This window comes from Vanellus vanellus (assembly GCF_965231255.1).
Source record: "Vanellus vanellus genome assembly, chromosome: 7".
Lineage (NCBI taxonomy): Eukaryota > Metazoa > Chordata > Aves > Charadriiformes > Charadriidae > Vanellus > Vanellus vanellus.
The window spans coordinates 34022883-34094971 of record NC_138912.1 but is presented as its reverse complement, the minus strand read 5'-3'; the positions used below and the strand labels follow the sequence as shown (position 1 = coordinate 34094971).

At 40.4% G+C, this 72089-nt stretch overlaps 1 protein-coding gene across 1 annotated transcript; it reads left to right on the top strand.

The window, feature by feature from the left end:
- Positions 1–35461: 35461 nt before the first annotated feature.
- Positions 35462–62097, top strand: RHOBTB1 (Rho related BTB domain containing 1; the record flags this gene model as incomplete). Its single annotated transcript, XM_082486724.1, has 9 exons — positions 35462–35653; positions 36011–36114; positions 49010–49195; positions 50965–51932; positions 52351–52469; positions 55698–55848; positions 57579–57667; positions 59178–59283; positions 59796–62097. 9 exons carry the CDS (start codon positions 35462–35464, stop codon positions 59963–59965), a joined length of 2085 nt encoding a protein of 694 aa, XP_082342850.1. The 3' UTR covers positions 59966–62097.
- Positions 62098–72089: the final 9992 nt, after the last annotated feature.

The window sequence follows — 72089 nt, the reverse complement described above, 5'->3', positions numbered from 1 at the left end:
TGCTGACTTTTGTGCTTTCCAAAAGACTAGTTGGGTGTGACTAAACATATTTACTGACTATGTTTAATGAAACTGTGGAAATTAAAGAGCAAAAAGGTTTGTCCTCTCTATCCTCCTTCCATAGCAGTATTGTTCTTTCCAGTGTTCTTTGGAATATATTCTGCATAGATTTGTCCAACCTGGTTACAAGCTTTTTTATTTAAAAAGAAGGAGTTGTATGAGGACACTATTTTGAGAGACACTGGATAAACAGAAACTGTCCGTCAAAGCAGAGTTAACAAAAGTTTATTTGTTAGAACCACCAGACCTCAGGAATTCTGCTGTCATTTCACTCCTGCTATTTCTGAGCCCCAAAGCAATGGGAGATTCAGGTAGGTTTGCTGGTACTAGGAATGGATTCCCTCTGCATGACTTTTGTAAATTATAGATTTGGCATTTCCACAACCTAACTAGTATTTCTGCTCAGGCTAAAATATTTCACTGTTTCAACAATCTGCCAGTGAAATCATTTCTCTCTCTTGTAGTTCCCAAGCCAGTATCTTTACCCAGACAAACCTCTGCCAGTCTTACGTAGATTTGTCTAGTACAGACACAAAGTGATTCACAGTAGTGATTGCTTCAGTGTTTAGATTATGTTTATAACAGCCTATAAAGATGACGTAAACCTTCAGCAAAAGGTTATAGAATGCCTTCTGACGTCTTATTCAGCTGTTGCTCTGCTCACAATTCCCACTGAACTACGTATAGTGTTTTAGGTGCGGACTTGCCAAAACCTCATACGAAAGAACTAAACCCTCTCACTACTCTGGAATGATTTGTTGTATTACAGCTGAAAGCCATCATAATGCCTTATAAGAAAGGCTATGAAAGCCCTCAGTAGCTAAATCACTGTGATTCTGAAGTCTCTTGGGACAAAGAAGCAGCCACAAGGCCAGTACAATCTTTGCCACACAGAGATGCGGAGAAAAGGAGTTCCACCTGCCTTAACACCAAATGACAGGGAATAGGAATGTAAGTCAGAGCTGGTGACAGCCTGCTGGTGGCTGTGGGCAGTCAGAGGATACTCAACAATGCCACCTGAAGCCTGTTCCTGTCCGACATGGCAGTAAAGGGCTACAATAACCACAGCCATAACCCTAAGACCATAGAAAGTAAATTATTAAACGTCTCTATTTGTGACAATAGAGGGTAAAATATTAAAAACATCTCAATAAATTGTAGCATAATGAGCCATTGGCTTCCCGGCCTAGCTGGAAAAGCCAAGGACATTACTTTACCAATCCGCTCATTGCCACCTCCCACATGACCTCCCTTGTCACCACAGCTCACTTAGCTGAACTGAGTGCAAGAACACTCCCTATTCTACCACAGCACACAGGTCTATGCTCTGTAGGTCGGCATGACCTACTGCTTCCAGGCACTGTTTGAAAGCAGGTGTTAGGACTTTCAGAAAGTTAAGGCAGTCTACCTCCATCCTATATGTTTAGTGGGTGCTGAAGAGGAAAAATGCACCAACCATCACAGAACAGATTTTGTATTGTTAGGGCAACTAAGATGATTACGGGCTTGGAGCATCTGCCTTATGAGGAAAGGCTGAGAGAGCTGGGACTCTTTAGCCTGGAGAAGAGAAGGCTGAGGGGAGACCTTATTATGGCGTACAAGTATCTCAAGGGTGGGTTGAAGGAGGATGGAGCCAGGCTCTTTTCAATGGTTCCAAGTGACAGGACGAGGGGTAATGGGCACAAGTTAGAACACAAGAAGTTCCGTTCAAATACACGGAAAAACTTCTTTACGGTGATGGTGACAGAGCACTGGAACAGGCTGCCCAGGGAGGTTGTGGAGTCCCCTTCTCTGGAGATTTTCAAGACCCGCCTGGATGCAGTCCTGAGTAATGTGCTCTAGGCAATCCTGCTTTAGCAGGGGAGTTGGACTAGATGATCTCTAGAGGTCCCTTCCAACTCTGAAAATTCTGTGATTCTGTGATTCTGTATCACTTTGCTACAGAACAAAAACCTCTCCCAAATCTATTATCTTTTAAGAACTCAGATGTATAACAGAAGACATGAGTCATCTGGAGCTACTATAGTCAGAATAATGTAACTGCAGTTCATCTACAATGGCGCAGCAATGAAAAGACTCACAATCATAAATATTTTTGTCACCACAGTATCTTCTGTGAATGGGGAGCAATGTAATCACAATCTTGACATCATGACTGGTATCAGTCTGTCTTGTGACTGGGTTTAAGACAGACTGTCATAAAAGTTACACAACTGTCAGCCAACAATTATTCTTAACAGCAAATTTAATTAAATGTTTTGGCATCCATTCCTGGAAGCCTAGGACTTACACAGCTTCTCCTCATCTCTTCCATGTGCACTTTGAAGGATAATATCACATGCTCAATCCCTGCTTGTAGCTTCAACACCTGCAATTTTGCACAAAAAGAAGCTGCATCTTAAAAGCATAAAAGAATTCGTTTGCAAAAATCAATAAAGACAATAAATCAAAATCAGTGAAAACAGAGCAAGTGTGCTGTAAAGACTTTAAAGCTTTCCATACTACTGCCTAACTAATCTAGAGCTGAAACAGAATAATCATACTTTAAAAAGCAGATGACTTACTACTTTCATTTTCTGAATTAAACACACAGTCTTGATATCCAAAGTATGATTTTAATGTAACAAAAATATCATAGACCCAGTAACTACAGGTCAGTGAAGAAACAGGAAATCCTGCCTTTGCTGGGATGAAAAAGTAAGTGAATGCACTATCCTCAGCCTAGCAAAGCTTCCTCCCTGGTAGCACTGAGAAACTAGCTTGTGCTGGACCCAGTCGGGGAATAAACACAGGAGTTCAGTTTCCAAAACTGTCAGTCAAGAACCTTTCACACAACCTAAATTAATTTTGAAGTGCTAAAGGAAATCCATTAAATAGAAGCAAGTCATTCAGTGTTCACAAAACACAGCTGATTTAAAGCAAACTATAGAACCTGTTGTGTGGGTTGACTTTTATCTCACACGGTTTACTTAGCAGAGCTAAAAATGTTAGCCAATACAAGGTTTGAGGCCATCTTCTGAACAGACGCAGATGATAACCTTGTGAGCTCAGCTGTCTGCTCCAATCGCCTGCACATGATAGTGTGTTTCCAGCACAAGTTACAGGAATTTAGACTGTTTGTCCTAATTGAAATTGCACAACTATATGCTTCTGCATGCAAATGCTGCAGAAGCACTGTGGAGGCTTCCTCATTGGTGCTCTAAATATGAGTTACCAGAACTCTGAATATAATCCTTCCATTCCTAGGGAGTAACTATGGCCCAGCAATCTTTCTTTGCCCTTAGTATCACACATTCAAGAAAGGTAATTATCTTTCAAGATTTATTCAAAATCTTAAAATTTAGCCAAGCTGTTAACACTTTTTCTTTTTCTTCCCTTAATGAAGGGCTCACAATACCCAGTGTCATCTATTTTAAAGGCCCAGCTCCTGGAACCCTGTGATTATCCTCCCACATTTCTTTTACAAAGTCAAAGCACAGGGTATGCCGGTGCTTGATAGTACTCTAAAGCGATGATATATGTGCTGAAGGTGATCTATCCACGGCAGCATGCAGTTCCACACAGGCTAATTTACCCTGCTGCACAGTTCAGTGTATTGATACAGCAGGTATTGATACCGTATGCACGTATACAGCAGTATTGATACAGTATACAGCAGGTTTCAGGCCTTTATGACTCCACAGGAAAGCACATGAAATTTAAAGCATCAAAAAAAGAAAGCAAATTCAATGAACCCCGCTTTTGTTCTGGTTTTCATGTTCTGGGGGCTAGATTCATTAGTTCTAAACAGATGGGTATCTGCCTTCTGCCATTCAAATGGGAGAGCATTTTGACAGCAAGCTCAGCCTGCCTCTACCTGCAACACTGCCAGCTCCTGCTGTCTTCAGGCCCTGTATCACTTTTTCCTTAGCCTAGAAGAGCTATACTGTCAGAAACCCTCCATAACCAATATTAAACGTCACCACTGAATGAACATGAAGCTGAGTACTTGTCTCCACAGTCCTCCAAACTCCTCCTGAACCCACAAACAGAAAGACCCAGAGCAGAAAATCAAGTACAAGACACCAAGTAAGCAGACAATTCCTTTAATACCAGGCTACTGGTATTCCATTCCCCAAATTTTACCTAAGCATTTCAGCAATATGCTCTACAACCCTTTTAAATACTGTATGGTGCTGGATTACTTATGACTTCCCACTATTCTCATTAAAGAGTGCTGTTAGTGCATTACTGATATAGAGGTCAGACACCCTGAGGACAGTGTAAACGGGAGGTATCCTGGTAGTAAATCAGGCTTAACGTTGCTTTTTTAGCTACGACTCACCCTTCAAATTCTTTGTGGGGAAACTGAGGTGAACAGCGCACTGTAACTTACTCAGCAGACAGAAATACACGTGCTCCGTCGAAACGTAGAGACCCCGGTCCCTGCAATCGGATCCGACATTTTATCATGTGTGTGCTTACACCCAGCGCGGGTGCCCTCGCCAGCCATACCGCCCGGGGGGGTGACAGGGGACCTCCGCGCTGAGGGGACGCCCGAGCCCGGGTCCCGCCAGCGCGGCCGCCGCTCCCCTCACAGGGCCCCGCAGGATTTCCTGCCTCGGCAGCCCCTCAATTCCTGGAAACGACCGTCTCCCGAAGGCAGGGAGGGCGGCGCGCCGCCACCCGCCTTCCCAAGTGGGCGAAGAAACCCCGTGTGGGCCCGCTGCTACACCCGCACCGGCGCCGCCGGAGCCCTTCGCACCTCACCTGAGCGGCGGCGCGCGCGGCACCAACAGAGCGCCGCTCCTCCCCCTCCCTCTTTTCCCCTCCCTTCCCGCCGCGGCGCGCGGCTGTAACGGCCGTAACGGCTGCAACGGCACCGCGTGCTGGAGGGCGCTCACGTGACGGCCCGGCGCAGCCCGCCTCGGGGCGGGGGGGGGCGGTGGTTGGCTGGCTAGGGCGCGCCGGCCGCGCCGCTCCGCTCCCCGCCGGCCGGGCCGGGCCGGGCAGGGCGGGCCGCACCGCACCGCACCGCACCGCACCGCTGAGGAGGCGGGTCGCTCTGGGCAGAGCGCTGCGGGCGGCAGCGGCTGGCACTTCCACCCTGTCCCCGGCGGGTCCTGCTCCATGCTCAGGTGAGGCGCGCGGCCCCGGTCGCGCTCCGGCGGGGCGGGCAAGAAGGGAGGGAGGCGCCGCTGTCAGGCGCTGCCTGAAGCGCTGTGGGGGCGCTTGCCGGGTCGGGCGAGTCGAGGAGGCGGGTGATCCGGAGGGGCCGGGAAGCTGCCGGGCTGGAGGCTCTGGGAGCCGCAGCGGGGGAAGGAGCGGCGGGCCGCTGAGGCGGCTCGGGGCGGCGCTCCTCAGCGGGCCGGGGGGCGCCGGCCGCTGCCGCCGCCGCCCCTCTCTGAGGGCAGATCCTGACAGGAGCCCCCCGGCCCGAGCGCGGCCGCCGCGTCCCGCCCCTGAGGGAGATCTGGCACCTGCCTGGCCCGACCCCCTATCCCGTTCCCTTCGCCGGTAAGGCTAAAAATGCTGACAGCCGCCTTGGGTGCGCAGGCGGTCCCGCTGCAACGCTATTGAGCTGTTAAATACCGTTAGAAGTATTTATTGTTTCTCCGGTTGAACGGGGTGTAAATAGTGCGCTGGGGTATTTATCACTACGCCTGATGTGGCTTTTACTTCTTCATGCGGAGGGCTTCTTTAGTATTATTTGTTCTGGCTACCATCTCTTTTTGAAAACTCGATGGACAAAACTAAAATCTGTTCGTGTTTCTCTTTCTGGATATTGATCTGGCACGTTCACCATAAAAATTAAACTTTCAACTCATGTAGATTCTCCAGGCACTTTCTGAATGCACTTTGTTTGAAAAGCAATTTACTGAATTAACGTAGCATGCACAAAGATAACTTGAGTTGACGTACTAGCAAAGTTACATCTATCGCATGCGCAAAAATGGAATATTCCTGCCCTTAGGTTCCTTTGTGATCTTAAATTATTAATGCATCTCTGCATTACATGAATGAAATTTGCAATCGGTACTGAGTGCAGATGCACGTAGAGAACCGGATACAAGAGGAGCTGGTTAATGAAGAAGGGCACGTCTCCAAAAAGACTAATAGGAGGATGATGTTAGAGAGCCCCTTCTGTTCATCACAGTTGTTGAGGACCTCTGGGGGAGAAGCAGTGAGCCATACCCTGTCCAGCTCTTTAGTAGCTCTCAGAGAAGAAGAATGAGAAAAGGGCTAAACTTTTCCCTAGTTGGGGAGCATTGGAAATTAGAGATTCAGTACATACACTTTTGTTTAGCAGCTGTTTAACTGAGTCATCGTGGGTGCTCCTAAGGTAGGGTTAGTGGCAATCATAGTATCCCATCTTCTTTCAGAACCTGATTGTCAACTTCTCATCAAATGTCGCCATTTGTACTTAGTTAAATAAAAGTATTTGCATCACATGTCATCAGTTAATTTTGTCTATGTAATCAATACAGAAAAAAGAATCCTTTATCTCCAAGGGAGCCCCCAGAAAAAACAGACCTGTCTAAACTGAAGTAGGAAGGGCAAAACACTTGCATTTACTATGGATTCTGGAACATGAAAAGTTTGAAAATGTGTTGAGAGGAAATGTTGGTTTAGGTATCAATGGGAAATAAAATTTCTACTGTCTGTAGAACCTTACAGTTACTTGAGCTTCTCCCAGTATTTGAACTTTTAAAGGCAAAAGTTTGATGTAACAACATATTAAACAAAGCAGACACATCATGCTTATAAGCAGTTACTTTTCTTCCACATAATCCTTCAAAGTTTGTTCAAGAGATTTGGGCAGATATACTGAAAATATGTGATGTTACAGAAACATGAAACCAATACATAGCAATAATAGTCTAGTAAAAGGAAGCTCTTAAGTAGGTTGAGAGGATAAAATTCTGCAATATTGTTAGTTTAGTAATAATCTTTTTAAAAAAAAAAAATAGTGGTGAAGAGAAAAAGACTGGATCAATTTAGGCTACTGAAAAACCCAAAGGTGAAGCTGGGGTGGATTTGAGGAGAAAATTGGCCTGAATTTTCTCTAGTGTCATTGTGTTAGAGGATTGACTTGTCCACAGCAGAAAAGGCTCCTAGGACAGATCACACTGACTGGTTACGCGTAGGCCCAGGGAAGCCACCCAGGGAACCCAGCGTTCCACATGGTTTCATCTGCATTCCTTCTGGGCCTGGTTTGCACTGTGATTGTATCACCTGCCAGCCTGCAGCAACAACCACCCATTCCTCCCCTTCCTACCTGTTTAAAGGAAGGTCTCCACCTTGGAGAATTAGACCATACAAGTACATCCCTCACTGAATTACTCTTTGTTCCAGCTTGCTTTAGTTTCCCTCAACTTACGGTGACCTTACTGCATGTACTGCAGTCAGCACCATGGTGCGCTTGCTGTTGTGATCATTAGTTCAGGTAATGCCTACCTGAGTGACGAGCAGATGGGAGAGAGAAGGAATTGTACTGCCACAGCCAGAACTGATGCTCTCTGGTGCAGGCACACAGGGGCAAGAGTCGCATAAAGCCAGCTCTCTTTTCAGCTGTGAGCTCCTCAAGACTCAGATAAGGAAGTTGCACATAAGGTTTAGTTGCTCTGTTCTTCTGAGTGCAGATCATCACCACAGAAATAGATCTGCCTCCACTACTGTTGTAGGGAACATGTTTATAATTTGGAGTTGTAATCAGGCCGCACAATGTTAATTAAGATGAGAACCTTTCTTTTATGGTGCCAACTATCTTCAAAACCAAAAAGTGGAAGTAAGATTGAGGGGCAGGGGGATGGAGGCCAGAAACTTTCTTTCTGTGAAGTGGAACTTTTAGGCCTATGCTTTAGTAATGATGAAAATCAGGTTTAACTACATTTCTATCTGTTTACACTCTTCAAACAACTGGTCTGACTTTACCGCATAACAATTAAAAAAGTCTCTCAGCAAGAAGGAGAGTCTCAATGTGGCCTTTAATAGGACAATAATGTAAATAATTAATGATTTAAGAAAGAGAATTTTGAATGAACTGGTGGAAGGGCTTTGCGTGTCTCTTTTGAGAGTGAGAAGGATCTCAATGTATCTGTGGAGGCCATGTCTGTCGGTATTAATAAGGGCAAAGCAGAGAAAGGCTGGTTGAAATGCACGAGATCTCAGTAAAATAAAATCAGAGAAAGCTCCGAGTTTGTCATCAGATAAACCAGATCACTTTTTTTCTGAAAAGGGACGTTCTGAAAGAAGCTGCAGATAACTTCTGATCTGCCATCAGTACTGAGGGAAAGAACAGTTATGAATGGTACAGTATCACATAAATAGGTATTTAAATGGTTTGAGAACCCTGTGCGTGCTAATGCCACTATTTAATTCATTATTTGGGGTTTTGTTTCATTGTGGAATAAGGCTGCTATTGGTAGGGCTCACAAAGAGAACTACATGTAAGGGCCTGCCTTGGAGAACGTCAAGGTGAAGACAATAGAAAAGACGGTGAGAAGATTCTCAACAGTTGTAGCTGCATGAAGCAGGGCTGTTAAGGAAGGCGGGTATGATCTTTGCCACTGCAATTCTTATGGATAAGTAACAAAGATACTTATAGGGAAGGGAAGGACTTCTAGAGGGATATCAAGATCATGCTTCTAGCTCTAGTGTCATTTCCAGTGGCTTGCCTATTCCACAAAGGTGGAATGAGGTGTTACTTCATTTTCTACGTTCACCTTCACTGTTGTCTTCTGCAGGGTATCTATAGAAGGTAGGAATTTCTGTGAGAAACTAAATTCAGTCCTAAATTCAACTCTGAAATGTTGCTGATAAGGAAGGAGAAATGCCTAGAAAAGCTAAGCAGGCTGCTAGTGTCTTCAGATGAATAATCTGCATTTCATGTCTGCTTTTTAAGCTAGCATGAAACCTCTGAAAGCTACTTGTCTCATTAAGCATTGCTTTTAGGGCAGCATCCGAGGTGAAATCAATGTAATCAATGTTGCTCCCACCTTAGGTTCTTGGAAAACCTCAGCCTTGCTCCTGGATGGGAACCAAGCCACAATAATGCAGACATTTACCAAACTCAACAAAGAACTTCTATAATTAATTTCATTTGGGACCAAAGGTGGAAGCAGAACAGAAGTCCCAGTTCACATGTCATCAGGCTGTCAGCTCATATTTTAGAGTCTTGTCACCTTCTTGAAGGTGGGCAAAAAAACCCTCCTCAGAGTCTGTTAGCTAAGCTATGAAGAGCTGGTTAACTGTGATACAGCAATGTTTTGTTCGGACACGTAAGGTGATTTATTTTTTTAATCTAAATCCAGAGGAAAATTATTCAAGAACTAGCTTAATTTAACAGAGCTGTGTCAGTCTCCAGTTATGCTCAAAAGCTCATCTACCCATGATTTTTTCAGTGCATTGGAGTGGAACGGTTAGTATTTTAATGCAGATACTCAATTTATGTGTTTGAAACTTTGAAAGACTGTTTTGTTGACCAAACAGGCCTGTTTTACAATATAAAATGGATCATAAGAGATGTCTTTGGTATTGCATGTGTTGTAATATTAGGTTGAAAATAGTAAGGTTTATTCTCTTTCTTTTTTTTTCTTTTTTTCCCCTTTCCCCTTCAGGAGAGCCACAGTAAGAGAAAGACATGAAATATCTTTAATGGAATTCTGCTTTTGATCAAGCTCTTAAAAATGGATATGAACATTATTTTCTCCTGTGAGGTAAGTATTCCCAGGGAGAAATTAAAAAAAAAAAAAAAAAAAAAAAAAACCAAACAACAACAAAAAAAAACAGGCTCATTTCACTTAGTGTTGCCTGTCACTACTGCTGTTCTGTCCAGCAGCTTTTGGTCAGGTATTTTAAAGTTATAGCACCTGTGACTTGGAGAACTTCATACTGGAAGTCTTAACTGAAAAGTCCTATAATTAATCCTTTCACTCACAGGATTAGTCAGTTTTGTTCTGATATTCCAGTAGATAAAAACAAACGTATAAAGGATCTGCATTGTTGCAGCGTTAGTGTAATGGGCAACTTCTGTACACAGTAGCTTTTGACCCAATGTCAAGCTTTTCTTCAAAACATCAAAGAAACGGAAGCTGCTAAGTCTAATTTTCAAGAGTGAATACTTACACAGACTAACGGCAGAAGCAGGAAATGAGTGAGATCCTGGGATGAAGAAAGAGTTTGTACCACAAATATGCAGGTACTCTTATGCAACCAGGCAGCTTTCTCTGTTCCTGCTCTGTACAGCCTAGGGAAAGGTGAGGCTGTTGCCAGCCAGAATTACAGGTGCATATTAATGCTTTTGCCAAGCCCCATACACAGATCTTCACTGGTTCATACAGTAAGCTTGTGAGTTAGTAAAACCAAATACACCTCCCTAATGTAGGATCACAGGAAAATTGAGATTGTAAAGAATCTCAGGAGGTCATATCGTCCAGCCCCCTCCTCAAATTTTTGCATAGTCAATGAAATTGGGTTGTTTTCACCTATTGGCACTCTCAGTTTGTTTTATGTTCAGAAGAATTAGCAAAAGGTGGATTTATATCTTGCCATATGTATTAAATGTACATTATAATAATGCAGATAGGATCATAACATGCTACTAAAATTTGTCAGAAGGGAGAATATTTTAATTAAAACAGGATTGTACAAGAATGGTCTGTTTCTCTGAACAAAGGAAACAGCAAATCTCTCACATATTCATTTCTTGAAATTACAAATGGAACCTGTACAGGTCATCTAACACAGTGACATGCTGCCGATATTTTCAAGACAGGTTCCCTGCAAGAATGAGCCCCTTCCCAGGCATCTCTAGGGAATCTGTTTATTTTCTTTCTCATGTAAGCAAAATTGCTTTCTCATAATAAAGGGAAGGGAAGTGAACACGTTGTTTATCCTGCCTGATACATGTTACTGAAATATTTCCTCTGAAGTATAAATATTTGTTCATGGGAAAACATAGTGACAATGTGAATAAAAATAAGCATCTTGTCAGGAAGCTTAGGGAGCAATCTCTCCCGCAGAGCTCTCAAAGTAAACACAAACCAAGAGTTCCCCCCATCATTATGTACCACTAAACAGAACATTTCATGAGCCCTAGAAATAACTACTTCAGTGTTTTGGCCAGGGAGGGACATACAAAGAAGGAGTTAATGCTTTCAGGAGAAGAAGATTTCAGCATTCAGAGCCTGATAGATGGGTAAGTGAAGAGAAACTTGGTTTACTTTGGATTTATGCTTATCTTAATGTGCTCTGAATTGATCCCTCAAAATTGGTAATTTAATAGCTTTAATAGTTACATTAGTAATTTAATGAGCCCCCTCCAGCACATCATCAAAGACAGACATATACTTTGTGAACAAAAATAGAAGTAATTTTATAGGTAATGCAGTTCCTGAAAGCCAGTGTATAATATTACATGTATGCAAGTTTTGATGCTATGAATTATTTAATATACACTAAGAGCGATCTCAGCATCACAAAGTAATTATGAAGGCAAATGGCACACCTAAGAACTCCAGTATCTCACTTCACCTTTGCTCCCAGTGTGAAGTCTCACTTATCAACCTTATTTTCTGAATTTCTGGGTAACACACATAGCTTATGTCATAAAGTTACAGAATAATGTTCTCAGAAAATATATTCCGTGGACTCGCTGTTTCCACACCAGTTTTTTGTTGCTTCTGTGAAGAGAATATATCTGCAGGTCTGGACAAAAGTTAACTTACGTATTGTCATGTGCTTGAGTCAGAAAATGCTACATCTGTGGACAGCATGTCTTTGTAGAGGTGTTATTTGCTTCTTAATAGCGCGGTCACAGCTTATTTGCTTATGGGCTTCTGTATCACTTGAGGCATTATGAGACGAGTAGTAGTAAATTTTACTCTTTGGTTAAAGAAGCTACTGCTCTGTCAGAGATTACGTTCTCCACAGTCAGTGGAATAAAATGGGTACATATGTGTTACCCACTACAGCACAGAATCTGGTAATTTAATTTAGCTGACAATTCAGATAGGTAAAACCAAAGAGAGGGGTGTGTGTGAAAGAGTAAACTTCAGTGGTATTAAATGTAGCAGAGCAAATTTTAAATTTTAAAACTGCTTGAGCTAGTTCTTTGCAAGCTTATGATTGGTTGTGACTAGAGATAGGAAAATTGGGGTACTGCTGTGTGTCTGTGGTTGGGTGTAGGGGGAAGGGGAGGTGTTGCTGTTTGTTGCTTTTAATCCTTCTAATTTAATTTATGTTCTCTAGCACTGTCTATCACAAACTGTTGAAATCCTGTACTAAGCATGTTTCTAACTTCATCATGGAATTTCCTGTGCTTTTGATAAAGGAGAATGAATGATTCTCTCAACACCTGTGCAGAATCAGGAAACAAGTTTTTGTTGTTGTTATGTGGGAAATGAAGAAAGAAATAATGCAGTTCTGAAATGTCCATTAATTCAGGGAGCTTAAGCAACAAGGTACCCAACACAAGAAATCCAAGTTGTGATATAAAAGCAGTGCTGTCACCCCAGAGCATACTCTTGCCACCTGGAATTACCTGTGTCTCACACTTTTGGAAGCAAGGCCCTAGCACTCTTAAGATGAGGGTTTGCAGCTAAAAACATACTTAGTATGATAACAGTACCTGAGCTTTAGATACTTGCTTGTTTTTACTGCTTTTGTCAGTGGTGAAATGTGTTTCTACCTGGGCTCCTAAACGGGCAGGAGTTCCAATAATTGTCCTGAGCAATAGGTACGGTTTACACCTGAGTCAGATATATATGTTGTGGCCCTTATGACTATCCACGTTTCAGTTCTTCACTTTTGGCTATTGCTTAATGCTTGAGCTCCTTAAATTTGGCTCTTCTATTTCAGATGCATGTTTTTGACTGTCATATGTGCTTAGGCATATATGTAGATTATTGGTCTCTAAATAAAGAGGAACATTTCAAAAAATACTTTCCAGTCTTCTGAGGAAAATAGCTGTGGGTCAGGCTTTTCTTGAGGCAATGCAACTGTCTCCATTGGAATTTCTCCAGGGGTGAATTTGGTTCTTTTAATCTTCCTTTCTTTGTGTATTTGCAACAGTGGTTCCCACTGGCAATGCTAGAATTAAGGAACTTTGAACATTTGTTTTACAATATTAGTACAATAGTATTTTAGCTGTAGTTCTGAATTTCAGCTAGGAGAGTAATGTAAAAAATAAGTACTGTTCACCTATTTTAAATTGGAATGGTGGAGGAATGTTTATCTTCTGTAACAGATATAGTTTGATAAAATTTGTAGGCAGTTTTTTCTGTAAATAATTCATACTTTCTCCTGCAAAAATATTTTGGAGATGAGCTGAGGGAGGCATTCAGTTCACTTGAGGCTTCTATAATGCTACAAAATGCACCCTGCTCTAGCACTTTTGCCAATATATATGGGAGCAAATATGATTAATTCCCTTGTAGTTCTTCTTCTACCCTTACCCAGGAAGAGGACTCTTGGCCTGATTCAGAAAAGACTGTAAAGGGTTCTTTAAAAATAAAAGGCTACAGGCCTTGTGACTTTATTAAAAAGGAAAAAAACCTGTTAGTAGAATTCATGATGACATGGCAATATGACTTCCAAGCAATGACTGCATGAGAAATTTCAAGGCACTGGAATAATTTTGATTTTGTTAAAGATCCCTGAATACCTGATTTGAAAATCACACAGTACATAGAGTAGCTTGGATCCTTTAAAGTCTCTGTCTTTTGCCTAATCTGTGTTTCAAGCCTGTAACAACGATACTTTGATAGCTCCTGGAGGTAATATGTTCCACACCCTCTGTAAAAACTGCAAATATGTGCAATAAAGATGTGCTTTTATGGTTGATGGCTTTTGAATGGTAGCATTAAAAAAGAACAGAATCCTTTTTGATAACTATTCGTAATAAACATAATTTGGGAAAAACTCATCAAACAGGCTGCAGTGAAATGTGCAAAATGCCTTCATTCCCCGCTTTTTAGACTTGAAATCACTTGCATGCATTCCTCTGCAATTTCTGCAATTCCCGTTATCCTTCAGCTACACAGTTTTGCTAGAATTCATAGAAAGTCTTTCAGGGGGAGAAAGATGTCCGTCAGAACCAACCCCGGTAATGTTCTTTCTGCATATGATCTAAGGCCGTGACTTTGGAGCCAGGCTCTTCTCAATGGTTCCAAGTGACAGGACGAGGTGTAATGGACACAAGTTAGAACACAGGAAGTTCCGTTCAAATACACGGAAAAACTTCTTTACGGTGAGGGTGACAGAGCACTGGCACAGGCTGCCCAGGGAGGTTGTAGAGTCCTCTTCTCTGGAGATTTTCAAGACCCGCCTGGATGCAGTCCTAAGTAATGTGCTCTAGGCAATCCTGAAACAAAAAAGTGGTAACTAGATTTGCTTAGACATAATGAAGAAAACTGCTAAAACAGATGAGCAGTGTTTGAACAGTAGAAACCTTGTTTTGATATAATCCAGTCTAACCCACTGAATTTAAGTTTGTGTTGCAAAAGTGCAGTCTTTGCAAGGCAATCTGCTAGTGTAACTAAATCATGTCATTAAACTGGTGTAAATGGTTGTAAGAGGCACAAGGTCTTAGATGTATGGCTCAGAAGTAGAGAATGTGCAGAATGTAACAGGAGTTGCAGACTTTGAATTTGGATCTTGAATTATTAAAGCCACAGTGTTGCTACTGTGCAGAATCACATTATTTAAAATAAATGAAGAATTGTACTGTAATCTTGGAGAGGGGGGTAATTGTAATCCAAACCAGTACATCCTTTGAGCAACCTAGTGGAAAAAGTATTAAAGTAATAGGTGTTTCATCAGTGCTGGTTTGTTTCAGGTACTTAGAAAGATGAAGACGTATCACAGAGACAGGCAGGTTGCAACTAATTCTATGAACTTTTTCTTCTTGAATTATCACCGGAATTGAAGTGTGTAGGAGTCATTGAAGCTTTTCCCCATCAGTTTCAGTAGGACTTAGATCGGGCTCTTAAGTCATAACTGGGGTCTTTTACTTTCACGTCTAGCTAACTATGGGACTCTGTTATGGGAGTAAATTGTAGTTAACAAGGCTGTTTCTCGAAGAGTAATGATGGTGAGATTAAGCTGCCCTTGATTCTACTGTTTAATCCTGCTCTGTTGGTTTGGCCCCTTGTAAAGATGAGAATATGGCTGTTAGCTGCTGTTCTTGTATATAAGCAGTGATTCAGAGACTGATAATACTAGTCTTTGGCAACTGTGCAAAAGGAAAGAAGATCCACTTTGCTTCTCTTCCCCCCACCATCCCTACCCTACATCTTCCAGTTCCTGTAATAGAGATCTGTGTTCAAGATTTGTCCTTGTGATCTCTGTATAGCACCAGTATAAGCATCTCCGTGTGGTAATAGTATGTCATTGTGGAGTTCTTTATTTATGTATTGCTCCTGTAGAATTTATGCAATCTTTGACCAATATTTCAGCTTCTAAAATTTGGTCTACATTTTATATCCTTCTGCATATAAAGCCACTAGGCTTTTAATACATTAGGTGATTTTTACAAGCCTCAAAAGGCAGCAAGAGCATTTATAATGCTTTAAAGAACGAGAGCTGATCTATTATATATAGCTTTTAAAGCTCAATAGCTGGGATCAAGAGTGAGAAGCAAAGACTGTGTTTGCCATTGAAAACCTCCTATCCTCCTCTTGTACTATAAAGGGGTTCCAAGATACCACTGTCTCTTTGAAACTCAGTACTCAGAAGTGCATTTTGACTGATCTATGTAGAGGAGGGACGGAGACTGACAGCCAGCCAGAAGGTCAGACAGACAGAAAATCTTCCCCAGTTGACTGTTTGCTATGACTCTCATTTCATTCCATAAATAAGTTCTTTCCATTCCATTAACACCTGATTAGATGGCAGAAATGTTTTAAGAAACTCTTTAACAGTTATGCAGATGCTAGCACTACAGGTGAGATAAATGGATAATGCAGTACAGACATGAAATCAGTTCTTCAAGGTGAGGATTTGCTCCTGGGATTAGTATTTCATATATGTGTGAATGTTGCCCTGTGAAGTGGCAATAAAGAGTTATTCTGGGCTGAAAATGTATTTTTGGTATGTCCCAGGCTGCGAACAAAGGCAGTAGGTAGGGACAGAATTGTCAAGAAGTTAGAATAATGCTTGTATTAGTCAACCTTTTACAGCTGCATTAAGCATAGCATTACCCTTAATTTTGGTTAGTGAGCTTTATAAAATACAACACTCCAATAGATTGCCATAGAGGGATGTTTTAAAGATGAATCTCCTGCACCTTGGAAAACCCCTTAAATACTGGAAATAGCTGATAAAGCATGCATGCTTTGGAGAGTTGGGAAGAAATCTTGTGACACTTTCACGCAATCACTTCCAGTTTCATTCCCTTGCCAAACAACAAAATGACACACATTCAAGAAGAAATTCTCCTGCTAGTCAGTTCTTCCCACTTAGCTTCTCTTTGAAACTGTTTTTATAAGCTGATTAAATCTTTCTTACCCATGTTGTAGTTCTAAGGATCTAGAAGCAGAGAACATAGGAAACACAAGCTGTTGCAAACGTTGTACCATTAAAAAAATTACACATCTAATACAAAACTGTGCTGTACAACAAATTCTTAATACAGCCGTGTCTTCTCTGGGCTGTGAATGCAGCAAGCCATAACTCTGCCACTTTTTCCCTTGGGACTCATATAACAGCTCAGCTGTCTTTCCTGCTGTTTTTCAAATTAAGCCAAAATTTTATTTTGCTTAATTGTATCCTGGTACACCTAACTTTTCAAACTAGGACTATTCAAATGAATCCACCCCATTTTAAGGCCAGACTATGCAGCCTGTAGAAAGAGAAGTACAGTAGCAAAGGCAGTACTAGAGTTTTGTAAGGTTTCATGAGACTGACAGTGCAAGTGAACAGGCTGAGACATACCTGCGTCAGCAGAGCATCCCTCTACAGGCTAACAAAGGCTAACCACATGCTGGGCTGCGTTAGGACAAGTGTACAGAGGAGATCAATGGCAGACATTATTTCCCTCTATTCAACACCTGTGAGGCTGCATCTGAAGTACTGTGTCCAATTCAGGATTTACAGCACTAAAGATTGATTGACATTCTGAAGAGTGTTCAGTGAAGGGCCACTAATATGGTTAGGGGACTGGAATGCAAGATGTACACAGAGAGACCAAGGGAGCTGTTTATCAGGTCTGGAGAAGAGAAGGCTAAGGGGGCATCTAATTACTATCTCAGATGATACCTAACAAGGGATTACAGGGGAAACTAGACTGTTGTCACAGTTGCACAACAAAAGGACAAGAGGCAGCAGTCACAAGTAGCAGCAAGGTAAATTCTCACTGGGTGTAAAGAAAAACATTTTCATAGTGAATGGCTAAGCAATGGAACAGGCAGGTTGGAGACTGTGGGCTTACCATCCCTGCTGGTATTCAAACTCAAATGGATAAAGCCCTGAGTGACCTGATCAAGCTTTGAAATTAGCTGTGCATTGAGGAGAAGGTTGGGCAAGGTGACCTCCGGAGGCCCCTTCCTGCCTAAACTGCTAATCTGTCATGGGGTGAGGTGGGGAGAGCAGGGTCTTATAATTAACAGGTTAAATATGGAAGCGGGGGAAGGCAAAAGCCAACATCCTACACGTGATTAGACTAAAAACTAAATCATTGTTGAAATATAACCCTCTGAAAAAGTGGTAGGTAGGTATCTAACTTTTATTCCAAATTATAAGTATTGGCATTTTCCTTCTCTAGATAGTCCTTTTCTTGTTTACCCAGCTGTTTAAAATGTATGCATATATTAAGCATCTTATATCCCTCTGCTAGTGAAAAAGAATGTGGAAATCCAATTCATAAGGCAAACAACTGGTGCTATATATCATTCATAGAATACTCTAATAAAATCTGGTGCATTGCAGGCTTCTTAAGTGACGATGGTCTTGCACTATATTTAGCATTCAGTGAATAACTGAAAAAAAACTAACAAATAAATGCATAGTGGTCTGTTAGAGTGTCTAATGCACACAGTGAAGATACCATTGTATACATTACATGTCTCCGTCTCTGAGAATTGAGACAATTGTGTGGGACAGTGTGAAAAGGGATGCAACTGACCTCATCAATTTGCACAGCTGGCTGAGAATAGATGCTGACATCACTAAATAGAAGCACCTTACGTCAAATGCTCAACTCTGTCCTTATTACACCAAAGAGAAAAAAGGACTGCATACAATACATAGTAGTTTTGAAAAGAAAGCTAATTGTGAATGCATAAGGGTTTGGCACGGGTACATTACAGTTCTGAATGCAAACCCATTAATGCAAAAATTGTATTGACAGGAAATGACTAGAATTTTATTTCAATGTGTATAGAATATGCATTTACATAGTGGTTTTCTAGGCATTTATTCTCTTTATGAATTTTTTATGGATAAAATCTAATGGAATATATACTAATCCATTACAGAAGTAGTTAGAAATTATTTTGGTCTACCCACATAATTAAAGCCTCTAAGCCTAATTGTGGGGGAAAAGTAGACTTCAATGACAGGAGCTGGGTAATTCTGATATTTTTAATTCACGTGCTGCCAGTTGGCTGAGACTACATATATGACATACAATGGGTGAATGGTGAAGTCCATAACTGAAGTACTGCATGTCTCCTTATTTTAGCTGTACATCATTCATTTATGTTCTTTTGTATTGTTGAAAGCTAGTTTCATGGACTGTAGAGAGCATCTTCTGTCCCTGTGAGATTGCCATGTGCAACACAGAGCCCATATGGGATGTTTTAACTTATTTTGTTTTACTTAATTCCTTGTGCATTTAAACTTATTTCCACTAACAATCTTTTAATCTTAGCATGCTTTAAAAGTCTCATAATATGAAGGGGCCCTGCATTCAGGGATAAAAGAGAGAGAGGAACTCTAGTGTGTCCTGTACTATTGAGTTTTGGTTTTGGACTGTCCAAGGCTGCTTCTGCGACATCAGATCCGCCCTCGCTCAGTGCACATTCAAGCCCAAACCTGTAACTGTCCGTGCTGGCTGTTGTCAGGGTATGTAACTTGTCTCAACAAACTGTCTTTGTGCTTGGGTGTTACTACCTAAAACAGAGGGGAAATAATCTGAGTTGTGCTGAATTAAAAGCTTTAGTGGGCCCTCAGAGGGAGCAAGGGGCCACATCTACATTTTATTTACTTTATTTTAAGCAAGCATCTGTGATAGACCCTACCTAATACAGGGAAGAACCCCTTGGTTCCACATGGCCTCGAGTCTGGATGGTTCTGGGTTGTAGACTTTCTCAGAAGGTTGGTAAACAGCAATATAAAAACTAAGCCCCCGACTTACCATGCTAAGACTTCTTCTGCAGATAGAGCAGAAGACTATTCTTCTGCAGATAGAGCAGGCTTAGATTATGATGGGGTAGTAAGAAATATGGGGTAGTCCATTTCCTCCTCTTCCAGAAGAGTTTTGACAAAGAAGCTGAAGTGGTTTTAGTCCCCTCTTCCTGCACCTCCTGTTATCATTGACTGGTATTTTTTCAACCTACCTACTCCTGAGTCTTTCTCTGGTGTTTCAGGAGTGCAGAGGATGGAAGGGCCTCAGGGCACTGAGTTTTAGCATTTCTGAGCTGCTAGAAAGCTCCCTAAAGGAGTTCTGCTAACACTGCATGTTGGAGCAGCCTCTGAAGTTAAACTAACTCTCCAGATCCGGGAGTAGAAAGGTTATTTGTAAATTCAGTTATGGTTTATGCACAACTGATGTTCTCTCCTGATGTTTTTTAATCATCTGAGAAATATATTCTCAAAAACAAAAGGTTAATTTAGCCCCAGAGTAACAAATAAGATGTTGGAGCATATGCGAACATACCTTTATATTTGCACTTCCAAATGCATTTTGTGATTTAGCAAAACTAAAATAATTCTAAGTAAGTAGAATTCTCTATGGGTGTGAATGCATTTTTAAATTATTATTCTGTTCTTTTTTTATCCTGTTGTTCTCTAAGCTGTGTGATAGTGTTTAAAGCAAGTAATGGAGATGCAATGATCGGGCACACTTGGCAGCCCATAATCATGTTTTGGAAAGCTGTATGGACTTGGCAAAAGCAGACTCTGTAGTTAAATGCTAGCCATGGTCCAATGCCATGTCCTTTGGGATTGCTTGCAGAGATGGAACTTTCCTTCTCCCTTTCCCTCTAGCTGTTATTCTCCCTTGGAGGAAAAAAAAAAAAGGAAGAAAAAAACCCCAAAACAACCAAACAACAACAAAAAAATCCAAGAAATCCAAGCTGGCTACCTGGAATACTTAAACATCTAATTGAATAAAGCTTTACCACTCATATATTTTTAATACTTATGCAAAGCCAGTGGGAATATTTGTGGTTTATTACTGTGCTTTCTTGCCAAGAAACTGTCGGTTGTTCTACACCCTATTAGAGATGCATTCCAGCCACTTTTCAAGGTGTCACTCAAGTTTATGGTTGAAACTCTACTGTTTGTTTAAAAATTTGGAAAAATGTAAATATGGTTCAATAGGATTATGTGTCAGAGAACAGACGGCTGCTAGCTGTCCTGTTTTTTTCTTTTCTACTTTGCTGCAAAAGCTACAATCTGAATTATATAAGAAGTTACATGTTTGTGGTAGGAAAGCACTGAATGGTAAAAGTTGCTGTAAATGGTCATTAAAATGGAAACTACATAGTAGCATGTAGCTGTTTCCACAGCTGCAGAAGCCTTCAGGCTCTGGGTACCCTTTGATGAAACAGAAAAAAGGGAGAAACTTGAGACCTTTTCTTTATGCCCATCAAAAGCAAAGCCCTGTTTCTCTTTTTCCCCATTTTAACCACCTGACTAATCTTTGTCATTGCTGTATTCTGCTAAATTTACTGTTGTGTACTAAAAATAACACTTTCTCCCTTCTTCCTGCTCTCTTCCTTTATTCCTGTAGAAAAGCTCTGCAACAAGACTGCAAGCAGATCTAAAGGTTGTGGGGTTTTTTATTGCAGTCCAGTACTTCTTGAGTTAGTATCAGAGCAAGTCTGATTGCTTTATATCAATTTTCTCCCACATGATGCTAACTTAACTGTTATGACAATAACATTCACTCTGCAGCAGTGATAGTCTGAGTGTGTTAACAGACACATGGGGTTCTAGCTCTGTGATTTGTTTTCAGAAAGTGATCATTTAGACTGTAAAACAAAAGTACAAATAAGGAATTAAGATTTGCGATAATGAAATAATCCAGTAAAATTAACACCCTTTTTTAGCACCCTGTCATTTTTTTTAGTACCCTGCTTTGTTCAGCCCCCTGAATTTAGTGGGATGAACCTAGCTCTTACTGTTTTCTTATATGTCCTAGAAACAAGTGAATACACAGGGATTGTTGTTCTTGCATAGAATGAAAGTTTTCGGCCCTCATTTGTGAAGAAAAACTAGTTCATGTAGAGCTTGAACCTTAAGAAATGCAGGGTAATTATACTATTAATTTTAAATCTGTAGATTATAGGTTTTTACATTTATTTACTTTTTGTTGCCTGAATTATCAGTTTGATACTACTTTGATTGCAAGCAGATGTCTGACTGAGAGTTGTTTTAGTTTCCGATGCATTTGTCTTGTCCATCCAAACTCTGTGCAGAGTTAGGAAAGTAACAGTTTTACAATGATGCATGTTGTTGTTCTGCACCTAATAGCCTCCTGTGATATGAAGTTGCAAACTGTAATTTTTCCTGACATAGATGTAGTCAATTGAAAATTGGTGCAGCTTGACCTGGTTAATGGGAGTTTGACTTCTGGGTATTTGAAAAATGTAAGTAATTGACTCAATGCAGTTGGATGCTGTTAACCTGCTATTGGTACTGTTAACTGCTATCGGAAGTGATGTTTTTAAAACAACTTTATAACATGTTTTGAAAAAAAAAAAAAAAGCTGTATTATTGCTGCAAGACGACAATGTGTAAGTCCAGATTGCTTTAAGAGAGTATTTTCTTTCCAACAGTCACAACTATGTCAAAAAAGCTACCTGAGCCGCAGCAGTTGTGCCTGTGCCTTCACTACAGTAAAGGGTTAGTTGCATTTGTTGTTATGTCAAGCAGTAAATGGAAGAGTCGGAGAGCTGTGTTTTAGCAGGGAGCCTGGTCTTTTTCCAGTTACAGACTGGGCCTTAAGCCATTTTCACTGGTTAGAAATCTCCAAGTCTAGATTGTCAGCTTAAGGGAAGGGCGAGGGGTGTTGTGGTTTAATTTGCCTGTCTGATTTACATCAAGGGTTCAAATATTAGTGAAAATTGAGAGAAGTAATTTCAAAGCAAAACAGCAGCACCTGTGCTAAGAAATTGCACAACCGGTCTAGGGGATTATGCAGGGAGGCCTTCAGGACCTTTGCGTTGTTTATGCATGCACAGGACTTAGAGAGTGTGTATAAATACGTGTGCACGATTGCGTGTATTCCTTTATTTTTGACTAGTTTCGTGACCGATGCCGTGGCGGACCCCCCCCCCCCGGGCGCCTGGTGCCGGGACGGAGAAGGAGGGTGCTACCCCGCGCTGCCCCCCGCTTGCGGCTGGCGCTGGCTGCGCTGCCGGCAGCCGCGGGGAGGCGAGGCGGGGCGGGCGGAGGCGGCGGGCGCGGCTGCAGCCGCCGCCCCTTTACGCGCGGCCCCGGTTTCATGAATGAAATCCAATCGCCACGCTATAAATAGAACGCGGGGCTGCAGACGTCACAGCGCGCGCGGCTCCCGCTGGCCCTGCCGCCGCCCGGCCGCCCGAGTCAGCGCCGCGCCGCGGGGCGGGCCGGGCCGGGGAGCTCGCGGCGGGGCAGAGCGGCGCCGGCGGCATGCTGCCTCCCTGCCGAGTCGGGTCGGCTCCTGGCGCTGCCCCGCCGCTGTAAGGAGCAGCGGGAAGGGGGCGCGGCGGCGGCTGCCACCCCCCTCCCGTACCTCCGGGGCCGGGGGCGGCCCCGCTGCGCGCACCCCGGCTGCCGGGCATCCCGCTCTCCCGGGTAGGTCCCGCGTCGCCCGGGCGCGATCGTGCTCCGACCTGCTGGCGCAACCTCCGCGGCTGCGAGCGCGGAGCCGGGTCGGGCTGGCAGCCAGCGGCTCCGCAGGGCGCGAGTGGCGGCGCCCTGCGCGTCCCGTCTGCCCGCAGGTGCGCTACCGCCTCGTCGGGAGAGGGAGAGGGAGGGGGAGGCATCCTCCCCTCCCCCGAGGAAAGAGAGGGCTGAGTCCTTGATGAAGCAGATCTGTCTGGCTTCCTCTTCCAGCGAGGCCATAAGGTGCAAGGCAAAAATAGAGGGGTACGATGTGTACGGGAAGCAGAAAGCTCCTGGCGGTTGGTACTTCTGAGTGTCATTTGCTAAAAACCTGAAGGATTTCTCTTTCTCTTTTTTTCCACCTTCTTGCCCCCTGCTGTGTCTGTGGAGTCTGTTGTGGGTTGCTGTGACAACAGCAGGAGGCTGCTATGGGGTCTTGCAGCACACAGATTATCAGGTGTCTGTGTAGGGACCTGGCTGGAGGCCATAGAAAGGGGCTGTAGAGACAAACAGTAGTAGACTTTAATTTGTTAATTCAAGCTTTAGTGGGTATTGCGGCATCCAAGATCTAGAGCAAAGAGAAATCATTCACTGGACAGGCTGAGGTGGACTAGTCAGAGAGCTCCGACTTGCCTTCTGTTGGTAAAGGGCACTACGCAGGCTTCTGGAGGCAGCAATATACCTGTTTAAAAAATGATAATAATAAAAGAAAGCCCTTGAAGCTCTGCATATGGTCACAGCAAGAGCAAGGAAGTGATGCCAGAATATTCTCAATGACTTTTGTTCATCCTCGGTTTGTGTACTATTTCAGGACACACAGCTGACTCGAAGCCAAATGTTCAGCTTGAGCTGTAATAGAAGCTGAGGTGGAAATTAGTTTGTTCAGTGTGCTCGAGGGGAGTTCTTAAGCTACCGGTCTTTCTAGGCAAAAATAAAGCATGTGGGAGAAAAACACCATTGTTAGGACTACATTAAAGAGTTGCTATATGATTGCTTAGTGTAAGTAGCAATTGAATGGCACATATTTATGTACAGGCTGTATTTCAGGATTGGGAATCGCAGTACATGGAAACAGAACAGCTTAATTTCTTTTCAGTGTTTTTCTGAGGTCCTCTCCCATTAGGTTATGCTTTTCTTTTTTATGCACATTGGATTTGTATGCCTGATTCGGTCTCAGGTATACAGTGTATTTATATATTATTACCAGAAAAAAAACCCACCACTTGACGAGTTCAGAATTTGTACTGGGGTTCTTTATCTAAGTGACATAATACTTAAAGAGCATAAGATCTGGGGCAGGCTCAGAAGTATTTTTATCCAAGAAGATATAAACATCAATTTTCGCTCTGGGGAGCTTTCTAAAACTCGTGCCCTTTTAAAACTCCAAGCTTCACAAATACTGTAGAGCATTAGGCTGAGAGGAAGAGCTGATCACTTGACCAGTAAATCCCGATGTTTGATTCTTTGATAATACATTTTGTTCTCTGGAAAAATGCTTAAGTCCTGTGTCCAGATGTTGCCCTGGGCTGAAGGAGAGGAAAGGACAGAGAAGCCTTGAATTAGGAGAAGCAGAGGAGTAACAGGTGTTTGACATGCTCCTCCCTTGTTCCCATCTGTCCTGCCAGGAGAGTACCCAAATGTTGTAGAATGAAGTACCTACTTGGGCGGGGGGGGGGAGAAACTGAGCAGCCCTTGCTGCATACAGCACACTTGCACAGCGGCTCATAGCCAGAGCAGTCAGACTGGTGTGAATGTACCCATAGATCATTGATTTTGTTTCCATAAAAGAGCTCAAAACCTTGTGCTGAAGGAGTGAATGGTGGCACAGTGCATGAGCTGGAATTGGTGCAGCCTGCAGTACACGTGGTGATAGTTGGGCCCTGTGTTACTAGGGGTAGGTTCATGAAATAAAAGCATGGATCCCCTTTGGTTCCCATCCGACACTATTCTACTTTTCTGTTTTCCTCTCCTTTCTGTCTGACATGAAAGACACAAGATGGCAATTTCTCTCTTAGGTTTTAACATTTTAACATGAGTCTCTGTGTGGCACTAGACATTACAAGTAAACTACAGGTATGCTTACCTCCTGCACAGTTCAGTTAATGTCGCTCGATTTGCATTTGAGATATAAATGGAGAACTTGACCCAAGATCTGAAAGTAGTATTTATGTGAAGTCTGCCATCCTGAAGTCTTTGGGGGGGTTTTTACCTGCTGTCATTTTGAAGTCTCACTCTCCTTGTGTAGTTTCCCTGTAGCAATCACACATGGGAGCGAATAAAATCACAAATAATATCTTCCTAACAACACTGATTAACAAAGAGGAGTATGCATGAGAAATGTCACGTAAAGTTCAAGAAACAAGAGCCTGATTCTGTCTTTTGGAAGAAAAACAAGCACAGAAAGTGAATTCAACAGCTCTGTGCTAGAAAGTCACCAGTGTCTCTGGAATATTTTTCTTTGTTTGTAGCTCTAGCAAAACTTGATAAATATTTTACCCACAGAAATGTGCAAAAGCTGGGAGAATGCCTTGTTTGGTAGTTATTATTGGGTTTTTTTCCTTCTGTCCTGTTGGGAACACTGCTCAGAATAATATCCTTATCAAACAGAGCATATAATGTCAACACCTATCTTTATAAACAGGTAAAATCAGTAATAATCTGTGCTACAGTATCAGTAGTTTAATGCTGTACGAGGTTCTGATGCTCTTAATTATGTAAGAGTAATATCAGGGTTTTCATGGAATTTATTACCGTGAAAACCACTAGTGTTGAATCAGGCTTTTCTAATGATTCTTCTCCCTTTAATGTCTAGTTTTTTATGTTATCCCAGATACTCTTGAGCATCTCAGTCACTAAGGATTCAGTTGCAGCTTTGCCCCAGTTATGTTGATCCAAATAGCAAACCAGAGCATCTGATGGTCTGTCTACATTAGTGGGTCATGTGATGCGATAGCGGGGAATCTGGGGATGAAAAAGTTAGTGCTTAGGACCCAATGTCCAGACTGCATGCATTTCAGGGGCAAAGGATGTTACTTCAGATTACCTTTAATCTGGTCCTGTGGACTGAACACTCACTTGTTAGTGCTGAGTGGCTGCACCTGATGTGAACCAAAGCATGGTAAGTGGTGATGACTGGGATATTTGCTTCAAAAACGTATTCTTCATCTGAACTAAAATGCTAGTAGAGGTGTACCCTTAATCTGCTCCTGCAGTGTAATGTTTTGTTGCAGAAGGAGGACTAATCTAAGGACTCAGTGCATAATGGCATTTTATGGGTGGCTGCTTTATAAAGTACCAGCTGTTTGGTGATGGTTATTACCATCAACGCGTATTGTCCGTTCTTCAGTTACATTGGTTCTCAGTCACTTTTATTAATGTCATTCACAGTTAATTTCAGTTTGTGATGATATGACAGATTATGACCCACAGCAATGCCAGATCTTCATCACTGCCTAGTCCCTTGTGTCTGCTGTGGTCATCTCTGGTAAATGGTAAGAGCAGTCAGTTGTAGCCAGGTGTATCTGGAATCCCAACAAATGCATCTGCAAAGCCAAAGTACAAGCCTTAAATCAGACGTGTACCAGCTATGGATTATTTCCCTCTTTCCAGGGTTGCGTCCAGTGTGGTTAGCCTTCCTCATATAGAATCACAGAATCGTAATGGTTTGAGTTGGAAGGGACCTTAAAGATCATCTGGTTCCAACTCCCCTGCCATGGGCAGGGACACCTTCCACTAGACCAGGGTCCTCAAAGCCCCGTCCAACATGCCAACGGGGCATCCAGAACTTCTCTCAGCAACCTGTTCCAGGGTCTCACCACCCTCACAGTAAAGAATCTCTTTCTAATATCTAATCTAAATCTACCCTGTTTCAGTTTAAAACAGTTACCTCTCGTCCTATCACTACACCCCCTGATAAAGAGTCCCTCCCCATCTTTCCTTTAGGCGCCCCTTTAAGTACTGGAAGGCCGCTATAATGTCTCCCTGGAGCCTTCTCCAGGCTGAACACCACCAACTCTCTCAGCCTGTTTTCATAGGAGAGGTGCTCCAGCTCTCTGATCATCTTTGTGGCCCTCCTCTGAACTCGCTCCAACAGGTCCACGTCCTCATGTTGGTGGCCCCAGAGCTAGATGCACTAGTCCGAGTGGGGTCTCATAAGAGCAGAGTAGAGGGGCAGAATCACCTCCCTTGACCTGCTGGCCACACTTCTTTTGATGCAGCCCAGGATGTGGTTGGCTTTCTGGGCTGCCAGCACAAATGTCATGTTGAGCTTCTCATCAACTACCACCCCAAAGTCCTTCTCCTGAGGGCTGCTCTCCATCCGTTCTCCGCCCAGTCTGTATTTGTGCATGGGATTGCCCCCATGCAGGACCTTGCACTTGGCCTTGTTGGACTTCATGAGGTTTGCATGGGGTCACCTCTCAAGCCAGTTAAGCTACTTCTGGATGGCATCCCTTCCCTCTAGCGTGTCAACCGCACAGCTTGGTGTCATCAGCAAACGTGCTGTAGGTGCACTCAATCCCACTGTCCATGCTGCCAGCAAAGATGTGAAACAGCACCAGTCCCAATACAGACCTCTAAAGACCGCCACTCATCACTGGTCTCCACTTGGACATCAAGCTGTTGACTACAACTCTTTTGAGCGTGGCCATCCAACCAGTTCCTTATCCACTGAGTGGTCCATTAGTCAAATCCATCTCCCCATTTTAGAGACAAGGATGTCATTTGGGACAGCGTCAAACACTTTGCACAAGTCCAGGTAGATGATGTCAGTTGTTCTTCCCTTATCCACCAATGCTGTAACCCCGTAGTAGAAGGCCACTAATTTTATCAGGCACAACTTGCCCTTGGTGAAGCCATGTTGGCTGTCACTGATCACCTCCTTTTTTACTATGTGCCTTAGTATAGTTTCCAGGAGGATCTGCTCCATGATCTAGCTGGGCACAGAGGGGAGACTGACCGGCTTGTAGTTCCCTGCGTCTTCCTTTTTCCCTTTTTAAAAATGGGGGTAATGTTTCCCTTTTTCCAATGGCTAGATGTCCTTCAACTGCTGTATGGATTAATTTGTAGAGAGATGATCTCATCAGAAAGGATATCGCAACATATGTCACAGGTCAAATTAATATGTAAGCTGCTCAGTGTAATCAGCTTGTTGATTTCTCCCCTTCAGGTCTTCCAGAACTTGTCAGTTCAAGTGTAATGAGGAGCTTTGCATTTAGATCTCTGTTTGGTCTGATAGACTGTGAGCATGTATAACACAGAGAGAGGTCCTTGTGGACTGCACATTTCAGGAGGCTCAAGAGAATCACTTGTCCCTAAGATTGGATGTTTTCATGCCCAGCTACAGAGCTTCAGGGCAGGCTGGTTTATACAGTAACACGGGGAAGAATTTGTATTTTGCTAGTACCTCTGATCTTTGGTCATCTAAGGAAGTGCTCATTCATACTGAACAAAAGATGTGTCATCACAAGAGGTAGGTTGAGTTTGACAAAGGGTCCTAATAACTAGCCTTTAGAAACAAGTCCAGAGTCAAGCATGCTGAGAAAGAGTGAACCGACAGGCTTCCATAGTACTAGCAATTAATTATTCCCTGTCTCTACAGTTTCTACAAAGAGGTTGTGACGATGATTTGACTGAGAAATTTTCTAGGTAAACATAGAGACATCTGTTCTGTCTTCAACTCTACATCTTCCTTAGAGGCTCTTCTTTTCATTTCTGTGTGTGGCCATGGTCAATTTTTTGCTCCCTTCTTTTAAACTTGAGGGATAGAGCAGGAATTATGACAGCTGAGTGGAGGCTTCTAACTTCATTCTTCCAGCCCTGCTGGAAGAATACAAAGTTAAGGGTAACATTCAGGATTAACTCTAACACTCTTTGGCTAAAAGTTATCATGAAAGAAGCTGGTTCAGGCAAGTCAAGTGGACCCTGTCTTGATGACCACCTCAGCACTTACCTTCTCCAGCCGAATCAAATTCTAGCAGAGATCTGTGGGATTTGTTTCTTTGTTGATACTGGCCCGAAGCTGAAACACCCCAACTATCCCAGAACAATTGAAAAAGGGTAGAACCGGGTCCTGCCCTTGTGGAAGATAAGGTGTTCCTGCTGATCTGCGCTCTCCTTTTGTGGGCAGCAACAGCCAGGGTTACCTCATTTATCACCTCATGCAGTGAAGCAACGTTTCAGTCAGCTACCCTTCTATTTCTACCCATGGTAGATCCAAGGGTCTTGTGTTTGAGATCAGGTTAACTTTAGAATATAAGGGCTTTTCTCCATTCCCAATTCATTGGCTCTATCTGTTGTTGTCTTCTGTCGATGGGCCAGGTTGGGGAAGTAGTTGATAAATCCCAGAGTTAATCTTGGCTTTCTTCCTCTCGTGTCAGTCTCTCCTTTTTCAGTCTTTCCATGTAAACTGCCAGAACTTTAAATAATGGCAATAAGACAATGCCTCTTCATCCTGGATGAGAATCCAGCCTGATATGCATCATGCACATCTTTGTCCTCTGGTGACCTAGTGATCTGATCCCACCTTCAGTCTTAACCAGCTGGTTCTTTGATGCTGACAAAGAATAGTTTTTCTTCTTAAAGCAATCTCCCCATCATCCCTCCTGCAATTTAATAAAATACTAATATTTATTTACCCCTTGTGAAAAACGTTTTGTGATGGTCTTTCAGCAGCTGGTGTAATTTATCTGTTACTTGATACCATTTTGTGTTTTAATTCATGTGTATTTCTTGGTGGGGCCCTAAATTCATTGATTAAATTAAGCCAAACCACAAAATAGCCTTTTGGCCCTTAGCCTTTCCCCAAATCAGAGCTGTCTGTGAATTCTATGCTCTTGCACAAATGAACAGTAAGTCCCCCTGCCTTTTCCCCTGGCGTATATGTGTTAATCCATTAAGATTCTGAAACAACACATGGCAGTTTATATATTGAGAACAAACATTTCACACACTTGTTCTGGCTCATGTGCTCTTTGGTCCTTGCCAGCGTGCTGGTACCTTGGGATTCTGCAGTTTAAGGTAGTGCCTTCAGTGCCTGAAGAACTTCGCATTTTGCATCTCCTATTCCAGTTTCCATGGCTGCAAGCAGTAATTTTGTAACTTGGGGATGGAGGTAAGAGTATTACATAGTCTTGTAAATTTTTTTATAGTCCTTTTGATATGTTATTGCCTAATGGCTCTCGGAAGGAGTCACTCCAAAACTATACTCAAAAATACATCTCCAGAAGCAATTGAAATATGGAGTATCTACAAACGCTTTTTCATAGACTTTCAAAAGAGTGTGTTTTTCTGGAATAAATGTTGATAGTCTTACTACCTTACTGATGGCCTGAGGTTTTCAAATAATTCCCACTCACACAGTTCATATTAAGTGGTGGTAGAGTTTGGTGTCTCTTTCCATTAAATTCCTTTAATAAAATTGTGACATTGTAATTGTGGTTGGCAACCTGTTTGTTTGAAGGACTTCCTGGTTTGCATGTTTGCTCAGATTACTTGAGACAGGTTGGAATTATTAGTTTTTTTTCCATGGAATAACTTAAAGAAAAACATTACTGAGCAGGCAAGGTTCTTACATACTGTCATTCTGAACCTTCAACTGAAGAGTTTGCTCTTAACACAAGAGCTAAGTAACATGGTTGCTTGTTTTCATTGCTAAGAGGTGATATCTCAGTCTCACAGGACATGTTTAAGTACTGAACTAAGAAGTAAATGCCCACAGGATCACTCCATAATCACTGATTAATGTAGACACTCTTAGTGATTTTTTTTGTGGTGTTTTTCTGAAAAGGGTTGGTAATTAGCTACTGCTGTTTGAAAAAAAATCTTCATTATGTTTTGCATATGCTAAGTGATGATTTAAAATATCTGGAAGTTTCAAAATGGGCAGTTTGCTGCATGGGCAGTGAGATCCATAGGGGTGGATTCCTCATCCTGCACTGACGACTCACTGCTGGGTTTGTATCTTCATCCACTTTCTTTCCAGCAGGAAAAAAAAAAAGTAATTATAGCTTTAAATATATTGAACTGCATTCTTAAAACAAGACAAGTTCATAGTTAGAGTCTGGTTATCTTTTGTATATAAAAACACCTACGTTAATACATAGAGAGAGATTGTGTGTGTCTGCTGTGTTTAATCTGTTTATCAGTGGACTAGATAATCAAGTGATATGCTTCATTTAGAGATCTTTTGGAAAATTTCTCTAGAAAGGCAGTGTTTCATTACTGAGGCTGACTAGCCAGAAGGATCTGCATGTTGTGGCAACCACAACTGTTTTTTAGTGATAATAATAACAACTCATTCAGCAATGAGGAAAAACTAAACAAAACCCCAAGCACCCTACAGAAATTTGAAGTGAAGCAACAGAGAAGAAATCAGTGACCGTAACCACCTGCAAGCCATGGTTTAGAACAGTAACTTTATACTTCTTTGGAAATAAATCAGCTTTATTTGGAATAGTTCTTTTCTGCTAATCAAGTTAATTAATTAAATGGCTTTATCTTAGATCTTGAGTCTACCCACATCTCCTGATTTTTGGCTGCCTCTGTCTCCTCTTCATCTGCAAACAATCACAGGTGACAATGTAAAAATAGAAACATCCTAAGAGATTTTTGAGATCCTGTGTTATTCTTGCGGGTATCTTCTTTCATTTCCATCCATCTGCTCATCTTTCTTTAGATCTGGATTAAGCAGCTGAATATTTCACTGCTTTCTTTTGGGAACAGCCATATTTGATCAGATCTTTCCCCTAATAGATTTCCCACTGCTCCTCATTTGATGACCTTTCTGTCTTTCTATGGCTTTTTTGGCAGCATCCTCGCTGAGACTGGTCACACTTCCAGTAACTTTCCTCTTACTTTACCCTATTTTGTTTTGCTGGTAAACTAAACTATTGCAGTTTGTAGGTTGGTTTTAGTGAGTTCATTATTGGTCTTGGAATTTTGTGCTGGGTTGTTGGGGTTTTTTTTCAGTTAAGCTTAATATACACTGGTTTGCTCTTGTCTAACCAGTTTTGTTTCAGTTCCAGTTGGTCTTCCCAGATTTTACCAGACTTTCAGAGATCAAATCTAGATTTAGTTATTTAAGTTTTGTAAATACACATTTAGCATTTTTAATCAGTGTGATTCTATAATAGGTTTAACACAAGCTTAACCTAGAGGCTATCTTAAAAAAAAAAAAAAAAAAAAAAAAAACACAAACAAAACTGACTGTGGCTGTATTTTTAAGATCTTCCACATATTCCTGGATTTAATCATTCCAGTAGACAGAAGGCTTCTGGCTACATTTGTAAGCATTTAATCCACACGTTTTGCTAATTGTTTATAATGTAATTTGTTGTTAGCATCTGTTTTTATTTGAGATGTCTAATTATCTGTCCAGGCTTCTGTCTGTCAGTCTCTTTAGGAGCTATTTCTGTTTTAATCCCTTTCTGAAAACTAGTGAACAATATTAAAATTATCTGCCTTTTTAATACACAGGTACTGTGTATATACTGGAGTGGATTTAAGAACTTTCCTTATCATAACCACAAAGCTCTACTTTTGTTTTTATTCCCAGTTTATTTTAATCTCTGTCCTGTGCAGTATTGAGTCACGCTAAAAATATCTACAACAGGGCATTTGGGTATGCTGTGTCTGAGTTCTGTGATAACTTGACTTTAATTAAATAAATATATCAGAAATTTAAAAATATATTTTTTTAATTTTATTTTCATGTATTCCTTTTCTAGGATTCTCAAATGGCGGCATTGATTTCTCTTGTTACTTTTGTTTAGATTTGTCTATTAATTTTAAACTTTACTTAATACATATTTTGTGACTGACTGAAGTGCATTTTTGCAGAACTACCATTTAAGAACTTTTGAGGAATTTTAAAATCAGATTGTTATATAAAACCTCAGCTAATCTGTGTAACAACATTTTAATGGAATATTGGGTTGGAAGAAAAATTGGTTTGGCATCTCTCTGCTTGATAGTTTAAAACCAACCAGACACACTGGCTAGCCACTCTCCTTCATTTTGTTTTCCAGCCTTGTAAACATTTCCATGTTCCATCTGTGATGTCTAGTCCATGCATGAATAAAATATGAAGTAATTTAATACCACATATTATGTCAGGGGGTTGCTGTTTATTCTCAGACTTGAAATGGAACTTTTTTAGATCGCATACCGAAACCTCTTGGGGTTTTGCTACTCATTCAGGGCCTTGCCTTTGAGGCTGTGGTGTACAATTATGTCTCATTCTCTGTAATGTGGAAAAAAATGCATTGTTTTAGTACTTTTATTTATATCATGACTGTATTCTTGGAAAGGATGCGGAGAAGGAAAGGAGTTGGCGCTCTCTTCTCTTCTTGTATTTGGACTCATGGAGATGGTACAGAGCCCATGGGTCATTGCAGGTATCAGCCTCACGGGAGCTTGCATCCAACGAGCAGCTGTGGTTGGAAGCCTCTGTAGTCCTTTACCTCAAGACTAGTAACCTTTCAGGATGCAGGTTACAACTCAGATGATGGGATAAAGACAATATCTTAATAGCTTTGTTTCCTTATCAACTAAAACCTCTGTGCCGACGTAGAAGGTTGGTGTCACAAGGCCATTAGGGTTTACATGCAGTAGATATTGTGCATGTATGTTTGAACCTGTGTTACTTGCTCTACATTTGGCAGATTGCAAAGCTGTAGTTGTGCAACCATGTACTTGTGCCAGGATGAAGAGTTTCTGGGCCCATGTTTCAGTCTCGCACAGGACAACTCTCTAAAATGTATTCTTGCATGTAGCATTTCCAGAAGGATTCATTGTCTGTGAAAACATATCAGTGTGACACAGCAGTGACATAAACTCACCCTTGAACCTTGCTGTGTGGTTCCTAACTCCTTCCGTCCACATGTAAATAAAGATTATAACTGTACCTTAGCTATTAGCATGCAGTCCATGCTCAAAATTTTAAATAAATGGGTAACATTTAATTCTAACACTGACTTTGGTTTCTTGGTTTACATCAGTTTAAATAATGAAAGAATGCAGTTAAAATTGGATTTTGGCTAGTAATTACTATACATGCTTTTTCTTAAATCAGAACATAGTGCCTATGACAGTGAAAAACAGACACCAAAACAGCTTGTATCTATTATTTTAAATAGCCTGTCAGTTAATATATATTCTATATTTATGTGCAAATAAGATGTGACTATTAAAAAAGGTATTAAAACAAATCATTTGGTTTCTTTATCTGCAGTGCTTTCTTCTCAGGAAAAAGGACACCATCACTCCAGATGATGACCTGTGTTTTGTCAATTAAATTGCTGTAGGTTTCCTTGCTGAAATAATTATTAGGCAAGCCCTCCTGAACATATTTATGCCTTGCATTTTCGTATTTCTGCCTCCTTGATTACAATTCCATGGCAGAGACCAGATTGCTCAGCACAATACTAGACGTTGATATATCGGATTTTGGGTTTCTAAACTATGATCCCTTATTCTGTATGTAAAAATCCCACATGCCTTTATATGAAAATGACAGACTGTGGTAAACATGCAGGAGTTGTTTTTAGTTTTTCAAATACCCATTTTTTCCAGCTTACATTTGTATCCAGGCATTTGTTCAATATGTTGCCATTCAATATTTAAGTAAATATTTTCAATAATAACTTTCCATGAGGATAGTATCTTCAAAAATCTCCTTCTCTTTGCTTTCCATTGTCATGTGAAAAAGAATTTGTAGATACAGATGAGTATATTTGCAAGTCCCTACTGGGCTGTTTGGTTTTCGTTTTAGTCCATGATCTGTTCAAACTTTTCCTTGGAAAATTAAGAGTGTGATACATGCAGGATATAATGGGAGTTGTGGTTTGTAGCGAACAGAGTCTCTGGAGTCATCTTACAAGTCAGTTTTATTGTGTGCATATAACTAAAACCATCTGTGTGACTTGCTGTTAGCAATATTGTTTGGACAGCCCTAAATCAAAACCTGAATGGGCAAGATTACAGAAGGCAGGTTTATACTGGAATCCTTCAGGTTAAACCCACTGATGTCCAGTCTTCTCTCCTTCTTGGCATAAAAAGTATTAGCAAGAGGTAAGTTTGGGCTAGCTGTCCTTGTTTCACCAAGGTCTATCTACTGCAAACAGGCTTGTGTTTACAGAAACCAAAGTGAAAATAGCATGTGAACAGCATAAACCCGCTGCAATCAAAATAGTTGTGCATTTGCATAACTGTGCAGTATTTAAAGGAATGGCCAGCTTGCTTTGGTACAGTTTACTACAAGCTTTTCCATAAGTTTGTGCTCTTCAGGCATCTCTCAAGAAGAGGAAGTAGAAGGCTCTGATTCTAAATAGCAGTATTTTTGCACAGTAGTAGAAAACTAGTTTAACTGTCTTGTTACAGTTTTTGATAAATGGACACTGACATGGACTACGAAAGACCCAACGTTGAAACTATCAAGTGTGTGGTGGTTGGCGATAATGCAGTGGGAAAGACTCGTCTAATTTGTGCAAGAGCATGCAATACAACCTTGACTCAGTATCAGCTGCTGGCAACTCACGTACCAACTGTCTGGGCCATTGATCAGTACCGTGTCTGCCAAGAGGTAAGGACTGCAGGTGTACAAAATACGGAGCACATGCCGTGAAGTTGTAGTATTTTTTATTGGCAAGCCTTTCTTTGTCAGGATGCAGCAATGAGCTCACTAGCATTTTATGTGCGGTCTCTACCGCAGCCATGGTCTGATAACCATCTCCCCGAGTCTCTCATTCCAAAGTAATATTTTTATCAAACCTATTTTTAGGAAGGTGCATATTCTGCCTGTTTTATAAAATACAGCATTTGCTGAGAACTATATGTGATAGACTCTTGGTCTAGTATGCTTTGGACCTTCTTACGGGGCAAATTAGGAACGTACTTGTTTGATGGAGGGAAAGAGAATGTTATGTGTGTTCTGTTCTAGGTCCTTGAACGCTCAAGAGATGTTGTGGATGAAGTGAGTGTTTCTCTCAGGCTGTGGGATACGTTTGGGGACCACCACAAAGACAGGCGTTTTGCTTACGGAAGGTAAATTGATCAAAGCAAAATTTTAAGTAATAATTGTAGTAAAATTCTAGGGCAGAAAAAAATTGCAAATCTTAATTTTGAAAAGCAAGGACTTAAAATCAGTCAAGGGTATTCATATTCCTGCCTACTGCAAAGAGGATTATCTGCTGCAAGGATTAAAAAGATAAAAATATTTAAAAAGCAGCATAGTTTTACTACGCTACATTTCCTCGAACAGCCTGCTAAGCTCTGTCAACAACTGTTGTCCTATTTCAAATTTTAAAGAACATTCCCCAAAATAAGATTGTAGTTTTACAAAATTGAACATCAGCATTCCCTGCCTCTATTAGCAGTGTATGATAAAATTGCACAACAAGCAACTAACAAGGAGAGATGTTGGAAAACATCACTCTTACTCAATGAAATATTTATTTTATTAAAACCTGTGATGTTGAATGGGCAGCTAACCTCTTGAGAGCAGAGCCAATTGCATGAAAGGTGGGGTTCTTCTGTATTTTCTTAATTAAAGCTGAGGAAAGGAAAGGTTTTTCTTCTATAAAACCTTCACCTTCAAGTGTCTGCTAGTGAATCAATTAACCCTGGAAATTCTAAAAAAAAGAAAGGGGGCGGGGGGGGGGGGAACAAATGTAATCTAGATTTTTCCAGCATGTATAATATAACTTCAGCATAGTTTCAACAGTGACTGGAGCCAGTGATAGTCTTTCTGTTTTGTTTAATGGTGACTAGATGTGGTCTTGTAGCAGGACAGACAGCAGAACAGCTGAATAACAGGCATTTGAATATACATATAACAAGAACAGATTACCGGTATTGGGCAAATACCAAACTGAAGATGGGTTTTGGACAGATTTTTCATAACTGACGTTGGAGCGAGGTCTTGGTTCTCACATGTTTTTTCACCTTCTTGAACATTTTCATATCCTTTTCATATCTGCTTCAGTCTGTAGATGATCAAACTTCCGCAGACACTTTTTCTTTTTCTAGCTGGGAACACCCTTTGTAGAGTGTCTGTCTCACCTTTGGATTCCGTGTTGCCAAAACGTACTGTCTTACTGTTTTCCTTCTCTCTGTGCTAGCTGATGAAACAAGTGACTTTGAAGGATGACTATTTTTTCTATTCTCCACCCCTTAGAAGAGCTGGAGAGGGTTCTGTTGGTTGAATCCACCAGTTAAATATTCACACTGTAAAGCTCTGTATGGCAGTTTGTACAAACCCTCCTCTGTATATAGCACTGTGTTAGTTGTGTTTTCACAGAGTCATCAACTAGCTTGAATTTTGTGTCAGGAGCTAAAGTAGCAGCACATTTGGGCTACACAACCTGCACCATTTGGAAATAAGCTTTGTGAGTGAGGGAAGTTACACTTGAGTATGTGAATAGATATTGTTTTACCACTTGGCAGCATATGGAGCCTACTTTGATAAATATGGACTTAACGTTTCCACTAACTGTTCCTCTTTGATGTGGCCTCCTGATATTCTGCAACAGATACTGTGTCACTGAGAAGATTACTAGAGATTAGGAGAACAAAATCAGGCATGTTCTGAACTCTGATCCCATATTTACTGACAGGACAGGAGAGGGGGGAAACAACATACTTAGATTCTAATCCTGCAAACACCAAGGAGGACCTGAATAACTTGAGATCTCATGGGATTAAACATATGAACACAGCGATTCATTTGTGATATTAGCAGAACTGAACCTGTGTAGAATCAGGTTTGTTATGCCCTGATCAACTTAAAAAGGCTCTTCTGGAAACCTGCTGTTTTTCTGCAAGTCTGTTAATGCAGAAAGTAACCACAAACTCTAAAGAAACTATTTTATAAATCAAATTTCAATTGTAAAATTTTCTAATTTTAAGCACTGATTAGGTACTTCATTGTTTTGAAAGGTGTTAATGTTTCATTTGAAACCAACTGTTTAGTATTTTATCTATGTTAGCATTTTAAAAAGAGATTTCCAATATTGAATGTTCACATTTATAGGAATTGATTTTGAATCACCTCTGTACATTGAACTACAGTCTACTCATAGCTGAGTCAAATCTTGCAGTACAGTGAAAGGTGTGTTTTATGCCAAACTGCTCAAGGCTACACCTACAAGTGCTTCATGTTTCTGATTGTCTGAAGGATCATATAACAATATAACCCTTCGGTTCCCTTCAGATTTTTTTATGCATATGCTCTTGTGCAGGGGAAGACTTATTCCAGCCAAACACTCAGCCAAGACCTCTAATTGTCCTAAACGTGGTGTAACAAGAACCAGCAGGTCATTAATTCACCTGCTGCTCATTGGAAAAGACTGTTCCATACAGTTTTACAAAATGTTACATAAATAGATTATGCTATGGATGACAGGGTGAACAGTTACTAGGACTTGCAGCAAAAATAAATCCTTCTTAATTCTTTATTTTTCTCAGATAGAAACATGAAATGACAATGACAAAAGGAATGTGTGTTCCACTATTTTTATGTGACAGAAAGAGAAAAAACATACTTCAATGCTGCTGAGGATGGAATAGTTAATGTTTCTACTGCCATCCTTTAAAATGGGAGTATGGAGAGCAAGATCCAGCTTGCATTCTGCTGTGTGGTGTTTAGTTTAATAATCACAGTCCTCTGGGACCTTTGGGAAGCAGTTCCTGACAGCTTAAAGAAGGGAAAGGGATGTGGCTGGAGGGACTTGTGGAAATATTTGCTGCAGTTTTATAGCATGACATGTTTTTTTTTCCTTAAACTAGAGTGTATGCTTTAGTTTTGGAAGTATCCTGTTCAGTTCAGCTTAGGCACTATGTGATGCCAAACAGTCATTTGTTGATATTGTCCCACAGGGTTTCATTTGATGCAAAATCACTCCAAAATGTTGTAAAATGACACTTTGTTATGATTAGCATATTGATTTTCAGCTCTTAGTGACCTCTTTGTTTATTAACAATTTAGTCTCAGTGCTGTTGTATTCTCTAAGCTTGCAACTAAGGTGGGAACTTATATAAAGCTCAAGTTGTTATTATCTACCAGTTTCCCTGGGAGGCACAAAATTGCATGTGTAAAGACATGAAAACATCTTAATTTACATTTCAACTTGTCAGGATTCACTATCCTCTATCCTCTTGTCCAATCTGATTTTGAATGAGAGTGACAACATGTGATTATGTTAACTCATTCTAAAAGCAAAATGGGAAAAAACCCTGTCCTTTTGCATCCTTTTCTTTTTTATTTTTTTCAGGTAAACATGTTTGACTACAATTGGATTAATATCCTACATATCCTGGGTTTTATACATGCAGCTCTAGTATATATAAACATGAGCACAAATCTGTAAAGGGATAATTCAGTCCCAATCAAATATTTATTCTCAATACCATGGATGTGGTTTGTCAGCTAATTCAGCCAGGATGATTTATTTACTTGCAACTTAAATATGAGCTGTAGACCAAACAAAATCTGTTCATACAGCATGGACAGAAAACAGCTTTTTCCTCGCAACTTACAAATGTGAATGAGCCTTGCTGTGAGGCTGCTGACAGAGCCTCTTAAAATATGTTTAGAGTATTTCCTCTGTTCTGAATGGATTTCATAAGCCTTGTGGGTATTGTATGTACACAGAGGAAGATATGCATTTGTTGTTTTCTGTGTGATTACAATTCCCTGAACAAGTTACTTCAATGTAATTTAATCCATAGAAATACACCTTCTGAACACTGATGAAATGGGTCCATGAGAACAGGGGTTTATCACTGATATTTGAAGACTTCCACCGATCTCTTTAGGGATGCTTTGTTTTCTGTTTCTTTTTCTTAAAGGACAGTGATGATGATATTTCCGTAAAAACAAAACCCAGGTAGCTTTGATGTAAAATGGTATTTGCATTCAGCAAATTGAGTGAGATCAGGGCAAGGTGGGTGTCTTCACAGAGTTACTCAGTTTGCCTGTAGTTAGATCAGTGCTCTCTGTCACTCACTGCCTGTGCCTAAGCTGAGAGTACGCCAGCAGCTCCTCACTTTCCTTCAGAGAAGGTCCAAGGTGCTTTAAATGAAATCCCACGCTTCTTCCTGCAGTCTTGCTATCCTTGTTTTTATGTGATGATGATTATTATTATTATTATTATATTATTGTTATTATAGTTATTATTATTAATCCGCCTTCCACATGCCTTATGAGCCATTTACTGGCCTGGGTTGGAGGGGATCATCAGAGATGTGTCTTCACAGCAGTAGCACTTAACAGACAAGACAGTCTTTTGCTTTGTTAGAAAGGGTCAGCTGATGGGGAATCCAGTTGTTTTCAGATGTCTCACCTTGGCTGCTTCCTTTTGCTATGTTTTGCTGCCACAAAAAGTGATATGCCGTGTCTTTGAGTCATCTTCAAATACTAAAGTTGGTGAGCCTCCCCATCTACTTTACAGTGGTTTATAAGCTATCCAGGTTCTTCATCAAGCAATCCTGAAGAACTCCTGTAAAAAATATTTTTTTTATATTTGCTATGATTTTTTTTCTCTTTTGAGTTTGACTCAGATCAATCTCAAGAAAGACTAGAATAAGGAGAGAGTTCACAGAGAGACAGCATTCTCAAGTAGTTTTATTCTGACGTGGTGTCTGTATCCACTGGGTTTTTTCTTCTTCCATTATCTACATTAACATTTGAGGCTTTTTCACTCAGTTGATGGGAAAGTATATGCTTTATATACTTAAACCAGTTAAATTAATGCCTATCTACTACTTCTCTGTATCCCACCATAGTTCCATATTGTGAGTAGAAAGAAGTTGCTATGGAATTGCTGTTAAGAATCCTTTCTTCTTTAAAAGGGTATATGCCAAATGACTATATCAAATGTTATTTGTGGTATTGCATAATTTTCCATTTTTCCTTGTTCTCCTAAGTCAATGGCTGAATGGCTGGGTGGAAAGAGGGCATTTGGGCTCTATCCTAAAAGGCTGCAAGGCAACCTCAAAATCTTTTGGAAATGCTGAACCCGGGAAGTGACTTCCAATCAAAAACTTGATCTTAGTGCATTATTTCTTTGTGAATAGGTGCTAGGTGGATTTCTTGAGCTGTTTTCTACTCCAACAGTCTCAGCATCTCAGTCTGGATTTTCTCGTGCATATGTCAGAGTATGGAAACTGCTCTGCACAACCAGATGTAACTCTTCTAAATTGAGTTTCTATCAATAACTTTGTGACATCGACTTGCCAGTTAAAATTTCTTTACAGTTTTGTTTGTTTTTTTTTTTAATAAAAAAAGAGGAGGCTGGTTTTGATGATAGCCCAAAGCAAGCAAAAAATACAGAAGTCCATATTTTATCCCCCCAAAAAAGTTGCATCTTGCATCTGTTAATGCTCAGTTTTCATGTCTTCTGTGACTTCAAGAAGCCACTCTCATACTGGATGCAAACCAGACCCTATCATTATTTTATCTACTCTGGATTTTTACCTCCTTTATCTTATCCCTAGCTTCCTATCTGTCTTATTCATCAGTACTTATAAGGAATCCTGCTTTTACTGCATTTTGGGATGTTCCTTTTTCTTTTTTCTTTTCCATCCTTACAGCCCTACCCTACCTTGAAATAATTTTTTTTCTTCTAAACATGTTGCTTCAAATGATGTTTTAACTAATTCTCTTCTTACTTCTTTTAGACTCAATATGTTTTTCTGATTGATCATTCATTCCTGGGTTTTTATAGAGAATGGGACCAGGAGCAAAGAAAAGGTTAATTTCTTCTTTAATTTATTCTTCTTCAGTATCTTTGAAAGTTAGCTGGTTGTCTGTAAAGAGATTGCATGTAGTTCTCATCTGTAAGCTGCCTCCTTACAATAACAGAAAATAAGCTCAAAAACCCCACCTTTTCCTATGTTTCTGGTTTCTCCATTGCTTTTTGAATTTATTTCTCATTATTTTATTTTCCTACTGCTGTCTGAAGACAGCAGTCAGCTTATATGTCTTACAAAAGCATTTTTAGCTATATTTTTATCAGTCCTTTTGTATGATATTGTGAGTTTTGGTGTTTGCCCTGGGTTGATCAGATGTGTTCCAGGTAGCCCTGTACCTTCTCTTGCTGTGTCATTTTCTTTCATCCTTCTCCATTGATTTTTGTTCAGGCTTTGTGTCTTTTATAAATCCTGACTTTGCATGTTATACACAGGATATTTCAGTATTTCAACCTCAATTAACTATCCTTAGAACTTCATTTATCATAGAATTTTTGTTCCTATGTTAAAAATGCAGTAATTGAGATCTCTGCTCCAGGGAAGGGAAAAAGGCATGTGTTGGTATGTTATGGTGGATGTGTGTACTGCAAACATACGTGATTCCAAAGAGAGTTTTACTTAGTCTAATTGGGCAAAATTTGGCCCAGATTCATGCTAGGGTACCTTGCAGGCAGCCGTATTTCAACTACAAAGTTCTAGTTAGCACTAAGATGGAATTTTTCTTATGTAAATGCTGAACCAGAACTGTGGGTTGTTACTACTTCTTATAGCCAGCAATAAAATGAACCAAATTCCAAAGGACTAATGCAGTCCTTTAAATTAAAAATAAAATTGCCATCTTGTTACATTGTTCCACGTGACTTTCCCGTTCTTTTTAGCGTTATTGCTGGTCAGGCATTTGTACACTAAGAGTAGCTCTTACAGGTTTCTGCAATGTAAAATGAGATATTTTTATCATTCTTTGTGATATCAAAACATTTTTTGTCATTCTCTGTAAATGCACCACTGTTTTCCCATAAGTACCTGAAAGGAAACAGAAAAAATGTTTTAACATTTAATAATGATGTATTGTTTGTAAGGAATGTATGGGAAAACTCTTTCCACTTTTGAAGCACAGTCTTGAAATACGCAATTTTCTTAAAGGTAGCTTTATCTTCTTTTTCTTACTGTTGTTTCCTACTAAAAATGACGTTACAGAATTTTTAGAAATAGATCTGCATGCTACTCACCACAAAATCTGAATATATTTCAGGGCAATTTGACAGTTTCGCACATTACACCAGTACTTAAGAAGCTTCACTGCTGTCGGTAAAGTATAGAACTAATTGATTCTCCTCCTCGCATCCAGGGCACTGCATGGTCTTGCCCTGCCTTACCTGGATATCTTCTGTTCTTCACATGCCAGGCACCCCCTGCTTTTTGGTTTTCCCTAGCCTCTCATCCGTTTTGAGTGTGTGCACATAAGTCCCGTGTCTTCAGGTCATTTTGTTATGCTCACCAGTCACTTAATGAATTTCTTCTCATTTCATGTGATGGCTGCAACTGCATTTACTAAAACCTGAGTCCAGTTAAAACATTATCAGCCTTGCTTATCTGCACAATTATTTTTTTTTCAGCTCAGTGAGATGCATGCATGAAAAATGTTGTATAACTGAGTGAATCTTTCTCTTCAAAATGTATCTGGATTGACATGGAGATGTAGCAAGGTTTTATTTAGCCATAAACAAGATTCTCAGTTTAATTCTTAGGTGGCCTTCTACTGCCTGAACCTTCTGTGTTTAAGAATTTGGTAGCTGGTATTGTCACTCAGGCTGTTGCCCTACACAGTATTTCCTTTCAGGTGGTTGAAGGACTATGCAGGTGGACTCTAGAGACAGTTCTTGTCAAATTGTGGTCTCAGTGGGATAAGTTCAGCTGTGATGCAGGTCTCTCAGGAACCATGGGAAAATTACAGGAAGTGTGTGGGGAAAAAAATGAGGGCAGAAGTAAAAGCAAAACAACTTTTTATTGATAACTAAATGTCTAAGGATTAGCTGTTCTGGTAAAGTCAAGAGAGTCTAACAATTTGGATGAACCTCTGACAAATTGATTGCTCTGTAAAATTCTAATAGACTGTCTTACTTCAACCTTGCTTCTCAGAGAAAGCCTATATCTAAAAATAGGGGAAAAAAAAGACTATAATAGGAGAAATCCACTGGGGTTTTTTTATCTCCCTCCCCGAGTCTATTCTTATCGTTTTATTTGATTAAATATGTGCAACAGACTTCTTGACAACCAAAATATAATTTGTCTACCCTTAAACTGATTCTGTCCAATTTAACTCTTGGCTCTTGTTTAAGCTCTCTAAAACAAAATATATACTTTTGACTTGTCCTCTTTCTAGAGGACAAGATAGCATGGCAATACAGTTCAGTCTTCCTCCTTTTCCTCTTTTCCACTTCCTGTGTTGATTTCCAGATCAGAGACATCTCTTCTTCACATTCTGTATTCCTCACAGCTTTATTTCTTCCCTTTTCCAAATCCTACAGTATTATTCCATGACTATATGGCAAATGATACCCCTTACACATCAGCAGCAACTCTCGTGTGCAGCAGTTTTAGCCAATAACTTGTAAATTATAAACAAGAGGGGACAACTTCTTCCTAGGTAATGCAGTGTGTGGATTTCAGAAGGCAGCCTGTTTCTGCACCACAGTTTATAACTCTAGCTTCAGACTAGGAAACATTAAACTTCTAAATGCACTTACCATGGACTATATGAGATATCATTTAATATTACTATTTCCTTGAAGTTCTGTCTAAAATAAGAGTATTAGGGAAGATGGAAAATATGTAGCAGTTTCTCGTTGAGAGATGAATCAGCAATGTGGTGTGTAGGTACATCTGCAGTGCAGCTCATTACACCAGCTCTGGAACACACATAGTATGTCAGCAGACAAGTCTTCCAAAATCTCAGTCCCAAACCAGTGGAGTCCTCAGTTACACAAAACAGCTCTAGTTAGAAAACATTAACTTCTCTGCTGCTTCCAACAGCTCCATCAGAAAGGCTTGTTACATAGCTAGTGTACTGCTTCCCCCACCACCACCTCACGAGTTTCTGATTGTAGGAATTGCAGATTAACTTCCAGATGGGTACAATGGTTATCCTAGCTTGAATACTGTTGAAGCCTGAGGTTGACAATTTAAAGTTGTCTTGTCTTTGTCAGTGCTATACTGCTTGCTTTTTGGCAGTGACTTGGACTGCTCTCTGTACATCTGTTCATAACTCACACACTTGGAGCTCATACCATGTGCTGATTCCTGCCAGAGATTTGGTCATCTAGAGGGTTTCTTTTCATTCTCTGAAGTCTAAAAAGGGGTAGTTGCTTCCATCAAAAGTTCTTCTTATCCAAGTTTGGGAAAATATCACTGAATGCATTGAGGTAATACCTATGGCAGGTAGGTAGGTTGCTTTTCAGAATGGTGGTAAGGTTCGTTCTTTGTCCACAGAAGCCTCCTACAGGTAGTCCGTAAATATGTTTAGACCAAGCTGGGCTGAGTTCAGATGTGTATGTTTTGCATTAAGGATTACTTCTTCAACTCCAAGGGGAGCGTTTGAAGTGCTGTTATGCTGCTCATACACTTTAATGTGAGAGTCCAATGCAGGAGTCTGGTCAGTCAGGGAGCGACAAACATGTGAGCGGTGGTTGATTTGCCTACAGCTGAGAGAATCTGTTCCCCTTTTCCACCTGCCAAGTCCCACGTATCTACATTGTGTTCTCCTGTTTTGAGCCCCAGTAGAAACTGTTTTCTTACATTGGTGATGCAGGGTGTTTCACTGTTGGTTGATCAAACGCTAGAGCAAGTCACACAGAAGTTATGAGGTTTGGCGATACTTAAGTGCGTTCAGATGTTTCAAACAATAAGAGTAGATGGTTCAAAATTTCTACTGATAAACCTCTGAAAAGCAGAATGTAAGAATAAATCAGTTATGCATTTCCAACGTGTACCACTGAATCTACATGACAATGTGTTGGATATCCAATCTACCGTTTCTCTTTGCTGAGTTATTTGTAATACTTACCTTTGTTTCTTGTGATACTTCAGTATCAAACATCAGTATATGCTGTAAGTCTAATCATATGCTTTTGTTGTACTTAACAAAGGTGGATGCACACAGTGCCTTATCTGTTGCCCATCTCAATTGGATGGTGCTATAGGAGGAATGTGATAGAGAAGTTCTAAAGCACTTTTTGGTATTTAAGTCTATGGAAGTGTTTCTTGAATCTTTCCTAAATTTTACTGGGAAATGGTTATGAAATTTCTTTTTAGAAAAAAAAAAAAAAACAGCTTGTATTGGTGACTATATTGCTGCAGAGAGAAAGAAGAAAGCAGAAGTAAACCTGATTCATCCTTTCTTGTTCTCCAAGTAAACACACTGCACAAAAATGGCAATAAATTAGATTATTTTTTTAAATCCTATCCTTTTATGTTCCCTGAGAATATTAAAATAACATTGGTAAGCTTTGTAATGTTTGGGAAATATTAATGCATTATTTTAACCTGACAGGCTCTGGCTTTTATGAGCAATCGACCAACTGAATTTTATACTGAGATATTAGCAAGTTGTAAATGTGCCTTTGACATTAAAAGGAATTGAAGGTATTTTAATTAAAGTTTGCAATGGACAGTTTTCCCCAAATGTTTGCAGTCCTATGTAGACAGTTGATCTTCCTCATATATTACTGTCTCCAGTTTGTACTAATAGTGCAAATCATGCTTATGACTTGAATGAAAGCTTCATTTATAATGATAATGTGGATGTATTTTGTGAGCTAGCAGAGCCAGCCATGGTGATCACTACCCAGTGATTTCCCATCCGTCCTGTTTATGGCACAGGGCCATTTGTTTCTCCCTGTTCAGTACAGAACTCTCAGGATATTCTTTTTATGGGGAAGTCCAGCTTTTAACACAGGATAAACAATGTGCAAATCACAGGGTTTTACCTCTTTATTCTGTTTTTCATTTCATTCAAAAGGCAGTAAGATGGAAGTGTCCTGTTAGTGCAACACTATGTGTGTTGTGAGTTATGGGTAAAGAAATCAGTTTTCCCCAGCTCAGTTTTATGGTCGCCCAGGGAAGGTCAGGGGTGATGAGTTGCTCAAGAACAACATGCAGCTCTGTGGCAAAAATGTGTGACTCCCATAGGAAGGGCTGTAACACATGCAGGGCTGTGCTGGGGCCAGTCTGCTGGATAGTCTGGGACTGTCCTGTCCAAGGAAACAAATCATCGCTGGCTTTTCTCAGGAGCCCAGATCTGTGGCCAGTCCAGCATCTCTCAGCAGCAGTGCTGGGGGGGGGGGGGGTTAGTCATCTGCTGCCTGTGAACTCCGGCTGGAGCTCTGTTTCCTTTTGGTTTTCTGAGAGATGTGACGTGTGTCTTGTGGTTTATAGAGTCAGGAGGGTTGGATACTCGTGACTGCAATTACTTGGCTTAGGTATTAATTTCTGAAGGACACAAGACAGTCTGTCACTCTAAGATGCTTAGTTATAGTTAGGACCAGCCAGACAGCCAATGCTTGCCTCTGCAGCAGTCCTGATGATCTTGAATTAAACAACAATTGACCAGATCAAAATATGTGTAACACAAATATTTTTATCTTAGCTGTACATTGATTTCTCCTTTCTGGGAGCTAAGCAAATGTCTGCTGGGGCCAAGGTTTTACTCTCACGTGACCTTGAATAGAGCAAGTTTGAGTTTAAAGAGTATTTGCCTCAGTTACGTAGAAAACCAGTGTATTGGCTTCTTACCACTTTGCTATTTAGTAGATAACTTTCCAGTTTGAAAAGGCCTTGTTTCTAGATATAACAGATGTGTTGCAGTTCATATAAGATAGAAACTTGGAGCAGCATTAAATCTATGCTCACAGCAGTACCCGTATTGTATGCCGCTACCTTTAGAAACGGTCTTGCTGGATATATCCGTGCCCTCAGTGAAATGCAGAAAGCAGCAGTATTGAGGAGGTATTTCATTATTTAAAAGGTGAATGTTAAGATTCACTGCTGCTGCTCTATACATTACACAAACTGCAGACACAACACATTTGTTCTAAATTAAAGAATAATACAAGTGCGATAGACATGGTATTGCTGAGCTTATCCTGCTGACAATTCTGTAGCAATAAGTTGCCTCCTCAAAATGTCCCTACCCCTCAATTTTTCTTAAGAGTTTCAATTCAACTTTTTTCTTCTTTTTCTCCCACGAGAGACCCAAGAGCTTGAGAACTGCTTTGTAACATCTCATCCCAGTTTATAAATAATGAAATTGCCCCAAGTTAGGAATGCCCTGAGACAAGTATTCAAGCATTTCTCTGCCTTAGGGTGCTGGCTCTGACAAGAATTAGGTGGTGGTTTAGTGGATGAACTGTCAACCTTAATCCTCATACTTACAATTTATAAAGCAACTTTATTTAGCGAAGCACTTTTTGTTTTCTTAAAACCTTTAGAAGCCTGCAAATATTTCATGCTTACTCTGATTTAAGCCACTGTCCTATTCTACAATTTACTAACCTTATTTTCATCATAATGATTACTTTTGCTTATATTGTAGAAGTGGTCATTCTGCAGTAATTTGCCCTTCTAACAGATTACTTATTGAAGATGTTAGAGAATTGCTGTGCAAAGTGCATTGCAAAGGAGACCACCTCAGTATCTAAAATGGTGCAGTACAGGTATTTCGCCATGACAAGTTCAGAAGTGATCTGTGTCTGCCTGTGTGGCTGTTCTGAAGTTTTGCATAACTCCTTTCTAATTCCTAAGCACCAGTGATCTTAACTGCAATTTAGATGTCTAGTCAGCGGAATTATTTCTTGAGCAATGACAGCCTGTGAATAACTAGTGTAAAAGTAGAGAATGGCAAACCCTACCTCTCTTCTTAGTGCTCTCTTCATACGTGCAGGGATCATCTCTTGGCATAGAGGGGCAGTGCCTCCTAGGTATGTGGATTTGTGCTTCCATGCTTTTGTGCTAGAATTTATAGCTTCTCTCAAACCTCTGCACGAACAACATTTATTCTGACATCTGAGTGTCAATGCATTTTTCAAAGTCTACAGTGGAGTAGCTTTAAGCTGGAGTGATGAAAATAGGTGAACCTGCAGCAGAAAGCACATTTGCTGAGTTTTAATTGGATATTTTCTTGTTGCCTTTCCAGGTCTGATGTAGTTGTTCTGTGCTTTTCAATTGCTAATCCTAATTCCCTGAATCATGTGAAAACGATGTGGTATCAAGAAATCAAGCACTTCTGTCCTCGCACACCTGTCATTCTGGTGGGCTGCCAACTAGATCTCCGCTATGCAGATCTTGAGGCTGTTAACAGAGCCAGACGGCCTTTGGCAAGGTAAACTTTAAACAAAAACAAGAATTTTAAAAAAATCACCTTGGTAATCAGGTACAGTACTTTCAAAAAAGAAATGATAGAGCCGACTTTCCTTTTTTTGTAAAAGGAGAATATATGTGCTTTCTTCTTTTTAATTCTGTCGTCTGAGTTGGTTAGTTCTTTAATACACACCGTTATTATATGTTTCCCACAATATTTTTGCACATTGGACATTAGTCTTAGTTGGGTGCCTGAACACTACGATAATAGGGAGATAATATATAGATATAATAATGATTACTGGAGGTTTTCATATATGTCTTTCTCCATCTGAACATGTGTATCATGTCCTACCCTGCCACTACTGTCAGGTACTGACAGATTCTACTCAAGTTTTTTTAAATCTCAATTATTATTTTTTTTGTAAATGTAATCCTAGATCATGGCACAAAATAAGGTGGTTGCAAATTAGGTTGTTTTAAAGTTCTGAGATTAAAAGAATGAGCTTCTCTCATTCTGGAAAAGCTTTGTTTTTCCCAGATTCAAAAGACAAGTGTTCACATGTTAGGGCAAAACAGTCTCACAAGTACCTGCTCACTTCTATTTTCTTCCTTTTATGTGAATTTGAATGAGAACAGATTCATGGAAGTAATATCCATGATAGTATAATAGAAGACTGTGTTGTAACAAATTACCGTAAAAGGATTGAATTAATATTTTATGGGATCTTAGAAAACTTAGCATTGCATTCTAATTCTTGACTCAGCAATATGATTTTCATAGGTCTGTTTGTTTATTAAACATTTCTTCATTGTGTGGGTGGGGTGGGCTTTTTGGTTGACTCTTTAAAAGGAAATGTTTTTTCAAAACTCAAATTCTTCTTCTGTCCTAATCCTCCTTTCTGATTTCACAATTAATAAAGTTTGAATCAGTACTCTGCATGTCTAGCACAGACTTCTGCCACCTGAACTGATTATTTGCTGGCGACTAAATCAAGCTGTTGTCTGGAGTGTGTTAAGTCTGTGCCAGCTTGTGTCTGTCCAATATGGTATGCTCAGAGAACACACTGTTGGGTCACGTCTTCTGGTGAGATGATTTTTTGTTGGGAAAATGGATCCTAGCCCAGACTTTTTTCTGGTTTGTTTACCCAACGTTGTGTACTAGAGCTGCTCTGGAAATTCATGAGTTCCCACGTAATGCTTCTACAGCCAAAACAGAACTATCTCGTGAAGTATGCACTGAGTTACACTTTTGTTATAGGCTACTCTGATTTTCTTTAAAAAGCATAAGCCTAAGAAATATCTCTCATTTCATCTTAGCTATATTTGTGGCATTTCTATGTCATGAGAATTTTCATTTGAGTTTAAATGATGGATACAATGAAAGATACTGACAGAATATCTGAGTAGAAAGGAATGTTAGGAGTTTTTTTAAATAAAGTTCTCAAGCATCCTATCAACTTGTTTTACTGTAAATTTCCCTTTAACAGAGAGGTTTGCTCCATTTTTGTGCAAATGATTTCTACATGTTTTTAGTAATGTTGCAAAGACACCACCAAACTTAAACGAAATTACAAGTATGTGCTATTCTAAAACTCTCTGGGGTCATGTTTGTAGATTTCCAACAGGCTTTGTGGGCTTAATTTTGTATTTTGTTTCATTTGAATGATAGTTATCTCAGAATCAGTGCTCAGACATTTTGTAAAATTCTATGCTTTCTGGAGTAACTGCGATGAACACTGTGTGTGAGAAGGTGGTGGTGGTTGGTTGGTTTTTTTTGTTTAACCCTAGGCCGATAAAAAGAGGAGACATTTTGCCACCGGAAAGAGGTAGAGAGGTTGCCAAGGAGCTTGGGATACCATACTACGAAACCAGTGTATTTGACCAGTTTGGGATTAAAGATGTGTTTGACAATGCAATCAGAGCTGCCCTGATCTCTAGAAGACACCTGCAATTCTGGAAATCTCATTTGAAGAAGGTCCAAAAACCTTTGCTTCAGGCTCCATTCCTACCTCCAAAAGCCCCTCCTCCTGTTATCAAAATTCCTGAGTGTCCCGTACCAAGCATGAATGAAGCTGGATATTTATTGGACAGCCCACTGTGTGCAGATGTTATGTTTGTTCTCCAGGAGCAGGACTACATTTTTGCTCACAAGATTTACCTAGCTACCTCCTCTTCAAAGTTTTATGACCTTTTCTTAATGGAACGTGAGGAAAGTCCGGACTTGGATGAAACACAGAGTAATAAAGAAAATACAAATAAGGATGTTCTGACAAGTCACCCTGAGACAAGCGGTGACAGTGATGAGACGTCCTTGAAATCTTCTGATGTTAAAATTCCCCCACCAGAAAGTACTGACTCTTTAAACATGCTAGAACCCCAGCCTGGTGAAACAAATTCTGCAGCAAGATCTCTGTCATCCTGGGGTAAGGGGTTTGTTAGTGTGCATAAGGAAATGCAAGTGAATCCTGTCTCAAATAGGACGTGTCCTGTAACTGTGGTAAAAATGGATTCATCTGTGCAGGTCGGACCTTTTAAAACTGTTTTGCAGTTTTTATACACAGGGCAACTGGATGAAAATGAAAAAGATCTCACAAGACTGGCTCAGATTGCTGAAATCTTGGAAGTATTTGATTTACGAATGATGGTGGAGAATATAATGAATAAAGAAGCCTTCATGAATCAAGAGATTACTAAAGCATTTCATGTCAGAAAAGCTAATCGGATAAAAGAGTGCCTTTGCAAAGGGACATTTTCTGGTAAGTAAATACATGCTTTAACAGGAAAAGCACTAATTCTTTTCTCATTCATGTTACTGTCACTTCATAGACTTTAAAAACTGTGACAGCTCTGAGAGGAGGGATGAGCCCAAAATTACAGTGTTACTCAGGGCCAACAGTTCCAACCTGGGATTCTGCAGTTTCATTTCTCAAAATCTACACACAGACTTTTAAATAAGTGACCCAATTTTACAAAGTCTTGAACATCCAATATCCCCCTTTTAAGTGAGGCTTTTTACTTAACTATATGAACCACTAGAGTTATCTTTGGGATGGGGGTCGTCGGAAGTGAAAGAATTCCTTGGTTAACAATGTGCAAGGGAAACATACATTCTTGAGACACAGTTTCACTTAAAAGGCAGACTTGCAGCATGCATGGTTTTTGTTCCCATGGCAGATGTGACGTTTAAATTGGATGATGGAACCATAAATGCCCACAAGCCACTGCTGATCTGTAGCTGTGAATGGATGTCTGCTATGTTTGGAGGATCATTTATTGAAAGCTCAAACAGTGAGGTATTTGTCCGGTTTTGTTCCATTTTGCTTATAATGTCTGATGGATTTAGGGTGATGGAAGCATCATTTTGTGTCTATTTAAAGGGTTGCAATAATACCTGGAATGATTCTTTATTCTTCCCTTGCAGGCCTGCAATGCTTTTCTTCTTAAGGCATTAAATTAGGTTGCCTAAGAGGATAACATATTTTCTGCAAGACATGAGACTTCCTCCAATGCTGGAGCATGTGTTTAAACCTGAAATCATTTAAAATATTAAATAGGGGGAGGGAGGAATTAAATACGGATTTGTAAGTTTCTTTAAAATAAGTTTTAAAGTTATATGAATATGTATTTCACCAATCAGTAGCATTACAAAGAATACTTGGAGCAAGGACATTGAGGAAGGAATTAAAGGGAAAAAAAGGTTAAAGAACATGGAGTGTTAGACTAGAAAAGGGGGTTGGCTTCACAGTTCTTCAGTAGAAACTGAAGCTCAGATTCTCTAGTGCATCAGTTTGTCTTCTTGAGTAAAGGAGGTATAAAGTGCAGGAGAAGAGATCTCAATGCTCTGAATTAAGATTTTGCAACAGAAGCCTTGTGTTTTTAGGTGCCTTCATAGTCTATTTTTCAAATTCTGAACACTTTGCTAATATTTTTTTATTGTGTCTTATCCATAGCCAGGTTTTGATTTTTTTTTTTTTTTATTATTTTCTTTCCATACTTAAGGGTCTTGTTCATATGAAGAGTTCAGATTTTTTGTGTTTAATATTCTGGAAGATTGTGATCTACTTAGATTTTTCTTGCTGCTTCTAATATAGCTGTAAACATAAATCCTTTCCCAGAGGCATGGTTGACAAGTGGTTCATTAAAAATACATAGTTTGATTCTAGTAACCAACATTTGGCAATGGAGAATATAAATTTATTTCCTACCAGCCTATTTTTAATTATTAACTTAACAGTCTTAGCTCACCTTTCCAATTTAAAATATTTAGCTTCCATTTTGTAGACTTTAAAGCATTCAGTAATGCTTTCAGAAGTTTTAAAATATAGGTAGATCTTAATTGAAATGTTTCCTTTGACTGTTTTACAAAAAATAAAACCATCTACATTTTACTTATGACTTTTTCTGTATTTGGGACATAACATTTTCTAAACTCATTCACTGGATTTACTGTTCTCTGCACTAACAAAAATATATTAATAATGCATGAGTTTCACAAGTAGCTTCCCTTACTTGGAGAATTGAGCTGCTTCCCAGAGTGGCTGATATGCATAATAGGTTCATGCTTTAGCACTAACGAATCTGGGTTTAAATCTCACCCATTCAGGCAGAGCTGAAAGAAAATTTAATATGCCCCCAAAAGTTAACAACCAGCTACATGACAACGATTAACCCCTGTCTAGCAGGAGTATGTGCTGACTGCATCCAAGTAGTCAGATTAATTTGCAAGAACATTTAATTCCTCATCATAATTTTATTACTATTTTTTCTGCTCTGCTATTATTATTTTTTTTTTACTGCAAGTTCTCAGAATACCACAGTGCATTCTTCAGTGCCAGCATCTCTTGAGTTATGAAGATGTACGTTACAAACTCCTGATTTATGGGATTGACTAGCTTGGGTACTGGAAGCAGACCGACCTGCCACAACCTTGAACCCCGCAAGAGTCAGTTTTACCCTGTTTTTTGGAAGAATGATCATGTGTGCAAACTGTAGTTGTGCTGCTACAGTGATAGGTTACAGTGAGGCTTTCTAATTCTCCTTCCTCTTCTTTTAGGCTTCCCTGCAGTGAAGTGGAGTTAAGGTTGCGCTGGCAAGAGATTTGATAGCTTTTGTCCTAGTCTTACTAGTTTCATTACACAGTGGTTACACGTAATTACATGTGTGTAGCAGAAATGGTTTACATTTTCATTGCCTCATTTCTTCAGTTCTCAGTCCCTTCCCAACCATCATTTACTTGGATAATTTGGTTATTTATAAACAGACTGAGAGGAGTGGGTTTTTTGTTACCCTTTGGTTTCTGTTATTCTCAGAATCCCTAGAATATCCCTTGCCAGGAGCAGATAGGTTGCATTCCTCAAGAAGTCTGTTAAGGGAGGTTTGGCGTGGGAAGTGCACAGTGACTGTCCATTCGCAAGCTAGAAAGCATTGAACAGATTCACTGTTGGATGTGGATCCAATTCCAGTAACTTGTAGAGTTGCTTGTATGTAAACTGGCAAAGGATCTGATTACGGAGATATGCTCACCTGTTGGCAGCTTCTTGAACTTTAATGGGAATTTTCTTTTTTGAAAAATGTTTTCCTGCATTTCTAATATGACTTTATCGTGGTTTAGGCCAAAATCCGCTACTGGGGACCTGGGGGACCCCAGATGGCACCGACAGATGCTCCCCTCTACCCCTCTTCAAAGAGAGAGGCAGAGGAGGCTGTCTGCACAATATGCAGTTAATTTCAGTAGTTAGAAGAGGCCCAGCTAAGAAGTGAAGTTACTGAACAAAATTGGTTCTGTTTTACCTCAAACCAGGACATTGAGTTTAGAAGGAACTAAACTAATGAAATATTAATAATAAAATAAAAAGAAATAATGAAAAATATATACAAAACTGTATCAAGCTCCTGAGATGACAGTCATGACACCAGCTGGCACTGGGGCAGTCCCAGGCTGGACTCAGTGATGGATGGGAACTGGATTCTGGATCTGCATTCAAGATTGGGATCACAGGCAGACAGAGTCCTCCTCAGACGTCGGCCATTGAAGAAAGAGCGCTGACCCTTTGATCCCTCAGTTTTTACACTGAGCATGAGGCAGATGGGATGGAATACCCTGTTGGTCAGTTTTGGGTCACCTGTCCTGTCCGCTCCTCCCCGCAGGTGGGACCCCACTATGCTTTTCCGCTTCCGACCATCCAACGGGGCAAATAACAAAGTTGGTTGGCCTTGGGGGTTATAGCAATAAGTATAAGCAGGAGCCTCTCTGCATCCCATGCCTGGGCATCAGCTGTAAGCATTGGTCTTATCACTCTGAGAGTGAACACTGTCTGCACAATATGCAGTTAATTTCAGTAGTTAAAGAGGCCCAGCTAAGAAGCAAAGTTAGTGAACAAAATTGGTTCTATTTTACCTGAAACCAGGACAGACTTGAAGAGGAAAAAGAGACAGTCCAGCAAAGCAGCAGAAGTGAAATACAGCCTCTATATGAAAACTTCTTAATTATTAGATACTCTTTTCTTAAATATCTTTTCCAGGTAGTTCTTCCCAACATAAACAAGACTTCCATGCAAGCTGTTTTAGATTACTTGTATACCAAGCAACTGTCCTCCAGTCAGGAACTGGACACACTTGAGTTAATTGCATTGGCAAATAGGTTTTGCCTTCCTCACCTGGTTGCACTAGCAGGTAAGAATTTGTGGCCTTGTCCAACACAGTGTCTTCTGAAATGGCTGAAACATGTTTTAATGGTTTTGGAACATACAGGATTTTCTCAAGTGTCAGGGGAAAAAAATATATTTTTTTTTTTTCTGAAAGGCATATTGTAATACAAATTAATATTTTCACTTAGAAAAATGTATTTGCCTTTCTCTTGCCTTTTTTAGTTTTGTGCTAAACTAGCTCAGAACATTGAAGCATTCTGTGCTTTAAAAACAGAAGGAGCAAACCTTCTCTTTAACATTGATATAAAGTCTGCAGTTTGTAATGTCCACTCTGTTGTTGTTAATTTACCTGAAAACAGGGTGGACCCCAGGCTTTCCACTATGTAATGAATGAAGGGCTCTAGTATACATTTCTATTTGAAGAGAGTAACTGAGCCAATTCAAAACTGATCTAGATGATGATGGTTTTTAGAAATGCTGTCTGGATCCCTTTTCACTGCCTAGATGTGAATTGGATATTTTGGGATATATGTGGGGATTTCAACCCTCATTTCAGGAAAAAAACCTTTTCTATCACATATTTAGAGAAAAATTACAGGATAGGATGCTACTTCATTTTAAAATTAAATCCATACACACCCCAGACCTCTGGGGTTGTTTTTTTGTTTGTTTATTTGTTTCTCTCTCTGTATGTAACTTGGGATTGTTCTGAAGACATGGCCAAGGCCAAAACTCTGAGACAGATGAGGCAAAGCTACGTGTATTTCCAGGACAACATTTAGGCAAAATTTAACCACATACCAAATCCTAGCTCTCCTTCGGTTGTGCACCAGGACTGTGTACCCTGTCTTCACTGGTTCTGACAGACCAAATCATTATTGCCTGATTTTATACACACATTTTTACTGAAGTCTTGGTTATTTTTTTAAGTAGTTGCATAAACATAGACATAGTATTAAGAATGTTTCATTCCATTTAAATTTTTATGAAATAATTTTGAGTCCAAAGGCTACTGCCAAGAACTGAACCCAGTGGAATCAAATCAGCTGACAACATTCCCAAAAAGCACTCAAACCTCTAAGATTCTAGGAAATGGTTCTAGGAAAGTGTTAAGGAGACTCGTGAACTGAAGTGACTTTCTGGGGAGCTGGTAAGCCTTCATCTGGATCCCTCGGAAAGACTATTCTGAGAATCTGAGGAGGGCCTGAAGTGAACTTTTCTGTATCAGTGCTGTAGGTATGCTCATTAATAAATCCACAATGCAATGGCACGTGCACTGTTGCCTAAAAACTTGGCTGTTGCTTTTGTAATACCCGAAAGAGACAACTGATCCTTATTTCTAATTTATATTGAATATTGAACCAATCCATTCTTCCAGATAGAGACTAGTGGCTGCTGAACTTTGTCCTTCTGTAAGTCATTATTAATTGCAGGCTTTCTTTCTGTAAGAGAGAGAGAATTGTGTGTGAAATCAGAAATAGTTTGGGTTGAGGCAAAGGGGCAAATCATCATATGGACTGTGCTCCACTGCAGCAAGACTGTTTATACCTGTGATGCAGAATAGCCAGCCACAACTCTAAAGGCCAGAATTTGACTTCACCCAAATCACACCATATCTGGGTGAATGTGCCACTCGCATAATGCTAGACTTAACTCTAGGAGGAGGGAGATCATCCCTTCTTGGTTCTTTCTGGACGATCTGACCTTGAAATGTGACCGTTTCCCATATAAGTGATGAGTTTTCTCCTCTAACAGAACAGCATGCAGTACAAGAGCTGACAAAAGCCTCCATGAGTGGTATTGCAATAGATGGAGAAGTACTATCCTATTTGGAATTGGCACAGGTCAGTGTGCACCTTTTTTTTAAAGATAGCCTGACTTGCAGGACTTCCTTTTAGCACCTTACTGGTTTTCAGCATTGCTTCTAAGTGACTCAAAGTCTGCAGTTCTGAGTGACTGACAATAAAACTTAGTTTTAACTTCTATTTTAAAGAAGTTTTTTTCCATTTGTTCAAAGTTGAAACATCTATTTAAGTAATCTCAGAGGAGTTGTCTTTCAAATACATATTTTAGTTTTTCTTGATTATGGAGCTTCCAATTTCCACATTTTCATGGCTATGTTTCAGTAACATGAAATGCAATGTAATGAAGGTGTTCGGCTTTGTAATGGTGAATGATTCTTGGATTCCTTTCAATTCAGTTCTTGTAGATATATTTAAACCTGTATTGCAAAGGCAACATTTTTTTTATTCTTACTTGACACTTAGACTGGCTACTCAGAGCCAGTCATCTGATAGTGCAGAGTGAGTGCAAATCTCACTACTTTATGTTCAAACATGTTTCAATGTTTCTTGAGCCCTGGAAACCATGAAAAAAGAAAGTCCCAAGCTCACAGTTAAACTGCACACCTCTGTTTTCCAAAGAGAGTGCTGCAGCAGTCTCCCAGATACAGTAGTACAAGCTAAAATATCTTTCAAATTTTATTATTCTTGGTTTCATACTAATGATGAGTCTGGCTGCAGCTTGGCTTGAAATCTGAGGTTTAAGTAGCACTCAAATACAGCACAAGCTGGCCACCATGCAAGACTTCCTGCAGCTGCTTTCAAGTACTTTTCTTGCAATACCTGTAATGCTGTTGCAAAACCAGGACTGAACCCCTTCCAAGAAAAGGCAGCTCGCTTCACTTAATTTTGATTTTATGAAGGGTGTTTCTTCTTTTTTTTTTTTTTTCTCCCTGTTGAAGACAGAAGGAATATGTTTAACTACTGTTAAAATATCCTCTGTGCCCAGTATCTACATCAATATGGTGTGTTTACAATCTGAGAAGATCATAGTAGACAGTCAGAACTCCAAAACAGATACACATGCTATACAATCTGCCTTGCATTATAGCTGTGCTTCCTTACGACCACAGGAAGCTTGTACAAGATTTTGGATTGAGCTTTTAGTAATACTTGATTTCTGTCAACGAGCACAGTTTTCCAGGGAGTTACTTCAGAGCAGGGTTTGCAGTAACTGATAGGGATATGTGACTGGTACAATCATACAAGAAAATCCAGGTCCAGCATGCCTTGCGTTCAGATCCTGTATGGGACTCAATGCAGTCTGCCAAATGCTGTGCATGCTAAGGACCTGTTCATGAGCCTCTTGGGCCACTAGTTGCTGCAGCAGAACTGTGCGACAAGGTCTAGGGCATCTAGAGGCCACTTCAGCCTCAGAATCTGCCCTGTATGCTTGGGAGAGTGCTGCCAGATACAATTTGCTGGAAATCATTTTAGCTTTAGTTGTTAATTGGGGCTGCAAAATGAATAACCACCTCAGGAAATGGAATAACCTCTTTGTTTTTCTTTACAGTTCCACAATGCTAACCAGCTGGCAGCTTGGTGCTTGCATTACATTTGCACCAATTACAACAGCGTTTGCTCCAAATTCCGCAAGGAAATCAAAGCTAAATCTTCAGGTATGGGCAACTTTCCTCCCCAGTTTTCATGAGGTTTCCCCTTCTTTTTCCCCAGCCAGTTGATTAAACGTGAAGATGAAGATGACCTCAGATAGCTAAGCCATGAGACTGAACCTCTGCGCTATCTTGAGTAGCATTCATAAAGTCTTCTTATCTGTAAAGAAAGGTCATAATCATTAGCCTGATTCCTGGGCAAGCATTATGTTCTGTAACTATTTCAGTGATGCTACAAGGAACAGAGCTATTTTCAGGCTCCACAATGAAAAATATTCTCTGTAAAGGGCTTGCTTTTTTATACTCCTTGGTGGACTAAGACTTCTTGAGTTCAACTGCTTTCAAAGTCTTTTCACACTGTAATTAAGGCATATGAGGAAACTAGGGGATTCCCTGATAAGCCAGCTAATATAGAGACTGGATAAATGATTAGTGGCATAGCTTTTTGCATACATTTCTGGGATTTGTGTATCTTATTGGCTTGTTTGCAGGGGTTTTGACTGTTTCTTTTTAATCAGATAATCAAGAATATTTTGAGAGGCATCGCTGGCCGCCTGTGTGGTATTTAAAGGAAGAAGATCACTACCAGCGAGTTAAAAAAGAAAGAGAAAAGGAAGATGTTGCACTGAATAAACATCATTCAAAGCGGAAGTGGTGCTTCTGGAATTCCTCTGCTGTAGTTGCCTGAACAAAGCAAATAGGTGGAAATCCATAGCTGGTGTCAGAAATTAGTCTTATTGTTAGAAATAAGATGTAGTTCAGATTTTCAGGAAACTTTGTTCCACGTGTGCATTTATTATTGCTAGGGTCAAAAGCACAAGCTCACTGAAAGTGAGCCTGGAACAGCTCCTTGAAGTCATACATATATTTTTGGCTAGTAAGCAGATAAATGTCTACCATTATTACATTTCTTTTTATATATATATAAAAAAAATAATCCAGCATTAATGTTTCAATCTCCAATTGAGAAATATTTTTATACTGTCTGGTGTATTTTGTTCAGATAAAATTCTGGATACTATTTTATTTTACAGACCACAAAATAACCATGTAGCAGCTTTGTAATTAGATTTTAACTATTTTTACTATGCGACTACAGTGAAATAGAAAATCTTCAGTCATAAGAGACCGCTTTTAGAGTATCTCGTAAAAAGTCATCTTAGGAAAAAATCTAGTTCCCTAGTATAAGTTGTCTTTTTTTAAACTAAGTACTGTGCACTGGTAATATAATTAAATGGTTTCTTCCCCTTTCTAAAGTAAAGGGTTAGAATAAGATCCAATAACTGCAAGATATAGAGTGCTTGATCTTTGCTCAGCTGAATAATAGGCAGTATAATTACCTGTTCAACTTCAGGCAAATGTATTTCTAATATTTGCCGTGTAAGTGCAAATAATTATGACTATGTGGGCCACGTGAAATCTAGTGATTCTAAGTATTCAGAGGTTTTATATGTCTAGATCAAAGAGAATATTTCTAAAATCATTTAGAAGGGCTTATTAATTTATATCCTTATACAAGTATGGATCTGAATACAAAAAGCAGTTACACTGCTTGCATTTTAATTACTGCATGGCAGTTACCTTGTTCTGTGGGATCTTAACCATGCAGCCATTCCTCATGCTGAATTCCTTTTTGCTTGAGTGCAAGCAAATGAAAGGGCTGCAAAACCAAGTAGGAGTTATCTAGTGTTACAGCATTTTGTAAATGAAGAAGGATCTTCGCACACAAGATCGCTTCAGTTTGATCCCAATTGTTTCATATCTTTTCCCAGGTAGAACTCAAAATGTTAGATTATTTTTAAGTAGATCGTATATTTCCCCTGGAAGTAGTTATTCCCAGAAAGCTGGGGGCAAAATGATGGCAGAAAGGCAAGAATTCTGCACAAGCGGTGCAAGAAAAAGAAAAAAGCCTCCAGCGTTTTCAAATAGCCTGTGTGTTTATGACTTTTTATCAACCACTACTCTAAAGCTGCAGTGTTATGCTAGATTACGTAAGGATGACAGCATTTTTTTAAAAGACCAAAACTAAAATACATAGACTGTAGAACATACACATGCAATCCTGTACAGTGTCTCAGGCACAATGCTGTAACCAAGGTAGTATTGTGTATTTAGGTTCTTTAATATTGTTTTGTGCTGGCAGCTCAGCATACCAATGTGAAAAGCTGTTTGTTTGTGTTTTTTTTTCTGTGTTCAAAGGCAAGGCAGTACAGTCAAACCCCAGTACTGTAGGGCAGGAAAGGCTTTGGACTGAAAGCCATATACACCTCTACATATTTGCATTTGGAATGGACTAATTCTTGGCAGATGCTACCACAGGATGGTAGAAGCCACCCAGCATGGAAAGAGATGCTGCTCTACAGACTTTTATAAGGAAAGCAAGCGACAGATTCCTACCCCTCTAAGATTCATCACCATATGGTGATAAAGAAGGGCTATAAATGATGGTTGCAAATATGTCTCCTTAATTCTTGGTTAGTGATAATGTGTATTGTGGAGGAGAAGAATGAATGAGAGAAGATGCGTCGAGACTAAGACGAGATAAATACCTGTTGTCATAAAATGTTAACCAGTCACATTTTAAGTAAGTATTGCTACTAGGTTTTACACAACCAAAGCTACGGTATGATTGTAATCTTGCCAAACTGTAATGGATATATAAATGAACCTGAGGTATATGCAATAATATCCAGTTGTGCTAGTTATCAGCTACTATAACCAAGTGGCTGGCTCATTTGGTTAATGCTGTCTATGGCCTTTAATCTTGGTGGTTATTTTGTGTTTTTTATTTTGCAAAAAAAAGTCAATAAAACTGTTTAGTTACAAATTGCCTCCCAGCTCTTTGAAGAAGCTTCCTAAATTTTGCATTTGCATACTTGCATGGCATATTAGGATTTATGGTTGGGAATGTCACAAGGAAATCCTACAGTGTTTGTATATGATGGTGGAAAGTTGGTGCTTGTCACGTACTGTTAAACTGCATAGCAAAAAAATCTCTTGCCACTTTTCCCCGTGGTTTCTGATATTTAATTACCATGATATTACCCAAGGGACATGAAGCTAATTACTCATGACAGACATGGGAAGGAAAAATGCAGGTAAACAGCAGGAAGTCCATAAGGTTTTCAGTATGCTCTCAACTTTGTACAGATACTAATTTCCCTGCTTTCTCACTGCCTTAGTTGTCAACCATTATACAGAATCTCTCATTACCTGCTAGTGGACTCTCAGCAACTACCTCCCTGAATATACGTCGTTTAATTGATAGAGGTAGAAAGTAATGCTTTTCTAGAGGATTTTTGCAAGATGCCATGCAAAGAATGCCATGTTTGGGATTTTTTTTTAAAGCTCTTAAGCAATGCCAAGTAAATTCAGCAACACAGCATACATTTATTTTTTTAACATGCTGATTTGTGAGAATTTTACAGATCTGATTTATTTTTGGAAGCAAAAATTATTTCTTTAATAGTGCCATTAGAAAAGGTAATAGGCTCAACAGAAAAAGTGGTGACATTAGATGTAAAAATGTTTCTATTGATTGATTATGATAAAACCAATAGCATGGAAGGAAGGAGCAAATCAGAAGCATTGCTCTTCAGGGTATTCTTTTTTAAATATCATGACCGTCTAGAAGTTGCATATCCTTTGTTTCTGGGGAGTCTCATTCAGCTTATTTCTTAGAAACAGTGTTTCTCTATTTGTTCTTTAAGACAGAATTTCTGCAAGCAAGTTCCTCTGCATCATAACACAAACCAGTTTCTGTGGCTTACCACCCACAAATAGCACACCAAAGCCAGAAATAGAAGTGTTTTGTGAGTAAGATGGGATCAGCCAAACTTCAGTCACAACTCACCAATTTCATCACTGTCTTTTAGTCAGATCAGGCCTCAAAGAGTGCAAAGGTAAGCTAGATAGTACTAAATAGTGGGTACATTAAGAAGGGTTCCCTAGTACAAGAGACTAATCTGGACATCCCTTCTGCACACTGAAAGCAGGATTGTACCAGAGCAAGTAAGGCAAGAGCAGCACAGTGCTTTATTGCCTTAATTCTTCAGCAACTTAGCCACAGCTATCCCTCAAGAATAACTTATGCCTAGAAGTGTTTGATTTGTAAGATTGGGGAGTTTTTTTCCCCATGTTCCAGTAGCAAGAACTGGGAGACTAGCTGAGAGGCATCTTGGAAATCCTGCTCTGGGGGCCATCTTACATCTTCTGTATAAAGAGGTTCAGGTAAAGATCTAATGTACTAGATGATTAATTTTGGTACCTAAACTCCAGGATGGTGAAATATTTCAGTTCTTTCAGACTTTTTAAGATTACAGTCTGGTGAAGAGATTTGCTTTGTCAGATGAAAGTACAGTTTTGTCACTGTTCTGTCCCTTTTTTCTAGATCATGGTCTTTATACTCTTGTCACTGGATAGGCCAGCATTTATTTACTGTGGGTTGGGATCCAAGTTATGTACTATGCAGTGAGGTTTCTTTAAGGTGGCTGCTTGCCACTCCTGAATCCCCTTAGATTTTTGGTCTGTTAAAGTGACCTGAAAGCATTTGCCTGAGTCTCCGTCTCCTCCAGGCAAAATTCCTATTTAAATGGATGTGATACCCTACACACGGACACTTTGGGCTTTGAGGTGCCACCTAATGAATTTACACATTATTGCTTGCCTGTGTTCCAAATCTGCTAACAGAAGTTTGCTCTATGTACTGCATGCAGGATAAGACAGTGTGTTAGCAGCAATAATCCCCATCCTTGCAGGCTCTACAATAGGATAATTCATTGTCAGTTAACATATGCCTTTGCCTTTAGCTAAGAGAATATAACCTGTGTCATGGATTCACTTTGCACTAGCAGCCAGAGTAGTAAGACTATTGTATATTTATATATGCAAACTAAATCCCACACTGCTGCTTACATAAAAATCTTGATTTCTGGTAGAAATATGAAAAGCTTTTGGAACAAGGCTACAGGAGACTAAGAAGAAAATTTGAACATCAGAGGATGCAAGAATGATTATGCTAATGTATCCCCAGCTCTAGAGAAAGTCAAACTGAGATTAAGATGTGATTCAGAGAGAGCAGTTAGCATGGGACAACAGAATTGTAATGGCTCCTTTATAATTTTTCAGCCTTATTATTTCGTTTGTAAGCAGGCCATACAGCTACAACATCCCACTGGGCTGTTCTGCAGCAATCTGTGTTCTCAGCATGCAGGTCCTGCATCCCCCCTCCACGGGGGGGGGGGGGGGGGGGGGGGGGGGGCACAGGTTACTGTGAAAATATTAGATTGCTGATTCATCTCAACTCCTTTCCTGTGTAGTGCTGATACCCCACAGTCTGTCCTTTGGCCTGCAGAGGAACAGTACAACCTGCTGGACATGGTATATCTATTTTTGTCTCATGTTTAAGGATATTCCAAAACAGCAAGGACCTTACCCAACGTATGAAGGATCTCCAGCCAGTCTCCTTCCCTGGGACAGCACATAGCAGAAGAACAAAGCTCTGTGGCAGCCAGGTGTTGGCCTCTTTAGGGATTTCAAGATAAAAAAAAAATATAAAATAAACAACTCTCAAAAACCACTCAGAAAGTCAGAGACCAAGTCACAGAACACACAGGGACCAGCTGCGTGACAGCCTGGACAGCAGTACTTCAGGTACTATTTAAGGATGCTAAGTTGGGGAGGGGTAGATTCCCTGTAGAAAGCAACTCTCATTTTCAGCTTTAAAGAAAAGCAGACTTCACCATTACATAAAATTAGCAAGCTGGGTGCCATCCCTCCATGTTGCACAGGTCTGAGCAGCCACACTGGAGGACTGTCTCTTGCCCCCACCCCATTCTGGCTGCTCTGAAGTTTTAGATAAGCAGCCAGGTGATGACACTTCATGGGGAGATTTTCTTAAGATATTTTCTTGCCTTTAACATTTAAAAAAAAAAGTATTCTTTATTCCCCATGGGGATTAATATTTTTTTAAGTTATGGCTGTATAATAATGATTACACAGCACTCCAGGTATTAGTGCTGAGTGGTCAAATTATCCTCACAGGTTTAAAAAAAGCACTGCAATTAGCAGTAGTTTAAGAGCATACGATTAAATTTGCATCTTAGTCATTAAATATAAGCTGGTCATTCTGATTGGATGATCCGATCTGATTGCCCCCACCTCCCAGCTATTATAAATATTAGTTGTGCACTATGTATTACAAAGAAATGTCTTTAGATTTCTCTCCTGGGTCTTTAATTAGACTTACAGCCTGCTTGCAAAGTTTTGTGGATCCCTGTGCTGACTATATCACATCTACAATTGTAGAGTGTTTGGGGTTAATTTTTAAACAATTAACAGATCTCATCATGTGATGAAAGTTTGTTAGATGATGATGCCTTTTCCCACAAGCAGTAAAAAGAAAGGGGGTTTCTAAGGAGGCCCCGGGGACTCTCCGAGGCCAGGGAAGCCCTGTGAATCCTCCCCATTCCTGCATGGCAGAGTCCGCAGGAAGAGCTGCATTGGCTTGCAGGGGGTGTGATCGAGTGTCACTAGTCCTGCGGTCTGTAAGACATCCCACAGCACTCTGTAAAACAACCTCAATCGAATGAAAGTACTCAGACACTTACTACTTGTCTTCGGAGATTAAGATTTGCCTCTACTTTGCAGCTGTCCAAGGGGTACACAGAGCTTTTCCTGCCTCCCTCAGGCCGCTCTGCTGAGGCAGGTCCTCCCCAGCTCTGTTCCCCCATCATTTTGGCTGGCCAAGAGCAGCACAGTTTGAGTACACTGAAGTGATTTGGGGCCTGCAGGACAGAGTGCATCTCTCTGGCAGGTGCTGCAGTCAGTGGAGGACTGCAGCTGTCACAACTGCACAGCCTTTCCTTTCTCAGGTTTCTAAGTCTACAAAAGGAACAGTGGTAATGAGCTGTAGAGACTGATGTCTGCACTAAATGGGGTTTTTATCTGCTCAGGGGGGTCTGTTTGTTTGCTATAGTCACAGCAAGGTTTGTTTTGTGGAAGCTAATTTGTTAAGAAGATAGGAGGAGTAAGAAATAAAAATGACTGCATCAAAACATAATTGGGTAGTTATCAGAAGATAATTGGGTAATTAAGTTAAAGACTTGCTTTCTTTTCTTGTTAGACCTCTCCAGCATGTCTGAAGGTGAGAAAAAGGACTGAAGGTCAGTGCAGGGGTTGCTGGGCAGAATTTTTCTAGCTGTTGATAGAACTGGTTGCTCCTCCATAGCTGTACAAAGGGGCAAGGAGGGTGGTGCCTCAGAGTTTGCTAGAAGCCATAAAATGATTCACCTTCAGTCTTTTCTGCTGCCTGTTGGCTAGACACTACAATAGGTGCTGTTGGTCTGAGCTTGCTGTAGGGCTCCAGGAAGGGTTCTGTGGCACCGAGTAGTGGTACATGGAGCACGTGTGCCATGCACTTGTAAAAGGCAGTTGCATAAGCTGCAACTACGGGGACAGCATTTGATGACCTTGCTGTTCTCTTCTAGCTCCATGGCTTTTGTTTTTCTCTAGGAAAAGATACCAAGGAGACATTCCTCACCCTCCCAGATCATTACCACAGGGTGAGACTTAGACCAGGGAGGTAACTTCTTAGTTAGAACTACATTCTCCCCTCAGGCTTCAAAACCTTGCTTCCTTAAACCTGTGTACACAGACACCAAAGAAAAATCCAGCAGTTCTGCCCATTGCACTTCCATTCCTTCTAAGCTCTTTTTCAGTCATTGCCAGCCGGGGTGTCCACGCAGAGCAGCAGAACTTGCCATGTGACACTGGGGGTGTGAAGAGCTTGCATGAGTTCCCAGGTAGTCTGGAAAGGTTCATGGATGAGACTTTTACTGGGAGTTAATAAATACATAGCAAGTATGAGCAATTTCCAAAGCCAAACAAGTAACTGGGAGTTTTCAGGAAAGGTATCGCTAACTGGTCACACTGTTCTTTGTTTCTCTGGGCATTGGGTTTTGGCTGCTGTCAGAGGCAGTGTAAGGGACAGATGAATCCACAAGAGCGCATCACTGCTCTAGCACACCTTATGTCTCCTGGATGTTTATCCAAAAGCTGTACCGTGCTGGCTCTGGATTGTTATCTTTATTTTACAGCCAAGTTGAAACAGAAGTGGTTTTGCCAGGGTCATGCAAGTCATCAAGACCTACCCCGATCTCTCTCCTTCAGGTGCACAGATAATCAAAATCAATTCTTGAATGGACTGTCAGGTGTAAGCTACAGGTTCAACTAATTTGCTCTTTCACCACTTCACCCAGTGCTATTTTCTCTCAGAGACCCATCAGTGTAAGGCAGATCTTGTCTTTGAATTCCCTTTTGGTCATAATTGCAATACCTAGAGAGAAAAATGCAGCCACAACATTTTCCCCTTGTCCCTTCAGCAGTCAGCTACACCGTCATCTTCTGATTTGACAGCATTTGAGTGAGGCGCTAATCAAGTCAACACCATTTGATATGGGCACTTGGCATTTCACGAGCATCCTATTCTTTGATACAGGCTATAATTGGGCACAGGAAGGGCAGCCTGGCACAATCGCTGTATTTGTGATTGAGTTGTCTGCATGTTTGTAGGAAGTGGCATAGTCTAGGAAACCAGAAGGTTTTTCAGGAAGAGCCAGTCCTTCTAGCCTGCTATGAAAGCAGGCATTTATATTACATTAAGGTTCAGCTTGGGGGTGGGGGAAGGATTGGAGAAGCCCAAACTCATGGTAGGTGGAAAGGCTATCTATCACAGAGTAACTAAGCACTCCTGTAGTACGAGAGCTGAATGGCATCAAATGAAACTAGCACATGGCATGTTCACAACCAAGAGCAGCTCTCCACACCAGTGTTAGTTAAGCTGCAAAATTCCTTGCCAGAGAACATCAGCTGAAAACTCACACAGGTCCCAAAAGAAACCTTTGGGGAGGAAAGCTATCCAATACAAGATCATTGCCTCTGCTTCAGGGACTTAAGCCCAAGGCACTGAAAATTGAGAGTACCACCAAATACCATTTCACACTTACCTTGCTTTATGTTTCCTAAAGCATCTGTTGTTGGCCTCTGTCAGAAGCAGGATTTGGGATTGAGCAGACCTTCGGTGAGCTGCTTGTGGCTCTTCCTGTGACCCTCATTAAGGACACTCCTACTTCACTGCAGAAATACCGGTCTGCCCTTCCTCTCCCTGTGCTGTAGGCAGAGTCCCTTGTATTTGAACAGGCTGGTGTTCTATCTGGCGTCAGTTCAACAGCTCATCCCTTACCTGTTGGCTCAGCCCACAAAGGGGTATGAGGGAAAGCAGACGAATTAATCCTTCATCCATTCCTGAAATATTATAGTGTTCCTGCTTTGTTCTGTGCAAAGGATTAGTTTTTTAGAAGAGGTCAGGCCCATGAAGTCATTGTTTCTACAGACAGAAAGACTGCAAAACAGAAGCCCCTTTGAGCAGAGTCAGACCTGGGTCCAGCCCCTAGCACTAAGGTAGACTAGTCCTACCTGATATACTTAATGATGAAATCTGGCCTCACGGTCTACAGCAAACGCTGGTCATTGTTCTGGATGATGCTAAATCACATGAGAATACACAGCATAAATACAGCATCTGTCAGGGATTTTAAGTATCTTGAATCATTTCGCCCTAACCTAACATGTTAGGTTCAGCTCTTTGTATTGTGATCCCCAGTCACCCGTGCCGCCCTGCTTGTTAGGAGGCCCTTTTACCTGTTGGGAGTTCATCAGTTTCCAGTTCTGGAGTTGCAAGGTAGCATCTTTAAAAAGAGAAAAAAAAAAAAAAAATCACTCTGATATAAGCAGTGATAGTAAAGAGATATGGAGCTATATCTTACCTTAAGTGTAGCCATCAGCCTGTTGCTGACTGTAGAGAGCCAAGGTAAATACTGTGCCCAGCCACCGCTTCTGCCTACCCTCTTTCTCTTGCTTTGTACTCTGCTTATTTTCACACACAAGGCTGACAAAGTACTGTCACTTAGCGTGATACACATTTCTTCTATCGCACTGGGAATAATCTTTCATTATTATAAGCTTTTTCAATTTTCTTAAGGCCTTTTACCACTTTGCCAGTGTAGCATAATTTATTTTGTTGAGTGGTTTACACATTAAAGTGTGTGAAGTTTTATTTATACGTCTCCAATGAGTCCTTTGCTGGCTAGTGGATCAGTGTTGTGCCTTTTTTTTTTTTTTATTGTAGCTCTCTGCTTTCACAGTGCAATTTTTCACCTAAAAATGAGGCTTCAAACCTGCTGACTTCTGCCACCTCACACCAGTTCAATTCTCAGCTCCAGATAGACAGTGTAGGGCCTGGCACCCTTCCTGCAGCAGGAGCTTCTGACTTCTGTCCAGAGCATCTGAGGACCCTTCAAATAGCAAGCTACAACTGTTCCTCTGAGTTGCTGTCCTTTGGTTTTCTGGCTCCATGCCCTTCGTTCAAGTTACATATTTTTATCCGTATATTTATATATAGTGTAAAAAATTTAGGCTCTTTCTAATGCTGCCTTTAAAATTGAATTGGTTCTTTCCTCCCCATACATCCTCCTCCATCTTGTAGCTTAAGCTTTTCTTAAGCTATGTAGCAAAATGTGGGCATTAAGTGTGATTAAAAATGACTGTGGGTATACTCACAGAGTACAGGAAAAATTTCTGTGCAAGCGCTATTAATGATGGAGAGCTTGTGCAGCACTCCAGGTAAGACAGAACATGACACAGCCATCAGACACAGATCAGTCCTCATTATTGTGGAAGAAAGACAGGGCAACACATCCCTCCCAGGTACACCGATACCAGATTGTAGTCACCACACATCACTTGATGTACCATAAGTGACTTTTGGGAGATGCTCACGTTCAGCTAACTGAGAACTATGTTTATGTAAGGCTCGGCACCAGTTTTTTTACTGGAGACCCAAACCTTAGGCAGAACACTTCTATTAGTCAATAGAGTAAAAAAAGAGGACTGTTGGCACTAAGCTGGTTAACAAGAAACACAGCTTTTCCTAAAAATAGGTTCAGAGGATTTAAAGTTCAGGGAGAGTAGTCTTTTTTGTCCTTGCTCTGCATCAGCAGCACCCTGTTTTTCAAACTGGACCCATGGAAATACTGTGCACGCTTCACTGCCTTTTGGAGCGGGGAACAGAAAGAGAAAAATAATATTTAGAAGAGGCTGAAGAGTAGGTGGTAGGCAACTCCAGGAGAACACAGGGCTTGTTAGATGCACAATCATCACAAGTGGGTTCACCTTAGCAGAGAAGGGTGTTTACAAGCCTCATGCATGCTCCTAGCCCTTCCTCTTGCACCATCACCCTCTGCCCTCCAGCCACAGGAAAGCACTGGAGCAGCTAGTTAGGCAGTACCACAGGTGAGCCGTTAGGACAACCTTTACGCCATTCCCTTTGGATGCCTGCCAGCTGCACAGATGGCTTCTTTTTGGCTCTGCTTTCTGCTGAGTTGTACATACTAAAGCCTGCCTCAGATCAAATCTGCCTTTGCATAGCTAGCTAGAACATAGCTGTGCAGCTAGTTGTGAAAAAGCGTCATGTTCCCTCATAAATATGAGGCTCAGTTCCTCTGTTTCGGGATGTTTTACCCACCTGCTGAGGGTTTTGAAGGTTGCCAGGAGCAGAGGAAAATGTCAAGGAAAAAAAAAATGCATTACAACATCTAAAAAGGGTAAATTAAAAGCTGAATGGGCTGTTGAAAGCCTGATTCAAGCGATAGGAGTGGCTGATCATTAACTTTTCTGTAGTAGATGAGACAGTGCTATAAAAGCATATTACTAAGATTAATTAATTTAGCACCATAACACCACTTTTAAGTAGGTGGATTAGCCTACTGAATAGGAAAAAGTAGTAGATAAAAATACTCTGTGGAAGCTAATTGTAAGTACATCAGCTGCACAGAGAGCCCCACACCTATTTGTCTCAATCATCATACAAAGCTACAGCAGCAATACCCTCTGTAACTTTGAGCAAGACATTTTCCATGCTGTTAGTGATCAGCTAGGATTCCTGGTCAAGATATACCACGTGACAACTCATCCCTACAGTTGTTAGATGTTTTACTACTTATTCCTTAATTAAACACCTCTTTCTTTAGCTCAATAGCTTAGTATAGCGGCAGGGAGCAGTGACCAAAGTCTAAAGACGAAAGGAAACAGTTGTAAGCTCCTGTTAAGAGGCATCCTGCAGTGTTACAAACTAGCACAAGGCCAACCCCAACGAAACCAGGAAGAGAAGGTTTCTAGCAGACCAGAGTCTTGGATGCCAAAACAGGACAGAGGAAGCTGTAAAGAACCCTTAGCTCAATCTGTGAGCAAACACAGACCTAAACTGCTAACACCACATAACTACTGACTTGTCACAGGATGGAAGATTTCACGCAAAGGAAGAAAGGTTCTATTACCTTGGAAGCTATAGATCTCATTTTCTAGTTTACACTTCTTGCACAACAGAAGAAAAACATCAGTTTAAGCCAGGTAAGCGTGAAGTAGTTTACCTTTCGCTTCTATCAGCTCTGAATACAACTTCTCCATTCCCTCATCAAACTGTAGACTGGCTAGCTCTGCTGCTGCTTTGGCTTTTATAGCCCTCCTGTCTCCCAGAAGCCTTTGCAGCCTTTTCTCCTCCTCTTCCTCCTCCCCTGGGCTTTATGTCAGTTGGGTTTAACCTCCTATGAGAGTAGCTGTATTTCAGCTACAACATGGATTTTAATTCTTGTTTCTTTCCACCTTTTTCTGCTGAAATTATGTTCTATTAAGAACATTAATGTCTTCTTGATTTCATTATGCAAGAAAAAATAGTTTACATTAAAAATATGTTTAAG